We start from the raw sequence: 61,821 nt of genomic DNA, 5'->3' as shown, positions 1-61,821 counted from the left end.
TTATTCTAGTGTTTGGCCGTGTCATGCCTATCTGGAGCCTAGAGGAGTCATGCCTATCCTGAATGCCCTGAGAAAGCTGATAGGTATTTCTATTATGTCAGGATCCTGGGGAGTCAGGTATAACAGAAACAGCCAACAGCCAAGACCCAAGCCCTCTGTGATTCCTGTAAAAAGAAACAACAGGTTCTCCTTAGGAATGAGTTTAAAGCAGGTCAAAACAGTTGAAGTGGTAGACTATGGGAGGGAAAGACTTCAGGAGCATGAAAGGGGCTGCTTAGCTACACACTGTATGCACTTCTGACAAATGGGGAGAAAACTTACTTGCTACCTTGGAAGCCAATGTCAAGGGAGGGTATTTGCCAGCAGGGGGAAAACCTATCGTAAACTAGAGATAACTCACAGTGATGCTGGGGATAGAGGGAATGACTCCTTTCTCCCAAAGTGACCCCGGGTGACCTGCAGGAGGGCTGAGGGGAGAGAGGGATCAACAACCCATGGTGAGCATGATCATCCATCATAGCTAAAAATGAGCTGGGTCATTGTGACATGGGAAAGTACTCAAAGTCTGTTTTTTGTACCTAAATCTTCATGTAACCTAAAAACAACAGTCATTTCTTATCAATTAAAGCAGACTTCGCCATCTTGCTGTCATCCAGATGTTTCCAACCATAATTCTCATAATCCTTGTCCATAAACTGGGGCTTCTGAGACTTGTAGCTCAAAATATCTGGAAGGCAGCAGGGTGGCGAAGGCGGTGTTAGAGCCTTAGTGTCCCTGAATTGGCAGGTGTCTGCATTCATGCATATCGATGAAGGAGAAATGTAAACAGTAGTGGAAGAAACATTCAATATCTAGTCTGCAAATTCTGTATGAAGCTGAATTATATTAAGTATTATTCATTCGAAACCTATCTACCCTGCTCTTCAGTTTTAAGGCTTCTAAAGTGGCTTACATTAACAGTCCCTAGATCCAGGCTCAGAATCTAAAAAGACAAAAAGAAGGAAGACGGGTGGCTTAATTGTAATGGTTATTTAACTTGCCCAGATGAATTGAAATAGAGCAATCGATGCAATGCATCTGATGCCCCAGGCTGGCTTGCTCATTTTTTCCTTTCTTCTTTCAATACAATCATAGCATCCATGCATGTGCAGCAATTGGTGGAAAAGTATCATCCTTCAGCAGGCTTGGTAATTACTATCTCCAGTAAATAAACGAGGCAAGGTGTTTTGCTTTTTGATAGCCTATGACTCAAGTTATTAGCTATAATGGCCATCTGTAATGAAAGGCTTTCTTGGAAGAAACCCCCACCCCTCTAGCTGGGGAATGTTTGGAACTGGAGGAGTCTTCCTATCTACACAGAACACAGGGTGTATGATTCCACCCTTATAGTGTAAAAAAAAAACAAAACCCCGTAATGCTTGATCGAGACTAAGAGGGCTCAAAGTGAATGGGGGTAAATCCATAATGTAGTCAAATAATTTGGTAGCGCCTAAGTGAAAAAGCCCATAGGCTAGTAAGCAAACTAGAACTTCATTTATTCACTCTAGATGGTAACGCTTACTTCTTTTTCTTTTTTTCAGAACTCCCGCTCATAGACTAGTGGATCAGGAAACCATTACTTCCATTCAAGATTAAACGGAATCGGGCACTCGGTTCCATCCTTCGAGTTACCGCACGCGATTACTTGTGCCAAGGCGGCGGGCAAGCGGCGATAAACTCACTTTCCCCCCGCTAGGAGGGGCGGAGGCCTCGCTGAAAACACGTTGCTAGAGAACATCGGAAGACGCCACGGGCGCACAGGGGAAACCCGAGAGCTGCTACCGCCGTCCGCACGTTGTTGGGGTCCCAACGCTCCCGCCCCGCAGTCCTCGTACTTATTTGAGCGCCGCGGCGGTTACAGGCCGCCTCCTTTCGGGCACGCGCCGCCCTCGCGGCCGCGGCTCGCGAGCGCCCTTTGGCCCCGCCCAAGCCGCGCGCTCCCGTCAGTAAACAGATGCCATGCGCGGATGGAGGGAAGGCGGGCCGCACGCCTGTCACGGGTAGCTTCCTGTTGGGAGGCGCGGACGCCTAGCAGGGAGGAGGAGAGAGCTTAATAGCAGCCGAGACAGAGCGCAGCACAGGGAAAGGGGCAGGCTTCGCCCCGCCGCAGCTAACTTTCCGTCATGGCGCCCCGCCGATCTTTCTCGGGGTCCGTGCTGCTGCTGGTCCTCGTCGCGGCTGTCGGGCACGTCGCTCCGGGAGCGGCCGTGGAGCCAGGCGGTAAGGGAAGCCCTTCGGCTAGCTGGGAGGAGGCGTGGGGGATCGAGGCAGCCTCGGGCGGGGTCGTTTTTCTGGAAGTCTGCGGGAGATGCTCGCCTCTTGTGCGCTACGCCCCTGCAGCAGCCCCTCTCCTTTCCTTCCCTCCACCCCTTCCCTGGTCGCTGCCCTTCTCTGCGGGTTCGTAACAGCTCCCGGTTGAGATCTGAGGCGAGGAACAAGCCGCATAGGCTGAAGTGATTTGAGCGTCCCCGCTGCGGCACGGCCTTGGGATCTGCTGGGCTTACCTGCGTGTTACCTGTTGGAGAAACAGTGTGTGTGTTGAGGACTTTGTAACCAAGTTCTGCTCTGTTGAGTCGATTCCAATAAAATTCTAAATACATGCTTGCCATCTATAGTTAGATGGCAGGCACCATCGTAAGGTTTTCGCCTTTTCTAGGAAGGGATGCCTCTACCATGCACGCATCTTAAAACAAAGTGCTTCTTGTTTCAGAACTCCTAACAGAGTTTTGTGTACAGTACTTATAGATCCAGCGAACTGATTCATTAAATACACAATCCTATGTAAATTTTGACAGAAAGAAGGCCATGCTGGAAGTTGTAGGCGTTTTTCTGTTATATTTACATAGCATTATGTTCTAAAACTGCATTTCTGTACCTTTATTTAAAACTTGCATATGCTGTCCTTTATGTATGACATCTTAGGATGGCTTACTGCTTAGAATAATTAAAATCAGACTTTTAAATAACGTCTTTTAAACTAGATAGATATTCCTTCTCAATTGCCAAAGGGAGTACACTGCTAGACTTGTTTAATGTAGTTGTAAGAAACCCCAAACTGTAACAGAGCTTGAGAAAGTCACATGTTGATGTATTATGTATCTGTTCCTGTTGGACTAGATTCCTTGAGTTGAAACTGTGGTTGAGATTATTGGTTTCCTTAATCTCTGGACTTGATACTGAATGCATTTGTTATCTGAACTAATATTTGTGAGACTAAGACGTGTGCTCTAGCAAAACTTCTGATATAATGCCATGTGACAAAGATTAGCCCTTAGCACACTTTAATTGCTTGTACTGCTGGTGGATTTAAAGGACACTGGTAGCTTAAGTGGAAATTCTAATACACAGAGAAACTGAAGTCTGAACATGGTAGAAGAAGTTGGGAGTAAGTAATATGTCAGCAAAAGAGTAATTTTAAAATAATGCTGATGTCAGTTGATACTGAATTTAATGACTTGGCGACTAAACCCTAAAAGTCAGCCTAGAAAGATTCTTAATGCAGTCTAAAACATGAGGAAAAAAGCTCAGTTGAACATAAGCAAAAATTTGTTTCCATTTGCCTGCATAGGATTGCACTGCAAATATTCTGTCTATCTGAAATGGGACCATAGTTCATGGTAGAGTGCATGTTTTTCATGAAGGAGGTGTCAAATTTGATCATGGTATCTCTGATGAGAATATCAACTGAAACAGAATGGAGAATACTATGCTAAATCCAGATGTATGTCAGTTGGCACCTGTGACAGAGGTATCTGACATGGCAACATAGAAAGCAAGTTAATGAAATAAATGCCCTGACTCTGAACTGTTTCCTTGAAATTGAACTAAATAATAAGTTTGTCCTCAGAATTGTATACCAGACGTAAGATTTTGTTCACTAAAGTTGATAGTGAGCTTTTTATTTATTTATATTTAAATTATAGGCTGCTGAATAACCCAATAAATCTCTCTGAGCAGCAGAACAACAATAATACAGGCCAGCATTACAATTCCAATTTACTGTGGGGTAGGGCGAGAAGAAAGGGGGAAACAAACTTCTGGTAGCTGAGTGAACTCTCACAATCAGTTGGTAAAATCAGGCCTCAGAATACCCAAGAAGTATTTTTTTGACCTGGTGTCAAAATATAAGTAGAGATTGCTTCTCATGGACTTCTAGGAAGCCCATTCCAAAGGTGGGGGGCAGTCACCCAGAAGGCCCTTCTTTTAATCATCATCCCTTTTCCTTCCTTTAGGAATGGCTCTTTCAGAAGGACCTCATTCCCAGATCTCAATGGGTGGGTAGGAGTATTTGGGAAAAGGTGGTCCTTCAAGTAAACTTACCTCATTAATAAACAATAAACTTGTACACTAGTATTTGAAATCTTAATGACCTTGTATATTACCTACTTAGTGTATCTCCCTGGTAGATATTGTGACAAACATAAAGAGGTAAAGAACTTTGGTTACCCCAGGCTTAGGAGCTTCCTCTTTGTAACTGTTGCTTAATAGCCACTTTTCTAACTTTGTGGTATAAGTGATAGTTTGTGGGCTGTGGGCTTTCTTAATCTTCTCTCTCAAAATAACTAATCACACACAATCACAAGCAACAGGCACTCAATCACAAGTAGAGCATGCCCTTATTTTTTATTTCCCCCACTGAAAGAATGTAATGGAAGGGAGGTGGGGAACACAGAGAGACTAACATAAAGTACTGTTCGTTTATAATTAACATTCTTGCACTCTACTTTCACAACAGGTTGTCAACAATATACAAATAAAACTTGTGAGGAATGTCTGAAAAATGTCACAGTAAGTAGCATATGATTATCAAATAATTCCTTTTGTAAATTGAAATCCTGTGTGAACCTGCTGTATTGCAATGATCTTAAAGGTCAGCTGGACTCAGATCTGTTTAGAGTTCTTTTAATATGCACCATAAATCCCAGTGAGTATAGATGTATTCTGCATGTGCAGAGAGAATGCATGCATAGGATTTTCCCTGACATAGAAAGAGCTGTTGGATTACAGCTAGGTGGAAAACCACCGATCCCATTAGCATAATGAATGATGCTGTAGTGGATGAAAAATAATTCTCAAGAGAAATTACATATGTAATTCCAAAGGGCTATTGTAAAGTTTCCTGCAGAACTAAAAACATGTTGAGATTTGTCCTGCCACACAGCTGAATGTCTTTTTCCTTCTGAAACCTGTGAAGGACATGTATTCACAGCCTAATGTTACTTTGAAACTGTCAGAACTATATGATTATAGGTTGATATTCTACACAGTTGCCCTTGTGATGACATTGGTGGTCTTCCTAGTAAATAAGGTTAAGGTCTTGTTTAGATTAACTGGTAATGACTTTTGGAGTAGTTTCAAAACAGTTTTATTCATCTGTTACATTTCTGTACCACCCAAGGGTGAAAAACTTGGCAGTTCACAAAAAATTAAAACCCTGGAATGTAATATAATGCATAATATAAAACTTTAACATCCAAAAATTGAATGTGGCTTGAAAAAGTTAAAACTACTAACAGTAAGCTGCCAGGACCTGATGAAACAACTAACATTAAAAAGTCCTGTCTTATGCTGTCAGATGCCTGGGGGTAATGACAGTCTTATGATTGCTCAAGCTTTAATGTGCATTTTCAGATCACTTGAACTAATTATGAACTCACCATAGCCCCTTAGGAGGAGACTACATCTGCCAAGTTTCAGGGAGGAAAAGATACAGGGACCTTTGTGCTATATACCTTAAAACATTTATTTGTGAAACAGTAAATTGTCAGGGTTGCCAGGCATTCTGCAAAGCAAGGACTGTCAGCGCTGGGAGGAGTGGCTGCTCCTACTGGCTCCAGCTGAGCCCCTTTCTCTGTGTAGGGATAGACATTGAACTCTTCCTTTCCCAGCACTGAGGAGGGTTAAAATTGAGGGAGCTGGGAATAATCATTACTGGATGTGGCCATTACTACTGATATTATCCATCCTCCAAAAGATCTGGCCAACCCCAGAATATTTCTGCAGCCCAAAGGCAATGGATGCTGAAGCAATGTGGCAGTGCTGGAGCAAGAGAACAGGAGCTGGTGAGGCTGGGGAGCATTGGTGTGCCAAGATTACTGACAAGGCATCGGTGAGATGCCATATCATCACTAGAAGTGGTTCTAATGAACTTTCAGACACAGCCTGAGAAGATATGCTTTGTTGGTGAAGAAAGTAAAAGAGGCCCAGGGAAAGACACATCTGCCACCACCACAAGAAACCAAGCATGACCAGCATAGGTAGTGGATTTTTTAATATAAATGTAAGGAGAATGATATGAACAAAGAAATAAGAACTGTATTGTAAATAATTCTGTTAAGGAAAAGGGCATGTTGGATTAAACTGCTTCACTCCCTCAATTACAAGAGGAATTAGCAAGAGAGCATAAGCTGGCAAATGCAGAGGATGGATCAGCCACAGAACTCCAGAAATGGAGCTTACATATACTGTTCAAGAAATTACAACTTAAAATTCATTTAACTGGACTTAGGAAGCAAAGAATTTGACAAGAAAAGCTGGCAGGAATTAAATTATTGTGAATACACAATCTGTTTGTGAATGCAAAATGTACTGAATGTAAATAGGAACAAAAAGGGAGAAGAACCAAGCTAAATTGGTGCCTTCCAGAAGTTTTGGACTATAACTCCCATAATACCTGACCATTGCACAGGCTGCTAGCACCAATAGATGAAGGACAGTAAGTTGCCTTGGTATCAGTGTTGCACCATCATAAGATCTCTGATCTGCCTAACCACCCAGGTAATGGTCAGCACTAAAGAGATGAGCTCAACATGCTTTTTCCTGTAAGCTGATAACAGCATGTTCGATTTCTTTTTATAAGGAGCAGGTCAAAATAGGCCAAACTATTTTTGCTTGTAAAAATTAGTTACATATACAGAAGTGAGTCTCACATTGTTGCATAACCTTCTTACCAAACAAATATCAGTTGCAAATTTATATTGTAAGCCCATTTAACTTTGTGTGAAATAATACTGAGTAAACTTCTATAAAATCAGGCTGACATCTTCTGCCACCCCAGTCAAAAATTCTTATTCTACACTTTCTGCAGTCCTGTCACTAGCTCAAAGGAAATAAATTTTAACAAGAAGAAGCTATCATTGTTATTAAAAGTATTCTTGGGTGGTTTGATCTTGTATGTGTTTTGCAAGAAATCTCCTGATGGAAATGAAAACTGCTCAAAATGGTTCGATGTGGATCAACACAGCTTGTATTTTTGGACTGTCCTTAGAAATTACAAGTATACAATTTGAGTTTGCTTAACAAAACACATCCTTCCTGTTGCAGTTGACTGTGTCAGATGAAAAAGGGATTTGCTTGGAATACAGTGTTGCATGAGCCAGCCACACTAGTGTGTGTGTGTTGTGGTTGGGGGGGGGGGCTTGCTCTGTCAAACCTGTGCTGCTGTGCAAGAACCTTGTAGCCTCTTGTCACTTTTCTCAGGCTGTGTATCCCTACATGCCAGCAGTTGGTGGGGGGGGGGAGTAGAAAACAGAAGGAAAGTCATTGTGACAAACCTGTTTCACTGGATCTGAAATGAGCACATGACATAGGAGTGGAGAAGAAACTGTAGTTGCGGGATGGAGAATTGCTTGCAAAAGAAGAAGGGAAGCAGTTCATTGCAAAAAGAAAGGTGTGTTGAGTATGCTGTTAGTATAAGATGGAAAGATGGCACAAGAGATGGACCGTGTGTGGGAGCAGTATATAGTAAGGTTGCAGGGAGGGAGATGAACAGTCTTGGCAAGGTCAAACATCAGAGTAAATGGCCTGCTTGTATGAGGTTCATAGGATGGAGTAGTGAAAAATAACCTATTTGTGGGCAGGAGCTGGTAAGGAAAAAGGAAGGCAATTGATTGAAGGTCTCTTCAGGGAGCGACAGGGTAACAAGGCAAAAGATGGAAAGGCAGTAAACATGTGGATTGAGGATTACATGAGAGCAGCTGGCTGTAGTGCTGAGGGAAACAATTCTTTTTTTTTTTTTTTTTTTTAATGGAACCCAGAAAGTTGAGGTTGGTTTGGCTTTTTCTTCATTTTTGACATGAAACTGATTTTTTCTGACATAAAGAGAAACACCAAAAAACCCCAATAAGAAACCTAACTAGGTAAGAGTGATCTCAATAAACTTTGGCTGGGAAGAGGAAGCTTCATGTACAAAATAAAAATTTTGACTTTTCTGAAACTTGCACTGTTTCTTAGAAGTGCTTGTAGCATCCAGCCATGTATGCAGGATGGCAAACTGCATACTTGAACAGAGCCCTTGTTACTTCTAGCAACTATTAATATGCTGCCTTCTATAGTTGATGAGTCAATTGAAGAGCTTATTTTAAGCATTGTACCCATTAATGAAATTGCAAGAGCAACTAATTGAAAAATTAAAATGTGAGATTAGGCTTTAAGTCAGTGCCAAGGATTCTCTTTTTATAGTCTGTACCTAGTTTATGGAGTGTGATAATTGCATGAATTTGCTGTTCTGTAAACTGATGAAAAGATGAGAAGCAGACCTGCTACCAGATTCCTTTATGTTCAAAAATTGGAGTGGCCAGATTATGTAGCTGTGAGCACACATGGAGTACACACTATCAGTTCAGTATGAAGACTTTCAAGCTCCTTATGCTGTCAAGTCACACTTGGTACATTGAGGAATATGTAGCAACAGTTCAGTGCATTTGGAATGAGTGCATTGTAAATAGTTGACAGCTTAAGACTTCCTATGCATCCTTCCTCTAATAGCTGACAGCTATCTAAAACCTAGACCTGTGAAGTCTAGATACATTTGCTGAAAAACTGCCTGTTGAATATGTGATTGTACTAGGGCAAGGGTTGGAGAAAAGTCTATTGAGAAGTGAATTGTATGAACTTTTAACTTACCAGTAACCATACTAGTGCTCATTTGTTTGCTAACAGTGGGCAGGTTTGCATGACTCTTTAACCTCAGGGGGGCCCACCCTGGACTTAAACTTGCTGGGAAGGGGCTGTGCATCCCCTTCAGTCCTCCAGCCAGTCTCCAGGGGCACCATGCTGGAGTGCTGAGTGGAGTAGGATGACAGTCATTCCTTTCCTGCTGCTTGGCTGTGGTATATCCCCACTGAGCAGCAAGGAGAGGGCCTGGACTGCCTTGCCCTGGGTTTCCAAGTCCAGCACAAGTGATGTGCTGCACCTGAGCAGTGGGGAGCTGGGGCCTTCCTTATCCACTGCTCAACTATGGCATGTAGGAAGGGAGACACAGGTTCTGGCAGGCAGAATTGCCCCTGCAACCTACTAGCAAGCACTTTGTGAGTCAGGTTGTGAAGGGTGGAAGGGCCCACCTGGCTGCTTTCTGTCAAGAAAACAAAGCTAATGTGATGGCATGTTATCAAAGGTTTTACTGTGCTAGTAACCTGCTACTTGATGACTGAGGTTGTTCTTGACAGTGCCCTGTAATCAGTAGATTATCAGTATTCCTATATATATATGGAACTGTTCTCATGAAATGGCAATATTTGGTGGCAAATTATGGGTTTAATTAACCCAGATTTGTGGGGCAGAGCACTTCATAGGAACCCTTCTAGTTTCTGTAAAACAAAAACCAAACAAACTACAAACTTCCCATTCATGGGTTATTAACATGAAATTGAAACCCTGGCACATCAGCTTATTTAAAAGTTGAACAACCTGAAGTTACCATGGGTTAACTTTGAGTTGCTTAAGCCATGAACAACCCAAATGTCTGGGTTCAAATCTTACACTAACAACTATGAATGAGCCAATCATTCAATAGGTTGCTGTTTAAAAGCAAAAGTGGTAGGAAAAGTAGTATTTCTATTAGAGTATGACAATGCATGGGTTGTTATTACATATAAACTAGGTTTATGTTGGCACATAATTCTGTGCTTCTTGCACATTTAGCTGATTTTTGCATTCTTTGTTTGTTTGAAATAGTTGCATTTCCTTTTTTCCAGTGTTTATGGTGCAGCAGTACCAAAAAATGCATGCAATATCCTGTTCGGAATATTCTGCCTCCCAGTTCACTTTGCGAGTTGAGTTCAGCACGCTGGGGTGTTTGCTGGGGTGAGTGACTCCTAGAAATATTGCTTATATTTGTTGTTGATACTTTTGTCTTTGTTGCCTCCTTCCCTGAAAGTAATGTTTTTTTGTGACAAATAACTTTTTTTGGGGTGAAACAATTTGAATGTTGATAGGTTAAATATAAGAACATAAAAAGCCATGCTGGATGAGACCAAAGATCTATCTAGGCCAGCATTCTGTCCACCCAGTGGCAAACCAGCTGCCCAAGTACAAGGGATGGGTACATGAGCTCTGCCTGCCCAAGCAGCACAGCAACTGGTGCATGCAGGCATGCCATCTCTGGTTAAAAAAAAAAAGGTAACACATTGCCAGCTAGTAGCCGTGGATAACCTTCTCCTTCATCAATCTGTGCAATCACCTTTTAAAGCCTTCCAAATTGGCAGCCATCACCACTTCCTGTGGTAGTGGATTCCATAGTATAACTATACATTGCGTGAAGAAGTCCTTCCTTTCATCTGCCCTAAGCCTTCTACCAGTCAGCTTCATGCGCCAACCCCAGGTCCTATCATTTTGGGAGGGGGAAAATGTCTCCACACCATGCATTAATTTAGACACCTCTATCTGTCATGTCTCCCTTTACTCAACTATTTTTTAAGCTAAACAATCCCACTTGTTGTAGCTACTCCTCAAAGAAGTGCTGCTCCAGACCCTTGATCACTTTCATTGTCCTTCTCTGTATTTTTTTTCCAACTCAATGTCCTTTTTCAGGTAAGACAGAACTGAACACAATATTCTAAGTGTGATTGTACCAACACTTTGTATTAGGGGAGCAAGATCTTGGCAGTTCTGTTTCTGTTCCATTCTTAATTATGCCTAGCATGGAGTTTGCCCTTTTCACAGCAACTGTGCACTGGGCTGACATTTTCATTGAGCTGTCCACTACTACCCCAAGAACCCATTTTTGTTCAGTCACTGCTAGCTCAGATCCCATCTTGAAGTTGTTATTTTTGCCTCGACTTGCATCACTTTTCACTTTCTTACATGAACTGTATTTACATTTTGATGTCCATTTTTCCAGCTTCAAGGGATACCTTAGAGCTCCTCTAATTTTCTTTTGGCTTTAACCACCCTAGTTTGGTGTCATCATTGTTTACTCCCAATTCCAGTTTATTTATAAATAGGTTGAGAAGCATTGGTCCTAATGCAGAACCTGGTAGAACTCTACTGGTTACATCTCTCCATTGGGAGAACTTGTCATTTATTCTCACTCTCTTTTCTTTTTTAACCAGTTACTGATCCATAAGAGCACCCCCTTTATTCTATGGCCATTTAGCTTGCTCAGGAGCCTTTGGTGCGGGACTTTGTCAAAAGGCTTTTGGAAGTCCAAGTAAACAATATCTACTGGATTGCCTCTGTCTATGTGCTTATTGACAGTCTCAGAGAATTCCAATAGGTTAGTGGGACAGGACTTTCCCTTGCAGAAGCCATGTTGATTTTTTTTTTTCTCCAGCAGCAGGGCTTGTCCTTCTATGTGCTTACTGATTCTGTCTTTAACAATGCATTCTAGCAGTTTACCCAGAACAGATGTTAAGCTAACTGGCCTGTAATTCCCCAGATCCCTTCTGGATCTTTTAAAAAAATAGCTCCACTTCTTGGTTGTCTATATGTGAATAAACTTACAATATTTAAGTGAAAGTATTTGTATTTTCAAATAAATGCCTGGACCTCCTCTTAAACTTTGCAAAGGAAGCAGTTGTTGCCATTGGGTTTTTTGAAATCCCTTGCTCACTATCTTTGTTTTTTTTTCTTTAAACATTTCAGTGAATTTTGAAGCTCTGATTATTGCCATGTCCGTGGTGGGAGGACTAATCCTCATAACGCTTTTCATTTGTTGCTGTTGCTGCTGCAGGAAGAAGAAGAACAGAAAGCAAGTATCTGAACATGTTTTCTATATATAAATACTAGTATTATACTTGATCTTTATAAGCCCATCAAGTTAAGACATGCATGCTCATATTTGTCCTAAATACTCTGATTTTGAAAAGGCCTGATAAAGAAGATGAAAAAGCTGCCAGGGAGAGAGAGCAAAGAAGAATAAGACAGGAGGAGAGGTAAGTTGTTTTCAACTTGAGGATGCCTGGCAGACCTACTGTCTTCTAGCCTTTGGGTGGTTAGTTAAGTCCAGATGTTTGCAGAAAATACCTAGAATAACAGCCAGTTGCAGTCTATCTTTACTTGTTATCTTCTGTTGTGATACAATATTTAGCTTTTGATACCTATTTTGTGGTGATTGTGGAGGACTTGGGCACCTCTAAGTATCTGGAAATACACTGTAGGCTGCCTTTAAGGTTCTATTGGAAGCCAAAAGACATAGTGTAAGATGAATCTGAATGTAGTTAGTTGAAAGCAAGCATCTTAAATGCCATTAATTTCCTTCCTACTTGGTAAAGAAAAATGTTTTTAATAACTTACTTTATACATTTTAAACATCATGATAATACTTCATATTTCTTGTAGGAGAGCAGAGATGAAATCTAGGCATGATGAAATCCGGAAAAAATATGGTAAGAATTGGCTGCTACTAGCTGAATGTATAATATACTTCATCTCCATGTGCCACATAACAGTTTATTACACTGAACATTTGACATTAGCTGTGGTCCTCAATTTTTGCCTAGCCTTCTTAGCCAGGTCAGGAACTGGTTACCAATATCTTGTTCATCCCCTTGCGATCTTGTGGAGGTCCAGCATATAGTCAGAGTCAGGAAAACTCCTTGGCACCCTTCCTGGTTTGTATGTGTCTGTGTTTCTGCCTGCTGCAGTAAGGATGATGAATCCATCCTAGAAACTGCAGATCTGGAAAGGGATTATCCCCGCAGTTCAATTCAGCTAAGGAATTAGAGATGGAGAAATTTGCCTCTGAAGCAGCATAACATTATTTAGCCTTTTTCTAATTAGACTTGCACAGAATTCCTCATACACAACCTGTCAAAAGAATGAATGTTTCTTATCAAGAACTCTGCATTATATAACTTAAACATATCTGCAAAAAAATAAAATGCACTTGTGAAAAGCAGTTTTAACAATAACTGGTAATGTCAAAAGTTTAACTGTTAAGTATGAAGTTGGTTCATTGGAGCTTTATGTAATGCTGAATGCTAGTCCTCTATTGCATGAGTTAATTGTATAACTGAAAATCTGGGAATTCTGTGTGATTACTTGAAAATATTAACATTTTTTTGAAAATATGAAATTTGTAATCTGAATTTTAAGTTACCTTTTCAAGTATCAAAGGCACTTTGATAATTTGGGGTAAAGTGGGCAATAGCTCACGTTCTTGGAATTTGTCATTTGACAAGAATTTGCTTGAACAGGAATTTGGTAAGTTGATACTAAGTTCATGGCTTCAGTCAGCTTGTTTATTATCAGATTAATACTTTGGGCATAGGGCAACAACCAGTTTCTGGCTAAGCCAAAATGCTATGCTATGGATATAATTTGCAGCATTTAAATATAGTTCTCTAAAAATACATTGCAAAAAAGGAGATACTGCTTTATGACCAAATGTCACATTCTGTAAAATACTTCCTTGGATACTCAGTCCATTCAACTGTGGATTATTCCATGGTGCTCCAATTTTTTTGAGTGGAAAATTTGTTTTGTTCTTGTAGGTTAATTATATGTATTTTTCATGAGCCACCCAAAAATATATATCGATGGGTGACCTATGCAAATTTAAGTAAATATCCTTTTAATCACTATTAATTTCTTTTACTGCTAGGCAACTACTCCCCCCCCCCCCCCGCCAATTTTCTCATTGGCATTTTTGTCCTTACTCTAGTCTTCTCCAAGATGATGACCTCCCTTTGTGTTTGACTACAGCTCCCTGGATGGGTGGAATATTTTGGGAGTTATATACTACCATATCTGGAGGGCTCTGTTACCCTTATACCTTCAGTTGCTTTTCTGACCAAATGTTATTTCCTTTCCAGGTTTGTTTAAAGAAGAGAATCCATATACCAAATTTGAAAACAACTAAGATTTTTTTGAGATCCAAAATAACCTCTTGCAATGCTGTCTATTGAATGTGCAGTACAGCTGCTAAAAGATCCTGTAATTTTAGATGCCTTAATTGCAAATGGAAACACAGTCTTTAATGTAAGACAAAGCCAACTGTAACTGCTATAGTCCGTAAATAAACAGATGAACAGATGCCAATATACCTCTGAATATCTGGATGCCTCCTCAGGCTGCAAAATACTATACTTTTGTTCTCTGTTTGATGGGTGCCTATGTCAATATGGCATCTCACTTGTTTTGCATAACTTTTGTTTGCTAGTCAAGTCTTGAACAAACTCTTTCATCAAGTGGGGAAAGGACAGTACACATTCTGTCTTTAGTCTTTTCTGTGAGCAAAAATTTGTAGCTTTTTTAAAGTAAGGGTGAGAGTAAGATAAGGTTTCTTGTGTCCTTCTTGGTTACTTGGAAAAATAATAGCTGAGTACGTTGTATAAGAGGAACTTAAGCCTTAAGTAAATTGTGCCACTAGCAACAAGTGCCTAAATAGTTCTAGAAAACATTTTATTTGCAACACAGGTGTTTTTATCATGATTTGCAACACAGGTGTTTTTACCATGAAATGTGAAGGTTTGCACTTTTATATGCTGACATTTTTCCTGTGCTGATTGTATGGGGTTGTTCTTGTATCATTCTTACGTAGTATCATATGAAGTTTATACTGGTGTTTGTTAGATGGCTGTTTGTTTCAGTACTTCTGAAACTCCAATTGAACTACTCTATAAGGCTTGTAATAGGAAATTACCAATTCCTCATCGGATCAGAAGCAATGTATAATCTTGGAAAGAATGTCTCTTGTAACCAAATAAGCAGAAGAATGAAAAGGCTTCTTTCTGAATTAAAGAACAGCAATAAACCATGAGGTTGATTTCTGCTGCCTGGAATTAGTCCTGGTGATAAAATCTTTTGGCTAGATGGGAGAGCCTGTTTTTCAGGCTGTTCCACATCTGACTCATTGATTTTTTTTTCTAACAAGGCAGATCAAATCATTTGGAAAATCACTTTTCTAATATGTAAACTAGAAGAATGGATTGAAAAGACTAATATGAAAAAAATGGAAGGGTGTTTGCTTTAAAAAGATATTTTCATTAAACCAAAACAGTTGTTAAAGAAATATCTTGAATACTGCAGCTTTCTGAGAAATGAATGAAACAGTACTAGGCCATCTGTGCAGAATTTAATGAAGAATGTGAAATGGCACTGACACCATTGTAACTTTTTCTTCAATGAAAAGTGAAGGATGGGAGAAGGTTTAAATGTAATATTTCATGCCCTTGTCCTCTTTTTAAAAGAAGGATATTACTCTGAGATATTGTTAATACTCTGTTATAATCTTAAACTTCGTTTTGGTGTTGTCAGTGACACAAACACATACAGTATTTTTAATCTAATATATTTACTCTTCCATTGATTGCTTTATATAAAGTTCATAGTAAACCCTGGAGAACTTTGCGGAGACCTGCCTAAAATGTATATTACATTCCAGAAATATAGGATATTGTATCATGAACACTTTCATATAACTCTTGTTATGTTAATAGTTAAAATTCAACTAATTATTAGCTATAATGAAATCTGTAAATTATTTGGCTAACAAAAATAAACAAATTTAATATCATATAGTCTTTTCCTGTTGGCATTCTACAATTCTATTGCCCGCTTAAGCATTAATGTGGAAAATGAGATGTGAGCTCAAATGATCATTTGGTTCCTTTATAGAGAATTGAGGGTCAGGCCTGGGTGAAATCTGGGTGGGTCACCTAATGTTGGTTCATTCTTAAGTTACAACTGGAAATTGAAAGCAGGAGTTATCAGGTAAGGCACAATCCTATGCAAGTTTATGCATTGGAAGGGCCAACAACTCCAGTACCCCGCATGTAGGCCTTTTTTAGGTCTCAACTGCTATTGAATTGCAGCCTTAGTCACATAATTCCTAGAATTATGATGCAGAAATAAATCCTTAAAGAACCATCATACACACAGATAATTATTTCATATATTACTGTTTCCATTTCAAATAGGTTATAGCAAATTGTTGCAGCTGGATGACCCTCAATACAAAGAGGAATGAAAAACACATATTCTGCTTAAGAGTATTTTAATAACCAGGCAAGTATGCGTAGGATTGCAAATGACAAACACTAGAAACTGACCTCTGATATACTGTGACTTGTTGTGACATTTTGTAATACATTGCATGTTTTATGTTTTTAAATTGCTGATTTGTAAGCTGTTCTGAGAGCCATTCTGGCTAATTGATCGGGTTATAAAAATCATAAATAAAGCTCTGTTCTGTGGAAAGAACCTAAAGAGGTTTCTGGAAATATGACCGGGGCTTTCCTAGACAATCTAGCAAATAGGGCTGCAGCTTTTACAACAAAAGGGGCAGCAACCTGTTATAATGACAAGTACCGATGCCCCAAACTAGCATCTGCCTCAGTAGCAGAAGACAAGGCTGAAAATGGTGGTGTTTATGATTTCTGACAACATTCTCAAGAAACCCTTGAAATATATTAACATTCAAGTACTTACAGTATGGGTGGCACAGTGGTTTAAACTGCTGTGCTGCTGGGCTGGTAGATTGAAAGGTTGCCGGTTCGAATCTGCACAATGGGGTGAGTTCCCGTTGCTCCATCCCAGCTCCTGCCAACCTTGCAGTTCGAAAGCATGCAAATGCAAGTAGATAGAAAGGCACCACTTTGGTGGGCAGGTAACAGCGTTCTGTGCACTTCGGTGTTTAGTCACGCCGGCCACATGACCAGGGAGACTGACTGCGGCCAAACGCTGGCTCCCTGGGCTAGGAAACGGAGATGAGCACCGCCCCCTAGAGTCAGGCATGACTGGACTTAACGTCAAGAGGAAACCTTTATCTTACTTACAGTATAAAGGATTACATTACTCAGTGTTGTCCCATCTGTGGGAGATCAACAGGAAGCCTCTATCTGCCGTGGTGGGAGGAGAGTGTGCATGCATGCATGCAACAGTGTTCTGGCCAACCATGCCTTCTAGCAAAGTTTTTGAATACCCATTCTAAGTTTAAGCACTGAACTAAATGTGTATCATTCGGAAGCACTACCCACTATGTTGTGCCAATGGCTGAAGTGTAAAACCTTCACAGCAAAAGGCTTAGACACATGCAACATAAACACTGGAGCCTTGTTTGCTGTTCCAAGGAACTTTCAAGAGAATTTCAATTAGATGTTCAGTCTTACTGACACATGCCACATCTTGCTGTCAAATTGATCAAAGGAATAATTGAGGGTTTTGGCTGAGAGTTTTTACATATGTTAACTAGATTAACTTCTCCAATTTTTCTTTCAAAACTCTTGGGTGTGGCAAAAAAACACTGGTGTTTCTTCTGTGCGTTTTCCCTATAATCAGGCCACTACAGAGTGATAAGAATCTCAGCCCTTACCATACTTCTAACTCCCTCTTTTTAATGGTAGGTATTTCCACTATTAGCTAAGTAATGCCTACTCACTAACATTTGGGTTTGAGGCAGTCAACCAAAAAAACCCTTCTCATAAGGCAAACATCATCAAAAATGGGTTTGTCACAAGTTTTATCTGAGATGTTACCTTTTCCAGGAAATGGATTCACTGGAGTGAGAGGGGGCTCGTCCTAGAGATAAGAATTATTCTTACCAGGCCAAATATCCTTGATTATTTTCTAAAAAGGATCCTGAAATAGACTAGTGCCAAGTCACCTTCTCTGAAGCTACAATTCTTACCTGGCCATAATTCCCATTGAACTCAATGGACTTTATTCCTAACATGCACTTACCAGCATGACAGTCCAGTAATATCATTGTTTGCATACTAGGTGTTTTTTTCCTTCCATTAAAAGCATCCACAAGGTCTTCCTGTAGTTTTCAATTTAACACAAAAGCAGGGGGTTGGACCTGATGGCCTTCATGGGCCCTTCCAACTCTACCATTCTGTTTCTGTGAAATGTGCGAATAATTGGAAATGCCTGTTTTTATTTGTATGATTTCTCTTAGTGACATGGTGAGTCACCAGGAGAAATCAGTAACCCAGAATCTATTCTGATTCTTTGTTGCTTTTGAGGTACAATTTTGACCTATAAAGCAAAGACCACAGTGACCTTACTTCATCAATTTATCTCTGGGCTCCTTTGCAAAGGGCACAATGTACTTGCCCTTAAAACTGTGCATAGAATTGTCACTACCTGTAACAGTGTTCCGTGCACTTCTGTGTTTAGTCATGCCGGCCACATGGCCACGGAGACTGTCTGAGGACAAACGCTGGCTCCCTTGGCTAGGAAATTGAGATGAGCACCACCCCCTAGAGTCAGGCATGACTGGACTTAACGTCAAGGGGAAACCTTTACCTTTACCTTTTTATCTGAATCAGGAAGTAATTTTTAAATTCAGCTCTAGTTATGCATTTGTAAGACATACTAATAAACTTTAGTACACAGCACTTTGTATTTCATATTACCAATATTTATTAAAGTAGAAACCAGGAGTGATGAAATATAGAAGCCTACCTTAACACAGCTTTTAATTTACAGATTGAATAACTAAGAGCAAATTCAAATTTAAGAAAATAACCAATGTCCATTTACAGAAAATGAGATGGAGGTGCAGGGACTTGTGCTTATACACCCACATTATTCTCACTTCTTAAAATGAAATACTTAAGCACTTCTTGTCTAAGTTCACTAATTCCCTCACTGACCAAGGTAAGACACCAAAAATACAAAAGGTCTCTTAGATATTTAAGGGACTTATGGAGGATGTACTTAGAGCTTTCATTTATTTTTTAAACTGGTTCTACACAGCCGTTCATAACGACATATCCTTGATATTTAAATAGCAAAATGCCTGCATGCAAATATGTATTTACATATGTAGAAGCAGCTCAGTCTCCTACACATGGTGGCAATAGCCATGCTGCATATAGTTCTCCTTTGGTCTTAGGACCTGCCCATCTTCTGTTGGTATCTTATTAAGATCCCTGAACCGGGCTGACTTCCTCCAGGTTGGGACATCGCTATAGCCCGACCTTACACTTCGGCTTTTAAGCATCTGTGGAAAATAAGGAGTTGGCTCCGCCCTTCCTCCCACGCTTGATCTGGCCACGCCCCCACATCGTACCTTCCCTACAGCCCCAGCGCTCCCACTTTTAACTGGCGATGACGCACCTTCGGCGCCATCGCCTCCTCCGCCCTAGTGACGCGCGCTCCCGACGAAGAGAGCATCGCTCGGGAGCGCGCATCGAGAACGTGCCCGCCTCACGTGATCCACCCAGGGCCAACCAAGACCCAGCGATTCTGGGGCGCGAAGCGCGTTCTCGCGGGCAGTTGCTGCGGGCGGGAGAGAAGAGCAGAGGAAGAAACGGGCTCTTAACGTGTGCGGACTCGCTCCCGGAGAGGTCTCTGCCTAACACGTCGCCATGTCCGAGGAGAAGCCTAAGGTACATGGGAGAGCTCCCGTTTTTCATCCTAGCCGCCTGTTCCCGTTCGTTCCTCGGGCGCCCGACTGGAGCCTAAGCCCACTAGGAGTTCGCGGTCGGGCGGGGGTGCGTCGCGTAGCGTCTGAGCCCTGCCGAGCTTGCAGTTGCATCCCATTTTCTAGCCCTTGTTGCTGCCGACAAGAGCTGGGTTTGGGCCCCCTGCAAGGGCAAGCCCGATCCCAGGCCTGCGAATCGGCGTTCCCCCGCCCCGGTTGTGAGCGAGAGCCGGATCCGCCTCACCCGGAAGGAGGGCGACTCGAGAGGGGGCGGCCCGTCCGCACTCTTCCTTCCCGGAGCTTCTGCAGGAATTGAGTCGGGCTCCTTGTCGGCGGTTAGGCCGCGTCGGCGCAACTTCCCAGCCAAGGCCGATCCTTTCTAGTCTGGGCCCCTCAGTAATGCGTCTCTTAACTGTGTGTTTCGCTTTTTATTATTTTGCGTGGTATTTTTAATGAAGTGCCTGTTTTGTGAATCTCCCAGAGAACATCTGTTATGGGGCGGCTCTAGGACTACAGTTATTTATTCATTTATTAATGAATTTTCCGCACCTCCCCACGCGCCGAGGCCCTTATTGTTAAGTGAAGTAGGCGACGCGCGACCACCACGCGGTTGCAGCCTGTTCAGGGAAGCAAAGCGCTGACCTCGACTTCCCTTTTCTTCCTTCCCGCTGCACCATGCGCAGTTGGAAATAGTTGCATCGGGTCAGGGCCCTGGTTTCAAAGAGATTCCCCCTCACGTTTGTGAGGATCACTCCCACGTGCTTCCTCAGTGAGGTAGCTAAGTAACCCTAGAACTGCACAGCTTTTGGAAAGTACATACACCTAATTTCGATGGAAGCTTTGAGCTCACATGCATAGGATCTGGCAGCAAACCTGAATAAAAGTATGCAGCCTAATTATGTTTGAGCAGAATTTCAACGCAGAGCTAGATGCCACTGAGTTCAGGAGTATACTATGATAGGGATTACATTGCAGTTTATTTTTTGTAGAACCATCACCTAAAATCGTCGAATATGCTGCCTTGTTAGATAGAGATACTGCAAAACACATTCCTATTAGTTTAAATCTACAAACTTTATCTAGAGTCAGTGGATATAAATATTGGGCATACAAAGAACTTAAATGAGGATTTTATAGATACATATGCTGTAAATAACCTTAAATGGTTTTTTTAAAAAAATCCCTATGAAAGTTTTTAAAGTAAGTGTACACTGTTCTAATGTCAAAATTAACTTTCTGTTAAATGGTTGACCACTGTTATCTAGTTTTGATTATAGTGGACTATAATGGATGACCAGGCTTGCCCAACACACATACGATGTATGTCAGTTGTTTGAGGGCTGTAAATGGGTACCCATGGGCAGTGGCAAGTGGGTGTGCAGGGTTGGTGGTCAGTGGCAAGTGGGCACTGAGCTGTGAACCACAAAATAAAAAGAGCCTCATGTGGCTCTGAAGCCTCGGTTTGGACACCTCTGGACTATAGTGTTAAATAGGTATTGTTCATTGGTACATCTAGGAAGATTGCAAATCACAGAGGGTGTTAATAGCTGTTTTCCCTCCTCCTGCAAGAATTGCATTCGGTAAAATTAAAATCCCAGAGAGGCATATTTTTGACAGAATGTATTAATTGGAAATCATGTTCCAGAATTGTTTCTGGAGAAGAGCTTTCTATTTGAGTTATGATCAGGCTCAGATTCATCTGTACATTTGAGGTTACTTCCTAGTAATAGCAGCTGTGGAAGTATAGCTCAAATACTAATAATATATTAAACTATCATTATTATATTACATTTATATCCTGCCTTTTTTCTCTTGTAAGAAACCCAAAACTACTATGAATGCATTAAAATTGTGATTTCTTTAAGGGGTTATTCTTTGTTTAAACTTACTGTGAGGGTTTTGTTTTTGTTTTGTTTTTGTTTTTGTTTTTTTTGTTTTTTGGTGTGGCCCCAACAAGTAGATTCAAAGTGGTATGAAATTAAAGATTTTTAAAATCAAAAGAAAGCAGAGTTAGCTGTAGTTATTGTACTTCCTTAACTGTAAAAATATAATATTGTAATAAAACATATTAAGTGTTTAATCAGCCTATTGGAATTTCATCAATTTTTTTCAACCTTTTTGGGAAAAAAATTCATGACCATCCCATCTCTTCTCTGAGATTTTTTGCTGCTGTTTTTCTGAGATCTGTGGAATAAAAAACTCATGTTTTTGTTAGTTTTTCTAAACCCAGGATCCTCTGTAGCAGAGGAAGGGCATTTTTGAATAGAAGATGATGGAGGAGCTGCCATATCATGGAAAGAGTCTGTCTCACAAATTTATATGCCAGCTTTTTCCCCTCAGGGAATGCAAGGCAAGTTACTTGGTTCTCCCCACAACAAACATGAGAGGTAGTTTAGGCCTGAGAGTCAGTGGCTGGACCATAGTGGACTTGATGGGTGAGTGGGGATTACAGCAAGGATTTCTTAAGTTCCAGTTCAATATTCTTTCCATTTCAGTGGGTCTCTTCGTGAAATTTAGAATAGATGGAGTACTGTTTCAAATGGAACATAGTTAAACCAAAAAATTTGCTTTCATGGGATCTAGTGATGACTGCCAACTTTAACAGCTTTAAAAGACATTTAAGACAAATGCACGAGGAATAAGGTGTTAGTGGGTACTAGTCATGATAGTTACATGTTCCTTCCAGGGTATGAGACAGCATACCTCTGAATACCAGTTGCTGAGGAACAGGAGCAGGGTTAATGTTCCTCAGCAACTGGTATTGCAGTCAAGGTTTTGTGGAATGCGTGTAGTCATCTGATTGGCTAAGGTGGGAACAAAATGTTAAAATAGATTGGTCTTTAGTCTGATTCAATACTGCTCTTCAAAAAGGTAAGGAGGCTGGAAACCAAGTCCAGTGAAGAATGGTGGAAGAATTAGATAGGTTTAGCTTGGTCAAGAGAAGATTAGGAGGAGACATAATAGCAATCTTGAAGTATTTGAAAGGCTGTCATGCAGAAAATACAGTGGTATTGTTTTCTGTTGCAGGACTAGAACGGGTGATCAGAAGTTTCAGGGAGGGAGAGTTATTAAATGTTATGAAGATTCCTCAACTTGTATACAGTGGTATAGACTACCTGAGGATTCAGTAGTTTCACTTTCACTTGAGGCTTTGAGCAGAAGCTGAATAGTTGTCACTATTCATGACAAATGACTGCACTGTTCATTTTATCCTGCACTGAATAGGAGGTTTGGTTATATGATTCTGAGGACATGTCCACCTTTATGATTCTGTGTTCTTATGTGAGAATAGTAGTACATTAGAGTTGTACAATAGTTACAGTGGAAGCTCCCAAATGCTAAACTTTGAAGGGGCAGGGTAGAGGTAATAGGAATATGTTTTAGGGCAACATTAGGTTGAAGTCAGATCTTATTGCTATCAGCGTGATTTAAGTCATGACTAATTTTATGTTAATAGAGTCTTAGGTGCAACCAATCTTTACTTCTCAGAAATAAAAGACATAAAGAGGTAGTAATAGCAAAATCCTGAAGACATATGGAGGGTGCCTTAAAGACTAACATTTATTACTGTCTAAATGAGCATCCATGTGGTGAAACACAAGAGAAAGGCTGTAATGGAAGAATTATTCATCTCTTTTGCTAATAGTCATTTTATACTGGGATACATTTGTAGTTTTTATCATTTCTTGTGAATAATTGATATCTTTTTCTTCAAGCCCAGAAAAGTTTTTAATTTCATGTAGATATACATTCCTTCCCCTTTCCTTCCCCCATCCCCCATGACTTCACAGTATGACAGAATAGTTGGGTCAGAAGGGGCCAGGAAGGCCATCGAGTCTGTCCTGCTAGTGCAGGATGCCAGTTACACCATCTAGATCAGATAATTGTCAAATTGCTTCTTGAAAGATTCTAGTGTGGAAGAGCACACAATCTCTCTTGGCAACTTGTTACACTGTTGTACTGCTCTCACAGTCAGGAAATTCTTCCTTGTATCTAGTGTCTTGTAACTTACTGCAGTTTATGCGGAAATACCTATGTAGATCCTTTAAAACAGGTGTTGAAGGTGGACAACCCACAACCAAGCCCTCTAAACATTCACATATGAGGGCGGGGATATAAATACATTTTAAAAATAAATCAGGTGACCTCTCCACACACACACACACACACACACACACAGCCCAGTGCAATTTGTGAATGAATTTCTTAATTACTTGTTTTTAAGATCAAGGAGTACCAGGACATTTTAGAATGGAGGGAAGTACAGGGCATAAAACAATTCCAGGGAAGTCAGGAAGAATAGAGATGAGGAATTTTCATACACACAGCTCTCTAGTTCTAACATATACTTCACCATTCATTTGTGGAGGCAGGAACTAGCACACACAAATATGGCTATTCCAGTCAGCGTGACTGTATTGTTCATACATTCTGACAGGGTATAATGCTGCTGTTTGATGAGGCTAGTATGTATTTTGTGCTATGTGAGTATTCCATTTTCTTTTTACTTTCTGGAAAGGCCCTTCTCAAGTTAGTTATTCTTCTGGTCTTGATGTGAAGTTACAAGAGTGCTGAAAGATTGTGTCTTTAGGTTCCTGTTGTGTTTGTTTTTCATAAGCCTAGGCTCTTGTTAGATGACCGCAAAAAAATAGCATCAACAAAAACTGCAGCTGAAGTAAATAGCTATGCTTGTTTGCCATTTTTAACAAAACTAGATAATGTACCTTTCATCAAACATGTCAGCTTTCCAACTGTCTTTCGGTTTGCAAAGTAACATCATAAATATAAAGTGTTAATGTTACATTAAGTTCTTTAGAAATTTGCCACCATATAGGAACACTGCACGTATGTAATCAAGCTGCGTCCTTTAACACTTCCTTTAACAGCTGGTTGCATGAATTTCAACACTAAATTGAAGGGGGGTAACTATTTGAAGGGGCTCTGTAGCATTTGCAGGTTATCTTATCATTTGGTCTGGGCTGTAATGTCTAGTGCTGATAATCCTTTGGTTTACCATTTCAACTAGGGCTCAGCAGTGGTATAATTTGCATGGTGTAAGGTGTGTTGTATGATTGTGCTTAACATATAAAAAAAACTTCCAAGCCCTTCAAAGTTTTCTGAGGTCTTTGAGTCTTGCCCAACAAATACTGATATGCATTTTATATTTTATTTGGCAGGAAGGAGTAAAAACAGAGAATGATCATATTAATTTAAAAGTAGCTGGTCAAGATGGATCTGTGGTTCAGTTTAAAATAAAACGGCACACGCCACTAAATAAACTAATGAAGGCTTATTGTGAGAGACAGGTAAATATTAACTGCATATTTTTCTGTGTTATTGTCCTCTGTTTATTGCTGAATAGATTAAAAATCCCCCAACTGCCAATGGTTTATTTTTTTCTGGGGAATTCTGGTATAGGAATGTTTACCCAGTCTTATGACATACCAGTGCATTGGTGATGAAAAAATTCATTGCACTATTATATATTCTCTATAAGCTTAGATGGGCTTTCTTTATTACTATTCTTTAAAAAAGTAACTGTAAATAATTTCAAATAAACGTGATTAATTCCTTAATATCTAATATAGATTATATAGCATTGACACAAGGAGCCAAGGAAATGTTGGCAATGACTGCCGTGTCACAATTTTTTTAACTTCTGTAGCAGCAGGAATCATAAAATAGTAAAGTTGGAAGAGGCCAAGAAGGCCATCAGGTCTAACCCTCTGCTCAGTACAAATGTGGGAAAGCACTCTTTAACAAGGTTCATGTGATATGGATAATCCTGACTGTGTGTTAAGTTGGAAGCCCCAAGGAAAAAGGAAGAGAATAAAGAAAGTTGTCAGTTCTACTAGCATATTGATAACTATGTGTATATAATTAATATTTATGGCTTTCTGTATGGAGATACTTCTATGCTGTGCAAAGAAAATCTATTTTTCAAATTATTTTGTAAACCTAGTGACCCTTCTTAGATTGATAGATTAGATAAGTATAGAGTGTTTCTCAGCTGAACTTGGCTTATAAAATACATGCATTTCATCAGCCAGGGATTAATTTAAACCTTTAGAATATTGACATCTATATTCAATATATTTGACATACACTAAGATATCAATATCTTTGATACAAACTAGGATGTTCTGTTATGTGGATTCAGTTTTATATAACTTCAGTTTTATTTATAACTTCAGTTTTATTTATAACTTCATATATTTCCATCTTTCAGGGTTTGTCAATGAGACAGATTAGATTCAGATTTGATGGACAACCAATTAATGAAACAGATACACCTGCACAGGTAAGAAATAAGTTGTGATGTTATGTTTGTGAAGTTCAACTGGTAACTCAGGGATTGGCAACTTGTTTGCTCCCTGAGGAGTGCAATTAGAGATGACTAGTGGATAGGGGGCCATACTTAGGAGCATGCATGCACAGATCTGCATGCACAAATGCACATGCAAACACCTCCATGCATGCATATGCTTTGACATGTCCTCTACTTTCCTAGTGCGCACATTCATACATGCATATCTAGTCTCACTCCTGGAGGAAGGCAACCACCTGCTGCAGGTCTTATCTGGCTCCTGGAGGGTTAAATACCCTCAGCATATCAGAATGGGGAGGTTTACATGTCCCTTCTTTGCATACTGAGATCCTCCCCTCTTGATTCTGCAGGGAAAGAAATCACTGTTGTTTGCCCTCTTTACCTGTAGAATCCAGGAAAATAAGACACATGAGGAGGCATCCCCACACATCCTCTTTCCTGCAACACTGGGCTCCCATGCATCCATTGAGTCTTCCTAGAGGTAGAGGTACAGGTATGGGGGTATTGATGGGTAAGACATCCATGGTGGGTTATGGATTTCCCATCCCAGTTGTAGGTACTGCCCATATCTTGGGGATTATGCTAATATTTAGAACTGATTTTTTTAATTCCTAAAGCATAGCTTTCCTATGGTGGTACTGAATAATTAATAATGGGTGTCTTTTCACCTAAGGGGCCAGGTTATAAAGGTGGGAAAAGAGAAGAGTGAGGAGGAATGAATTACAGAGAATAGCCTCATCGACTTTATACTCAGGCAAATGCCAGCAGTGACAAAGTAGTGACTATGCCAGTTTTTCCTTCTGTAGTATTGTGGGAACTCTGGAATCAAAGAAAGGATGGTAGTAACAGTGTCTGTTAGATTTATCACTCTTGGCTATTAATGATGACTAATGAAAGTTTTTACAAGAATTAAATAATAAGATGTAGTGAACAGATAACACCTTTACAGAAGTCAGTCCTAGATGTAGCATGTTACCATACTAATTAATTGGTGGAATTTGTACAAAGTATACTTACAAATTAAATTTTTGTCTTCTGCAAACTTTATGCCCTACATCAAATGAATGAATGGTTCTGCATGACTATACTCCTAGCATCAATGAAAGCATGCTAGAAAAGCTCACCACTAAGCAAGAGTGTCCATAAGAACTTTTAGGAACAGTATGGAGTTACTTCCATAAGCATAGTTACTATGTTTATTTGGGAGTAAGTTCCACTGAATCATATGAGAGTAAATATACATAAGTATGGTTATAAGTATTTGATTAGAGGGAATGCAATTAAATAGATCTTTGAGAAAGGATCCAAGACATTTCCTGAAAAGAAAGATGGAGGTAGGGCTGTGAGGTCTGTCAGATTATGCATATATCTGAGCATGAACTACTGAAAGAATCCAGTTTTTCCATAGATTGTGCTGCAGAATGGCTAAAATAACAGGAAATCTAAACATTTCTTATTGCTATGTTTTAAATGCTTTTTAAAACTTGGGGTATGAAAATGGTTGAGTGTGCTTCTGGATGACATTCCAGCAGCAATTCTTTGAAGGACTTGGATGACAAAAATGAAGGATGGTTTCTCCGTCCTGCAATAACCCAGAGTTGTATACAAAATACTAGCAGTCCCTTGCTGTTGTCTCATACAAAAGACAGATGGAAAAGGAGAGACACCACCCAGCTTCTATCCCTAAGTTCTTCTTGTAAATGTTTTTAAAGTCTACATTTACAGCTTACCTAATGTGTTCACCAAGATACACTTTAAGATGCTAATGTGGGAAAATAAGCACAAATAATGGTATTTTTGAAGCAAGCTTGAAAGGTTGGGAGAATAAATAAGAGACCAGATAGCCTTTATGCTTGCCCCACTGAGAATGGCTGGATTTGTTAGGTTTAGCTGAGCAGGCCTTGCTGGTATGTGAGGCAAGGTTATAATGCAGCAGCTGGAGCCTCAGATTATTAATTTATTGATTTGCACAAGAATATTGCTTTAATGGTTTTTTTAAATAAGTCTTGTCACTTTTGTCTTCACAGTTGGAAATGGAAGATGAAGATACTATTGATGTGTTTCAACAGCAGACGGGTGGAATGTGCTAAATATCCTGTCCTTTTGGGAAGAGGAATGTAAAATGTCACCTCACTTTATCATCTGTCCTTGGATTTGCTATTAAATAGTAAACAAATGAACATGCCAATCATACAGGAATCTTCTCATGTTCTGAGGACATTTATCCAAATTCTTTTCCTGTCCCTGATATACTGCGTGTGCAAGTCGAAGCTTATCTGTGGAAAATAAATGCATCATAAGAATGGGCCCACCCAAAATTAAATTCTCAAATAAGTAAAATACTGGCCGTTGTCTGCTGTCATCTTGTTCCCATAAATTTGTGGCCTAAATACCAACCTACTGTAAAACAAGGATACTTTGTCCTGGCTTTTGTTGTTTTTGTTTTACTGCTTAATTATAGTAATGTAAATATTGAAATATTTTTTCCTTGCAATAGTAAGTTTTTCTCTGAATAGCTGGCTTGGGAAAGAAAAAAAAGATTTTTACCATTAAACACAGTTACTACTTTAAAACTGTTAACGGGATATCAGAAAGGGCAGTACTTACAGATACAAAGCTGAGTATAGTGGCAATTTAAGGTAATGCAAATGTACATGTGCTTTTTCATAATAAAATAGCATAGACTCAAACAATTTTTTAAAGTAATGGAATGTCTTTTGAATTTGTCAGCAGCTGTAGCATTTGCATATGTTAACTTTCACAGCTTCTATTTAACTATCACATGTCCAGGGTTGAGCACAGTTGAAAAAATTTAAAGAATGGACCAGAAGCCTCCAGGAAACTGCTGTGCGTCTCTTGCTAATTTTATTGTGCAGGAGAAGTTTTTAGCAGATTGTTCCCAATGAAATAGTTCCCAAGGAGTCATTGCTTCATTTCCATTGATTTATTAGGCAGTAAGACTTGTGTACCTTCTGTCAATTTGAAAGCGTAACTTGTTAGTTGTATTTCTTTATCTTATACTTTCAAATGTAAGGCTGGGATTTAAAGGGCTGTGTACTTTTTCTGTATGTGCATGTGGTTTCTGCTTCCTGTTTCTGCTGCAGGTCCTCATGCCTCCCTTGGGAGACCCTGAGCAGTGTGGAGTGCAGTGCTGAAGAAAGTGAATTCAATACCATATTCTCTGTGTGCTGAGTTCTGCACATGCATGGAGCTCTTTAGATCCCAGTCATCTATTCATAGTTATTTTAATATATTCAGTCAAGTAAATTGGGTCTTATATTTAACATCATAAATGTCAGTATATTTATGGTCGTGTTAAATGTGCAGGTATACCACTGAAACATCAAGAATACAAAAGCTCTGAATGACAACCTGACATTCATAAAGAGACTTGCTGTGCTACTTCCCCAAATGTTGAGTTTTAAATGATTTTTGTAGTGACATCAGCTTGTGATGTTTCTTAGATATGTCCAGATAAAAATGTAAGGTCATTCTGTTGACTTTTGAGTAGGGTATTCATTGCTGCTTGAGAAGGTCACTTTCTGCCTTTTATATCTACTGTCTATATTAGATCATCTTGCAAGAAATCCTGCTGAAAAAGGCTTTTCTTTTTCATTTGATTGTATATGGGCTAAGGAGGGATACTCTTTTAAATCTGTCATTGTTTATTCACCAATTTATACAATATTTGTTTCCTTTACTACTGTATACAGTAAATATAGTTTGGTACTCTGTCTCTTGACTTCTGCTTAATTGCTGCTGCATTTCATATGACTGTATTCTAAACTATATCACTGAAATGCTGACAACTTAATCATATGTACATCTTTATTAAAATACTTTTATTGGGAGTGAACCTACTGCTCAGGGTATAACAATCTCTTAGGGATATGAGCATCAGTGTTTTTCATAAACAGCACTGAAGGTTTGTTCAGCTTTTAATTGAATAGCATCTTAATTTGCTAGATAGTTATTCATTTGTCCAAAATACCTTGGATCAAAAGTACTTAATATTTTATTTAAAAATGTGAGAATGTGACAGAGTAGTAAGGCCTTCTGTGGCATAAGTACTTTTGGAACACTTAAATTCAGTGGTTAAAAGAAATCAAGGACCCAACGCTGCAGAGTCGTGGGAAATGGCAACCCCCAAACTCATAACACCATACAGAATAATACTTTGTCTTCCAGTGTTTCCACTGTACATAGTGCATTCACAGATTATATTATCAAGTTTTGTGCAAACAATCTCCAGATGAGACTGTAGGACTCAGGCTATCATGTAGAAAACTACTTCACATTCTGGATCTTGTGATATCCCAAAACATGCCTCTGCTTTGGTGTGGTTTTTCAGACTGAGATTTTGCTTTTGTAGTGTTAAAGGTTTAGGTGCAGTTGTGCTTTCTTGCACTGTTAGGATGTTCTATTTTGATACTAAGTTGGCTATAGTGTTTCCTAGAAATTCAATTGGCTGTTAACAATCTCAAGTCCTGCAGTACCGAAAGCTCACAAACCTGTTTGATAACGGGTATTATTCAGTCAATCATAAGCTTGTTGAGACTTAGAAATGCAGCAACTCTCTAATAAAGATGTAGTCTGAGATCAGAGAAAACAGCATGACTAAATCTTGAAACAAAGCCCATTTTAAATTTTTGCTTCCGTATCATGTTACACATAAACATCTTTTGACCTTTTTCTGATCCCAGTTTGGTAGTTTCCAGTGTAGACCTAGGAAAGTATAAAACTCCAGTGAAATAAAAATGAGTTTGCTCCCTTGTCAGATGTCCTTTAGATGCACACTTGAAGACTTGCAGAAGATGTAATGGATTATTGTAATGGGTTTAACTGGATTTTACTAACAAGAACAGGGACAAGTAATTTTTAAGAACGCTATTCCAGGCTCAACGTTTAGCAATACAGTGTGTTACAATTACATTGTTAAAATCCCTACCAAAGGAATGAATGGGCTAGGTATGTCCTGTGTATCATTGCTTTGTGATCTCATTTTTACCATTGTTATCACCATGGAATTCTAAGTGCTCTAAACTGGTTTCATATTTTGTATGTTCATTACATATCTCCATGGGATCAGAATACAGGGAAGAATAGCTTGTTAGAGGGGTGACAGGCTTGCTTTAACAGGATAGCTAAGATGTTGGGTAAAAAAAAAAATTCTGAAATCAGAACGAGAAGTAAAATGGAAAAGGAATGGTAAAGGGGACTCCAATTCTGAAACTGGGAGAAACTGGCTGAATGGAATTTGCAGTTCCTTAGCATTTGTTTTCAATCTGACTTGCATCCACACTAGCAACACAGTAAGTGCTATTGAAACGGGTTCGGAAGAAGAGGCAATACAGTTAATGTTCTACGATGATTAAATAAGCAGGCTCAACTATGGTTAAAATTGATTTGGATGTGTTGAATTAATGGTGTAAATAATAAAGGGTCACAACATTTTCTAAAGATGTAAAACGTTTTCGACATTCTGCTTGAAAAGGAAATACTTAAAACGCTTAAATACATATTGGAATATACAAATAGAATGGCATAGGAAAGGATGAATTATGATCTGGACGGGGTTAAGTGTATCATGTTTGTAAAGAAGCTTCGAAAGAGCCATGAAGAGGCAAACTGGGCCTAGTAATTCCACGTACACTTAGCTAGTTCTAAATCCCATTGAATTTCGTAGAGTTTACTTCTGAATAAAACTTGATAGCATTACGGTGCATGTCACGGAGTGGGCAGTAAATGTTTTCTACCGCGTCGGATGTCCCTTTTTGGGGGGGGGGGGGCAGTGTGTTCTTCAAAAGGCTCATTTCAAAGCCGCGAACAAATGAAACCGGTTACATTCTGACTATAAGGATTATGGCTGAGCATAAAGAGGCGTGGATTGACAATAGGAACGACGGTAATCTGCAAACACGGCTATGAGGCTCATTTCCCGCAGAGATGCAGGAGAGGATTAAAACTTCACGCGGGTCAACCCCGCCCCCCTTTCCCCGTCTACGCATGCGTATTAAAGTATACTCCTTTGATCGGGGCAAAACAGCGTTACAGAGTTACTGCTTTCAGATGGCCTGTCTCTCTGGACGCATAGAGGTTTTCTGAGTTCACACTGGAGAAAGCATTTTTTAAAATCCCCCCCAGGGCGGAAGCGAAAGGTGATCATAGAAATGGCGAAATCCTGTTTAAAGTACGTGTTATCGGACACGAGCATATCCATCTAAGACATAAAAGGAAGTTGTAAAAGCAGGAGTTTAACTTAAATCTTACTTCGTGTGCGGAAAACACTCAAAATAAGATGTGAGTTTAAAGAACTTTCAAGATGGTTTTTTAATAGTCATGTAAATGTTGACTATTATCCCTCTATTGTTTGTTGAGGACAGATTTGGGGCACGCGCTCACCCTGTGGCAGAGGAAGTGGTCTGCAAAAACTGTAACGCGGTTTTAGTGATGTTACCCCAAATTGTATGTGGGAGGGATACGGCTCACATCAGCACTGCTGTTAACAGTGCAGGTCAGAGGGTGATTTGGATTTCCAATCCAAAGTTCTCCCAGGTTGCTTCAAAGGTGGACTTTAAAGTACCCCTTCAGAATCTTCTACACCAAATCTAGTATTCATTTTCGCAAAGAAACGTCCAGCTCTATTATTCATTGACTTGTCGCGATTTTAGCGTCCTTCCTCCAACCAGCCTCCACATTAAAATATTCCCAGGAAACAAAAAACCAAGTTAGAAAAGAAGACTCGCCAGTGCTTCACAACTGTTCTTTGTTTGAATGGGGGGGGGGCATATCTGCCCCATCCAACCACCACTAGCTCAAACCAAACCAATGGCCTCTTCTCCCTCGCAGGCCGAGTTAGGACAAAAAGTGCGGACTAGAACTACTGTCCCTGTGTCACTCTACCTTTTCCTATCTCTGGGTTGATTGCCCGTGGAGAGTGGAAGGGCATTGGTCGGTATCGGCCACACCCCGGTCAAAGAGCACCCGGAAGTGGCTCCTCGGCCAGCTGAGGCGGCAGCGACAACGGCGGCGAAGCCTCAGTCCTGAAGCTCGGTTCGGCCTTCCCATTCGTTTCTTCCGGGCTACCTGAGCCATGGCGGGCACCGCGCTCAAGCGGCTCATGGCGGAATACAAACGTGAGTAGCCGCGGGAGCGAAGGCGGTCGCGCTTTGTGTGGCTAGGCAGGGAGGCATGAGGGGGGAGCCCAGCTGTTGGGTCGCTAACCCCTCCAAGCGGTGCCAGCCGTTCTAAGCTTCGTGTCCGTTTTGGGCCTGCAGGGCCCTTTGTTGCCTTGCCCGTTCACTGGTTGAAAGGTGCTGGGGCGCCTTTCGGTAGGTGGGGCGGACAGGGAATCCCCAATCTTGACTGGCTTCGGGATGGTGCATCCCAGACTCCCTGAGCACGGAGCTCTTCCGTTTCCCCGGCGCAGACCACCTCACGGGTGGGCAAACTCAGGAGTGTGTTGTTTTTCTCGGGAATCCCGAGGCTCACCGGCTGGAGTCAGGGGCAAAATGATGGTTTCCGAACATGGATGTAGAATGAAGTAGTATCGTGCTACCGAGCACACCGTCAGCCCTGGAATTGGTTCAGCGTCCGAAATAAAGCGGGCACGTACATTCTTTCGCGTATGAATCTGTCCCATCTCACGAAGTGTTTGCCGTTTAATTTAAGAGGAAGGGAGATAGTTTTATTTTTGTTACCCTGGCCAATCTATTTTAGTTACCCTGCTTTAGATATTAAACCATTCTAGGGGGTAACACTTTTTTTTCCCTGAATACCACTGCTTGAGGCTGCAAGGTTGTCTTTTAAAAAGCAAAGATACCTGCGTTTTAGCTTAAGGAAAATCTCGAAATTAGTGTTGTATTAGGACATTAGAGTAATGACCCAGTAAAGATATTGCATTAATATTATGGTTGTCCTTTGTTTTATGTTGTATGATCCAAATGTTCCTTCAAATCAAAAACAGTTGCAACTAGAAACTGAATGTGTTGGAGTAGGATAGAGATGGGAAAACTTCCCAGCTTCCGTCAACCTGGGCAAGCATGGGCAACGGTCTGGGATCATGGGAGTTATAAACCAACAGCATCTGGAGGCCAAGAGGTTCCTCATTCCTGAAATGCTGTTTAGTGACAGCATTTCTCCTTCATATGTAATTTCCTTTTCATGTGCACAGGTGTTTATTTTGTTTCATTTCAGGGTGGATTTGATTTAAATCAAATTGATTTAAATCACTAGTCAGTATTACTAGAACTGAATCACGGTTTCCTACAGAATTTGCATGCATGCTTGCCTGCCTTACCTATAGCTTCATTAAAATATTCCCAAACTAGATCTCTTTTGCTGCATTATAGGTTTATAGGTTTTGTCCTCCAGGGAAAGAATGAAATATACCACAAAGATTCAAATACTTGTGGCTCCAAAGGTTTCAGTTTCATTTTTTACTGCTTGCCCCTCCCTCCTCACAGTTAGCATCTTTTCCATTCCCAACAATCCTCTTCTATGCATTTTTTTAAACTTAGCACTTAAAAGGTAAGGGTTTGATTCCGTGTACATAGATTTGCAAAGGAACAATGGGAGGTCTTTCCTCAATTCTGTATGTTTATTTTATAACATTTTTACTGTGAAGAAAAGGCAGAGAAAAGGCAGAGAAATGGCACAGTGCAACAAAAGGTTTGGCACTTGCTTCTATTGATAAACTGTGTAAGCTGTTTGGACTCAAACACAAATTCTCCGGTGCTCTTCTGCTTAGGATTCCGTCCAGAAATCTATACTTGTTAATGTTGTTATATATAGAATGTTTTGTTGTACTTTTTGACATTAAATGATCAGTGTGTAGGAGAGATTGAAATAAGGTAGTTGTGACAAAATAAGGTAACATTTAATGCAGATCCACAGTAAATGAGCCTCATGCCATATTAACTAATTTCCTGAAACCCCCAATAGGGCTGTCAGCTATGGTGGTTGAAATCAGATATGTATTCTACTTCTTGTCTGTAACTCAATGGTGAAGTACATGTTTTGTATGCAGAAGGTCCCAGGTTTAATCCCTGGCATCTCCAAGCAGGTTTAATCCCAGATCCCAGGTTAATCCCTGGCAAACTCCAAGCTACATGGCTCAATGGCTAGATGACTCAATGGCTTTATGCTGTATAAAATTGCTTCCTAAGTTTCTGTAAAAGCACTGCTTTAGTTTTTCTGTTAATATAAGGTTGAAGCCAGTGGTGACATTCAGATGATGGAAGCATTTCTGTCAGCAGAAGCAGGAGGGGAGTGATCCTTCCTTCCATCCTGTTTTGCACCTCCAAAATCTGTTTTGAAGGGCTGAGAGATGCTCTGGAGTAGATTTTCAGATGGTATAGAAGTCTGTAGGAGAGAGGAGAAAGGGAGAAACTTCCATCATGATACTGGATTTCTGCTTGCATAACAGTGGATTTGAGCCATAGTACTCATGTCTGTATGTGTCAATAAGCAACATATATGGTGATGCCTTACATAGACTTAAGGTTATTGGTTCATGTAGCTCAGTTTTGCCTATGGCAGTGGCCTGTTCAAATCCTGCTGGAGGCACCAGGACCTCATGAATGCCAAACTTATGCTGTTCCATTGAACTATTGGTTGTCTTGTTAGAAGTAAAATGATAACAAATCAGACATGGTCCATGAAGCAGTCTTTTGCTGATGTTTATATCTTCTCCACTAGAGAGAGCAATAGCTTCTTTTTTTGCTCCTGTCCTCCACTTTTGTTGTCATCTTCTCCTGCTCTTTTGGAAACTACTAGCAATCTAGAAATGGGCCCAGGGCAGACCCATTCATAGTGGGTAGGAAAAAAAACAAGCATATTAGTTTCCATCTGCTAAAACAGAACAGCTTTTCATACAAATTTTGGTTTATAATCCCATGCTCCCTTTTGCCTGTGTTCTAATTTCTATACTTCGGGTACCACAATAAAAAATTATAGATTAGGTTTGTTACATATGAAGCAAGTTACCTCTGCAGTAGTGAGATCTAGTTTTAACATAGGAAGAGGGAACTGGGTTTCCAGAATTTGGCTTAATGGTATCATGCTGTGTGGGTATGTTTTGGAGATCTGTACAACTATGTTCAGTGGCATTTACTGCCTTGTAAGTATGCTTACGATTTCAAACTAAATTTATGACATCATCCATTCTGGATGCCCATAACTCTCTGGACTCAGAGCACGAAGGAATATGGAGGAAAAAGTCCATATGCTCCTCTTGCCCTGGAAAACATTTAGATGGTCAGTTTCAGCCATCTAAGTGCCATGCCTTCCAGCATGAGGAAAGGAAAAGGAAGTACCACAAGTGTACTTTATATCATGGTGGTGCCTGCCTTTTCCTTCCCATTCTGGAACAACACCTAAACTGCACCTCTGAGGTTGTTCTTGCAAGCTCAGGCACAGTCAGTTTGGGTAGAGGATGGGATCACTTCATACTCAGAGTCTCAGCTACAAGGTCAGAGTGCTTTTCTGAACTCAGCCAGGTCTCAGAGAAATCCTGTGCCTCAGGAGACTCTTTCTAGCAGCTTCTCTTAGTGGAGCATATTTCATTTCATTTCATTTCATTTCATTTCATTTGTATCCCCCCAAATAGCCCATAGGGCTCTCTGGGTGGCTTACAATAGAACAACCGAAAAACAAACAAACACCCATTTTCCAAACAAATGCAATAATACATTGGAGCAATACAATCAAGCAATACAAAATTTAAACTGTAAGCAATACAAAATCAAAATAAACCTTAGTACACTTACATAATGCAATACACAGTATCAATACATAGTGCAATATAACACATAATAGAATGTATCATATCAATAATAAGATATAGCTATAATTCCACCCCCTCAAGAAGTCCAATGACTCTCTCCTCAAGAAGTCCAATGACCGGTCGCCAGCCCTACCTTGCCTGCCCTCCAGGCCCCGTGCCCAAGGCCAGTAGCATATTGTTCTCTCCTATGCTAAAGTCTTTTTTCCTATTGGATTGGCCATTATTGCTAGTCAGAGAAATTACCATAGCATTCTAGACTCTCCTGGCAGATGTGTTTTTGATCTTAAAAAGTCAGAGTGTTAAAAATACACCCAGGGTATTCAATATGTTACTTGGGCTTTAGGTCTGGTTTTGGCATGGAAACAGCCTTGGTTGTCCTGTATGCTGACTTATGCTGGGAGAGAGCCAGTGCAACCCTGTTGATACTTAACCTCCCAGTGGCTTTCAGGAACATCAACCATGGTATTCCTCTGAGGTGGCTCTAGTGCTAGCACTACTAGCATGACCCTATTCCAGGCCTGGCCCCACCACTAGACAAAGTGATGCAACAGCTTCAGGTGGAAGTTGGGAGGCAGTAGTGGGGGTCCCTTGGTCATTCCTCCTGAGCTCCATAGCCATTTTCTTCTCTTGGAAGGCAGAGCTGAGTGTACAACATGACCTGGTCTTTACCCTCTGAGCAAGCCCGCTGGCATCAGGTATGCTGAAGGATGCTATTTAATTGCCAGTTTTAAAGCAGGATTCAATTTCCAACCTAGTTAGGGAATATTGTTCACCCTCGTAAATTCTCTAGCATGGAATTCCTTGGAGGGCCTGCTCTGTTCCCCATGCTATTGAACATCTCCATGAAACTGCTGAGTGGGACCCTCTGGAATTTTGGAGTGTGCTGCCAGCAGTATGCTGATGACAAGTGGCTCTGTTCCTCCTTTTCATTGGTAGTAGGTGAGGGTGTAGATGTGCTAATCAATTTCTGGCTGAAACGGTGGATTGCATGAGGGCTAATAAACTGAAGCTGAATCTAGACAAGACTGAGAGGATGTTCAGTTCCTCTGACAAAGCAGAGGGCTTTCAACCTGTTCTGGATGGGGTTGCACTCACCTGGAAGGAGCAGGTTCATAGCTTGAGGGTTTTTCTTGATCTGTCTTTGTCTCTTGAAGCTCAGGTGGCCTCAATGGCTCAGAGTGCCTTCTACTAGCTTCAGCTGGTGGTCCAGCTACACCCCTGTCTAGACAGGGATAGCCTGGTTTCAGTACTCTTTGTCTCTTAATTAGATTACTGCAATGCCCTGTATGTGGGGCTGTTCTTGAAGTTTGTTCAGAAGCTGCAGCACATGCAGAATGCAGCAGCTAGATTAATAATTGGGGCCTGTTGGTTGCTTGTATGCTTCAGGCCCAATTCAAGGTGCTGTCGGGTGTGTGTGGGGTGTTAGCTATAAAGGCTTACACAGCTTGGGACTACAACACCTCTCCCATCTGCAATCTGCTTGGACACTATGCTCAGCCTATGGGGCTTTCCTCTGAATGCCAACTCTGAGGAAGTCTCAGAAGGTGACAAGTGGGAGGGCTTTCTCTGTTGTGGCACCCCACCTATGGAACAACCTCCCCACTGTGGTCAGCCTGACACCAGCCTTCTCATCTTTTGGGTACCACGTTAAGACAGACCTTTCTGCTGAAGCCTTTAAAGATCTGCTTGCATGAGGGGATTACCAATTCCAGGTTTTTCTTTTTATAAAGGTGATTCTGAATTGTACTTTTTAGCAGTTTTAAGTTCCTTTTTATGTTGTTTTGGATTTATGATCTTGGACTTGCATTTAATTGTTTTGTTTTTGTGGTTTCTTGTAAAACCCAGAGAGCTTCAGCTATGGGGTGATATAGAAATAAAATAAATAATAAGAATATTTCTTGTTAATTTTAGAGTTGACTCTGAATCCACCAGAAGGCATAGTAGCTGGTAAGGAATCCTATTTATTACTTTATATCTGTATAACTTGAATCAGGAAGCCTGTAATAAAATACTGTTTTTCATTTTTAACAGGGCCTATGAATGAAGAGAATTTCTTTGAGTGGGAAGCATTGATAATGTAAGTTAATCAGGTACTGTGCATTTAAATTACCTAAATATGTGCTGGTGGGCAGTAAGAGAAACAGTGATCAATTCTTCAGGAGTTTTCTAATACTGTCAAGTTTCGGGAATCCTCTGAAAATGTTCAGTTTGTGTGTTTCTGCCCATCCACACAAGCACACTCACCATATGCTTGATTTCCAAATGGTGCAAGGTTATAGAGCTCAATAATAACTAGTTTCCTGGTTTTACATGGAACAAAATTTGCCAGCTGCATAGGCTTCTCTTCTTTGTTGTTTACTTCATATGTTGATCTTCACTGTGTTACTAGGAAGAACTTGCAAGATAAGTAATACTGGTCATGGAGGCATACAGGATATATTGTAGGTGTGAAGATGCCAGCACACCATTTTGGGTAGGCTCAGATAATGTGGAAAAAGGATGGCATCAGTGGCCTAAGTATGGCCAAGCTATTTCTGTGTTCTGTTTTCCCTTAGCAGTTTTTAAAAGCAGATTGAACAGGTAGTGAGCACTTCTCTAGCTTATCCCAACAAGACAGGCTCTGCTTCACATTTTCATTTAAAGGAAGGGAACCTTGGCATTGGAAATGTTTTCTTTACCATAGTCCCATCCTCAAATTCAGTCAAACCATGCAGATGAACTTGCCAGTTTCAAGAAATGCCTAAAACATTTTGCATTTTGATGTCATTTCAGAAGGGAAGTCAATAGTTTGTCTCAAATCTCTTTCTAGGAAAGAATGGTTCACTTCCATTTTCTATTCCTTAGCAGAGCATTAGCTAGTGCTGTGTCTTCTGCCTGAAATATATCAAAATGCCTTGTTCTGTAATGGCTGTGTGATTTCCAATGAGGAGGGTGTTTGTATTAAGAAATAAAGCCAAGAATGACTCTGTGGCCAATAAAGTGTGGCCAAGAAGTAAAACCTTTACTGATCATGTCTTGTAATCACAGGTATCTCCAGTCAGGAGCACAGTTATTTATGAACGCTAGTACAATTTACAATTGCCCAGGATTACTTTCATTCAATTTTCGTTTTCTTTTGAAAGATAATTTTTGCTGTCATTTGGCAGTCTGCTTTTTAGTTTATTAATTATTATTTGATGCCTAGCCTGCCCCATTAGCTACATGGCTCCCTGGGCAGGTTACAAGCAATAATACCATATAAAACATTACAAACACTTAATCAGATAAAAACAAAAGCACATCCTATCACATCTTAATAGAACTGACATACAAGGCATACCATATTAAAATACACATAATTAAAGACAGATTAGCAATTAAGACCTTTTTATTTCATAGGTATTTTATCTGGTGCCAAAAAGAATATAAAGATTTGGGGTGTCACTCCTGAAATTTAGGGTGCCTCTCCCTTCTTGTCAACATCCTCTTTATATCCTGAGGAGGGGGCTCTCTCGGAAGGGAGGATGCAGATCTAAGGGCTGGGTAGGATCATATAGGAAGAAGTACTCCTTTAGATGCCCCAGACCCCAAGTCGTTTAGGGCTTTAAACACTAATGTTAACATCTTAAATTGGACCCAAACCTCAACTGGTATGCAGTGAAGGTGGTAGAGGACTGGCTTTAGATGGTCATATTTGCCATCTTTAAAGTTTCAGAGAAAATTGTGGCTATGGAAAAAGCAGTATATGTTGGGAGAAATTAAATTAGATGCCAGATCATTGATCTGGAAGTTCTTTTTATCAGATTCGAAAAGACCATGTTAAAGAGGTTTCTGGAGTCCCTTTTCAGAGGAGGGTAAGTTGGCTTCCTCTATTTGTCCAGCAGGCAAACATGTTTATTTAGGCAGATCTTTGCTATGTAAGCTGGTCTGCTGCTGAAGGGAATTTTAATTAGTTGGGTGTTTCATGTTCCTTTTATTGCTATTGCTATTAACTCGGCTTTAATGGGTCTGTTTTTCTACTTTAACTGCAATATTACTGGTCACTTTGTATGCCTTTCTGTGGGGTAAAGGTGGGATTTAAACTAAACAAAGTAACTGCTAAATTTCAGTACAAATTTTGATCAAGTGACCTTAAGTCATAGACTAATACATTTTAATAATAAGAACTATATGACAGTAAATTAAATGGCAAGCAAACAAATTTTGTTTTATAATTAATGTTCCAAAGGAAGACATGGCAGATATTGCCATGGCAGAGACCAGTGTGGTGTAGTGGTTAAGAGCATGGGACTGGGACTCAGACGATCTGGGTTCTAGTCCCCGCTCAGCCATGGAGCCAACTGGGTGACTTTGGGCCAGTCACAGACTCTCAGCCCAGCCTACCTCACAGGGTTGTTGTTGTGGGGATCAGATGGAGGAGGAGATGTAAGCTGCCTTGAGCCCTTTGTAGGAAAAAGGCAGGATATAAATCAATCAATATTCATAAGAAAAATTGACCAACAATTTTTGGAACTGTTAAATTGTGAATATTATCTTCTGCTGTGTAACGCTCAGGCTTACTTGAAGCTTTTCTTTCTCGGAGCAGATTTAGCTGTATATCAACAACTTGCCTTGTCACTGTAGAACTTTTTAGGTGTAACTGAGGACTGCTTCAGCTGGTTTTACAAATGGGAATGCTCAATTTACAAGTGTGCTCAATTTACAAGTGACTCTAATATTAAACTATCAGTAACGAGGCAAGTGTTTCTGTTTATTTACTTTGGAACCCGGTATCATAAAATTGTATTAAAGTATTAGTTTGGAAGAATTAAACAAAGCTGTAATATTTTTATGACTTCTCAAAATATTCACTGATGTGATTGTCAGTATGTGTAATTTATATATTGCAAAGATAGTTAAAGGATATGAGGTGTCAGGAATGAAGAATAAAAGTGTGGCAAATGTTCAGATGTACAAGAAGAAACAATCCACTAGCCTCATAATGTTAATTCTTTTAATGCTGTAAAGACAAAGGAGCTGATCCTGACTACATATTTTTTTTGGAAAGAGTCCCATTGATTTCAATTTTTTTTAGTGTAAATGTACAGTTTTCCTCTATTGTTCAGTAGATATTGCGCTTCCCCAAAACCATACATGTTTTCTTGTGCACAAGAACAAGTATTGTAATCTTACGTACAGCTTCTAAAAGATAAATGCGCACCTTTGGACTTTTTACATTAAAGTGCAAATAAATTAGTGTGCTTGCAAGCTTGAGATCTACTGAAAGACTGCATATCATCATGCAATATAGTTATAAATAGTTCTATAATGTAAAATGACTTCCAGCGGCATGCTGTGTGGGTACTATAGTGTGCAAATCAATTAACCTGATGTGTGTGCATTACTACATTCTCTCAGAATTGATGACATTTGAAAATAGTGTTCACTGCTATAACAATTACAAAATAATACAAAAACTTTCATTGTTAGAACCTGGTTAGCCTAAAGGCTGCTCTTAAAAATAGCAAGTACAAATTTAAGCCAACATTTCAAAAACCTGTCTAGAAAAGTAATTATATTTTAGGTATAGGACTTTAATGTTTATGTTTATTTCAGTTTGGAATTCCCCATTGTACACTGTGAGATTGGGGATGGATTGCAGCTGCTTTCATGAAAACAGTTCATAAATATACTTAAAAACAATTATTACAGCATTAAATGACCTCCCACAAGTGTTTGTTCTTTTAGCAGATGTTCATATGGAGGTGCATTACCCTTTTATTTCTGTAATTGTATGTTACTGATATAAAGCAAAATTGTTAGCCTATGTTTTTGTTTATGTTCTAAGGTGCGTGTAAAGTCATGGCTGTTTAATTTGTCAAAATATTTTTTCTGTCTTGTGCTAGTGAAACAACTATAACATCTCTTACTTCCGAAATTTTTCATGCTATTCCTAGATCTTGAGCTGTTTTAATGTGATTTTAGACAATGTTCTTTATCTAACTATGTTGCACCTAACTGTCAGGAATTGTTAAGTACAGAGAAGCCTTTGAACGTTTGAAGAATGCTATTCTGTAAGCAAATACTCACCTGATTTCCCACCCTTTCCTGCAACTCTAGGTGGTCAGGAAGATTGAAAAGTGCTGCCTGTCTCCTTTTACTGTTGCACAGAGGTTTGCAACTAGCTGCCAAAACTCCAGTTTCTTTGCAAAGGGTATTTTGTTGTTTGACAGGGACATTTACATTCATGCCTGCGTATGGATTGACATGACATCCATCCCCTCCATTTTAGAGACTGAGGGCAGAAGCTAACAGAGTGTCTGTGATCCTGCTGATTGTTGTTCCAGATGAGACCCACCCTTTATTCAACAGGGAATTAGTGCTTTGTGTTCTGAATTGGAACAGGTCAGTAGTGCTCCCTTTTGTTCTGCTGGCCTGTCCCATTCAGTTTGGATTGTTTTAACAACTGTTAGCTTCCTGCCCTCAATTTAGGCTCCTTTTTACTAGCAGTGCATTGTAACTGGGCACCTATAGCATCAAGTACAGTAAAGGTCATAGGAATGTGTACATATTGAATTAGTTGAATTTAGATATGGGTGTAATAATTTGGACAAGTTAGACCTGACTTAAGTATTATGGAATTCATTGGGCTACTAGGTGGCCATAGATAAGTCTTAGCCCAATTTACATAACAGAATTTTGAGGGCAAAATGAGGTTACTGTACCAAGGGCTTACAAGTCATATTAGGAGAATAGGTTTGGACAGAAGAGAGTGGGTCTTGTGAAAGGGATAGCAATAAAGATGCAGCCAAAGTGAGGCTATGGCAGTTAAAGAGGTTTTGCTGAAATGAACTCTGAATAAAATGGGAAGATTTTTGTTATTGTCCTTCAAAGGAGGAGTAAGTATTTTAACCCTAAGCAGTAATGTGCGAGATTGAACAAAAGGAAGAATTACATGAAAGACAGAGATTGATTTTGTGGAGTATTCAGCAGATAAGAAACTTCTATGAGGTTGACTTATTCTTATGGTGACTGCATTTCTGAAATTAACTCCTGTATTTTAATACTTTTGGTTTATTTCAACTGGGCACAAAACAATTTGCTACTATCTAAAATACACTGTGTGCACATTTTTTGGGAGATTTTCCCTTTAGTGATTAAACTTGCCTGAAATCATGGTTAGTGTTTCTGTGTATACTTACACACCCATTTATAAGCTAGGTGTGTGTCTCAGATATGCTTTCTTTTAAAAGCTTTCAGCCTGCACATTCTATTATACATTTAGAGGGTGCTTTTATTACTTGAGTTTACGTTAAATTTTCACAAGCACACCTTTCTATATAACTTTTAGAGGAGTTATCTCATAAAACTTAGCTATATGGCACCTTTTAAATGGCAATTTTTGACACCCTTGTCCATGCAGTATAACAGTATCTTCAAAGCAGCAAGATCAGCACCTGCCAGCAATATCTGACGTGCAGCCACTAAAATCTGGAACATGCCTTGGAGACAGATTGAGTATAATTGAATGAACACACCCTGGTAATTAAGCAGTGTTGTGACCTTCATAGCAATTTAATGTGCAAGCTTTCATTTCTCTCTCCTTCAACTTTTGTTTTAGGTTAGGAGGAATGGATGAGAACACCTTAACCCTTTATACTTACTTCTAAAAAATGATAGCTTGGTCTTTCCAATCTGTCTAAAACCAGCATTGCCCTATGCTAAGGCAGCAACTGAAAATTTGGAAACTAGTATAAAGTGTATTGGCTCTGTTATTGTAGAACTAGATGTAAGATGATGGGCTGAGATATATAGTTACTGTCCTTTTTATGGTGTCTGTGATTATGGTTTCAGGGTTGTTTAAGTAGTTTATCAGGCCTGCTCAAATAATGTTAGCAAACTGTCACCTTGAACAAAGTTATCATAGCAGTTACATTATGGGTGAGCTGACAACTTGAAGCCCTCCATATGCTTTGGCCTGTAACTCTTACCAGCTTTAGCCTGCATAGCCAGTGGTTAAGAATGATAAGAGCATAAGAAAAGCCATGCTGGATTCAGACAAAGGTCCATCCAGTCCAGCATTCTGTACACACATTGGCAGATCACCTGCTCACTCAGTATCCTTCAATCAGGAAATTGATGGGACTTGTAGGAAAAACATCTAGAGGTCCACAAGCTGTCTAGCCCTGAATTACATGTTTTGGGACCTTTGTAGGGAGAAGGATCTAGTGAACCTGAAATAAAGAGTTCTGTAGGCAGAAAGTAAAAAGAAAATACCATGGGTTCGTTCCAATATATGAGCTGGATTATGTTCATCATGTGCTCCATTTCTTATATAGGAGTATAAGGAGTTATCTCAGTGTGAACTGGTCAGTTAAAGAATATAACCTGCAATAACCATTTCTGTAAACACACTAGGGCTTTTTCTTATGGAAAAGGTGAACTGCTAATTTTCTCTTTGAATGCAGGTTACAGGATAGGTATAAAAATAATGGCAAAGCAAAGCCATGAGTGTAAGAAGAGTGGATGTATCTCACAATTTGGTCCTACTCAATAAAAAAGAAAGAAATGGGGACTATCTACAGTAAAAGGACTGCAATTATACACAGGTGTCTCTTGTCTTTAATGATACCAGCTGCTAATTAGGATTGAGAAATTTAAATTGATAATAGTTAAATATGAATTCTTGATTGGAGCAGACAGTTGATTAAGTTTCCTTTTCAGTAAATTATGTAGGGCCTGAACAATAGGACAAACTAATGGTTTGTATAACTATTAGAACAGAGTTGCTTGCAATTAAATTGTAATTCATACAATTTAGAAGCATACTCCCAAAGCTTTAGTTATGCAGCTCACGTTTCTTTTCTAATAAACAGTTATATCTCCATAGAAACAAAGAGGGGAAGATGTAATTGTTAAATGCATTTCTGTTCAGTTTTCTGTATATATTCAAGAACGCTAAATAAAGCCACTTACTTGAATATAAGGGCCACCATCCAGTCAGTACACATTTATCGGCACTTTTAAAAAAATCAAGGCTCACCAAAAGAAGTTGTGTGTGTGTGTGTGTGTGTGTGTGTGTGTGTGTGTGAGAGTGAGTGTGAGAGAGAGAGAGAGACAGAGAGACAGAGAGAGAGAGAGGTCTCATCAAGTGATATGCTTGTATGAGGGGGGGGGGGTCTCATCAAGTGATATGGTTGACCTTAGAAATCAAATAATTCTCCACCTTTACCTCTTAAATGTATAAAATTTAACTTGTTAATATGGGTTAAATTGATCTCTCAAGTTAATTTTAAACACATGGCTTAATATAACTGGTATTTTAAAAATCAAATCTTGTTTTCTAAAAATAAATTATTTAATCACCCATGATAATTTCAGTAGTCTCGTAGGCCCTTAATACCTTTATTCATGAGACTTCCTTTCGTTCTCAACATCACCTGGATGTAAATAAAAAAGATTTCATGGTTAATACCTTAACTGCTAAATCAACATAAATTAGTTAAAACAGTGGTACTTTGCATGCTCAGTGTTTCATTTCTTCCTTGTAATTTCTTTAACAGCTATTTAAAGCCCTTTTCATTGAACCGTTCATATCTGTTTCTTATGTGCATGTATACCTACCATATGAGAAAAAAGCACAGATTAAGGCAAGGAGGTTGAATTAGAGCAATTGACCCCTTTATTGATCTGTGGCATTTGAAGCAGCAAAGCCTAAGGGAGAATGTTTTCTATTTTTTTTCTGGTATCATTAGAGGAGTATTTATATGCTAAATGTGTAGGAGAATTTAATAGCTCTAACAATATCTACAGGAAGAACCATCTGGTCACTGTAGAGAAAATAAGTGGAAAATGTGACACTAGCTTAATCACTGGATTCTCCTGCTTCAGTCTTGGTTCCTGTTGTTGTTGGTGACTATAGAACTTAATACAGAAGTAAATATGAATAAATGCAATACCATGTATATAGCTGCAGCAAATCCCTGCGCCTATTATATGAGCTGCCTCCTGTCTCTTGGGAATATTGCCTACCCAGATTGTGTAATGCACTGAAAACAAATTGTTGGGATGCATCTGTTGTAAGTAAATAGGCATAACAGTGGATCTCGGGATTAACAAATGAGTCTGTTTTTGCAGCCCATGTCAGTTTTGTCTGTGCTCATTCATCATGATGGAAAATGGGTTCTGTCTGATTTCATTAGTGAGAAATCTTAAAAGTATGGAAATTTTCATTTAATTTTGCCCACTATTTCTTCAGAAATGCATGTTTTTGCAAGTAATCTTGATGGTAAATTGCATTATAAAATTGGAAGCAGAAAAACTGAAGGATAACTAGCTTTTAACCCACACATTATTGTAGGAACTGTGAATTATATCAGTTTGCTTAAAAATGCAGACCAAACAAATTTATTCTCATTCCTAGTTGGATCCTGCTTTAATTGTTTAAGAACAATTAGACCAGTTGAAATCAGAAAAACTTCAATTAGTCAGGACTAACGTTTCATATTTATTTCACTGAATCTGCCATAATCAAGGTTAGATCCCATCTATAGAATGGGAAAGGAAGAGGCTAAGAGTAAGTGACTGGACAGGCTGGACATGCACATGGTAGGCATGTCATGAGCAGAGCTGCCTTGTGCATAGGCTCCATAATGGGCTCTCAGTTGTGTTTTCAGCACGGGGTTTCCTCCACCTACGCTCTAGTCATCTCCCAGCCCGCTCCACTGCCCACAACTTGGGTGTATACTAAGGTGCCATGTGGGCTCTGCTTGGCAGGATAGGACATTTAGGAGCTATCATGTCAATCACCCAGACCAGTTCTCCATTCCACAGATCAACCAGGGAGTCAACAGGAGCGCCAGTCTTATCAACCAGAAATTCCCCCAGAGACCTCAGAAATCCATCTGGATCTATAAGACTCTGGGGGCGGAGCATTTTAATAGGGTCCACACCCTTTCAAAGGGTAAAACCAACCCCAAGTTTAAACATCACAAGGAGATGATCTGACCATGAGAAAGGGATTAATGTCAAATCCCTCACTTTCATCTTCTTGCCCCATCAAAGAAGATCACCATCTTCTTCCCTTGTCAAAAAGACCAGGTCCAGAGTGCGACCTTGTTCATGTTTTGGGCTGGTGACATGTTGAGACAGCCCATGGCTGCCATGGCAGCCATGAAGTCCTGAACTGCCCTGGTCAGAACAGTCTTGGCATGGAGATTGAAGTCCCCCAGGACCAACATCCTGTGGGTCCTCAACACCAGGTCCGAGATGATTTCTGTCAGCTCAGGCAGGGAGTCTGTTGAGCAGAAGGGTGCATGGTACACCAACAGAATCCCCAGTCTGTCTTGATCACCCAACACCAAGTACAAACACTTAAGACCTGATCTTAAGTGGACTGGAAGCCCTGGGAGATCGTATCTCTATGAATTAGGGTGACGCCCTTCCCCCTTCCCATTATCTCTAGGCAAGATTGGTGATGAATCAGATATCTGGGTGGGCACAGCTGGGTGAGTATCACACCCCATGCTTCTCCCGCCCAGGTCTTCGTGATACATGCCAGGTTGACCCCCTCATTCCCGACTAAATCCTGGATGAGGGGTGATTTGTTTTGGACTGACCTGGCACTCAACAACAGTACCATTAAGCCTGAAGGCCAGTTGATATCACTGCTTGGAACCTTCCAGCTGGGGATAAAACCAGAAGAGGGACAGGTATTAACCATCTGTCCCCCCTTCTTCTGTGACGACCTGTTAAACTCCCAGTGCCATACCTTCCTCTGCCCATAACCACCCCTATGGGGGCACCCCATCACTTCCCAGGAACTCCCATACCTGGCACTAACACTTTATTCATTCCATTACCAGGCCAAAACCTTTTTATTTACCTAGTTTTTAAATTGTTAAATGGCATTTTAATTATTTCAGCATTAAGTACTGGCACTAAGGAAGTTTTGATTGCTTAAGTGGACTCCGGGGAATGGTGGAGGACAGGAAGGCCTGGAGGAATGTTGTCCATGGGGTCATGATGGGTTGGACACGACTTTGCAACTAACAACAATTGTTGAATTACTATTTTTAATTGTAAACCGCCATGAGATTTTTAATGAATGATGATATAGAAAAAAATTAAATAGATGCCAGAAGTGCATTGAACTGATTTTATTGTATTATATTTAAGACATCCTATTGAAGTTTCTGATCAGTTTACAGCAGAGAGAAACTATAACTAATTCATTTCAATCTGTGTTACTAATTAAAAACTACGTCCAGGTTCTACTGCTTCTGTTCACAACTACATTTTAGTGGATAATTCCTTGAAGCACCAAAGCATTTGATGGCAACCTATTACAGTCCAGTTCAACTTCAATATTTTCATTCTTAGTAGTTAATATTTTGTGGTTGGTTTTAAAATAATGCTGAATGGTCTCATGCTACAGTAATATTTCATCTTGTTTATAGGGGCCCAGAAGATACTTGTTTTGAGTATGGTGTTTTTCCGGCGATTTTGAGTTTTCCTCTTGATTATCCCTTAAGTCCTCCAAAAATGAGGTTCACGTGTGAGATGTTTCATCCCAATAGTAAGTTTTTCTAATCTGTAAGTTTTACCAGTGGGTGACATTCTGTTTTCCACATAGGTAAAGAGTTCCATCTAATTCCATTATCCCCATTAACCTTTCATTCAGTTCCTAGCTCAAGCCTAAAAATGTTGAAGGGCCCTTAAAACAGTTTGGTATGGCAGAGGCCTTTCAGAAAAGGCAACAACTACATGATTTAAAATCTTTGCTTTGTGCTATGATCTTGAAATTCTCTCCCCAGATAGGCCTCTCCTTTTTCTCAGGACAAAGTTAGTTCCTTTGTTTGACCCCCTGCTATTTAAAACGCTTGACTCATTGTCCCTTACATCCTCTTTTTGCCCCCTTTCTTACCTTTTCTTACAGGGGGGAAAATCTTTCCATCCTGAGTTTTTCTGGTCATCTGATGAACTCAGAAAGGCTGGGTCTACATCCCTGGTCCAGTAACAGAACCAGCTAAAGAGACATAGAGCTAAATTAAGAATGACAGTGCAGCTGTCCAAATTTCTACTCCACAAAGAAAGCAATGGGTGGTGGAGGAGGGAATCTTCTGTGTTCACATATATGGAGCATAGGGCTGCCCAGAGCAGTGGAATGAGATGTGCAGGTACTTTGCTGCTTTATATGCTTTCCATTAGCCTGCTTTCACCACTAGAAATGATCTGGACTGGGGGAAATTGCTCAATTCCTGAACTGACACACAGGCATTCTGTGTGGGTTAACTTTTTGCTGCTGAAAGCGACCCCCATTGCAAACGTTTTCCTTACTACTATTTGCCTAGACTTATTCTTGAAGTTCTTTATGTCTTAAGTACTCTGGCCTCACATGCATTATACAAGAAAAAAGCCCTGAAGGGTTGAAATCCTTGCAGATACTGCAGAGCTTATTAAAGTATGAAATGGGTGCTGCTTCTGAAACCCTCCTTTTGTTTCTTGTAATGTGCCACACAGATTCAGCACGTTTGGCTTGCCAGTTGCTCAGTTTCTGAGGACATTTTGCCCACATTCTGCAGACTTGGTTGCAGCATGTAGTTGGGTTCTGTATATTTTCCATTTAAAAGAAATATTCACAGCAATGATTCCCACAGCCTTAATCCACCCATGTATGAATGGTTGATATTCCTTTGAGAGCATTAGAGGCAACTGGTAGAAATATTTGAAATAGCAACTCAGAGAAGAAAAACCAGAATTTGAAAATAGTATGTAAGGGTGCGTGTGTGTGTGTGTGTGTAAGAGAGAGCATGCACTTGTATATTGGGATATTGCATTCATGTCATCTTTGCCTGCTCCCTTGTCCTGCTCATAAATAATAGTGATTCATCAAAGTGTCTTCCTTTCCCATAGCTATGGATAGACCAGCAACCAATCCCTACCCTAGGGCTTTGGAGAGGGAGTAAACAGAATAATGTGTATATATAGAACTTAACATGTTGCAAACTTGTACAGATGTTAGCTGAAGGGAAAATATGAAAATGTGCCTCTTTCAATTACCCATTTAAATATGCTGTATTTTGGGTGGAGAGTGGCTGGACAGATGGTAGAATAATACTGGGGGAGGATTAAAACAAAATAAAACCAGAGCCAAACCCCCCCCCCCCCCGTTGCTGGGTTAGAACAGCATAAATAATTCATGATAAGGTCTACCTTCACCTCATATAAAGCCATCAAAAAGAGGAATGGCATAAAACACTAATGCAAGGTAAATGATTAAGGATGCGCCAAAGGTTTATTCAAGCACACACAGGCACAAAAACTAAGTCAAGATTATACGGTGTTTGGGCCAATACAGCCATTTATAAGAGGTACCTGGGGGGGGGGGTGTGGGGGGGTGATGTTTTTAATCAGGGTTTTGATCAGAAGAGAATGGGAGCATGCACATTTCAAAAACATGATAAGTAATTCTTCATACAATTATTCTTCAAAATTATATTTCCTGCCCAAAAGATCTATCTAAAACATTCACAATCAAAAATATTTTAAAATGACTAATTTAGAAACAATGTTTGGACATAACATAAGGGAAATATGCTGCACTGATTCTGGAATTTCCCAGATTAATAATATGAATTTCCCCTTTTATTTCTACAATGAAAAATGTCTTAAGAGTTTATATTCCATTTTCACTAAAAATATTCTGGAAGCTTTTGCATTCTCAGAGTTTCAAATGCTATACGAACTTTTCCCAACCTGGTGTCACTGCTGGGGATGATGAAAATTGTTGCCTGGCACATTTAGAAGTGAATGTTTATGTTCACCGTGCTTTACTTCACTGTGGTCAAATTAGTTTACCTGTTACTTTTGGTATTTGTATTGAAGGGGGAGTCATTACAAAAACCTTCTAAAATAGTAATTCTAAATTTATCAAATGTAGGCTTGAGAAATATTCACTTTGATTAAGTGCCTTATTTAAATTATATATGGCATCATGGAGAAGTTGCTTTTAGTTGATGCACATGCTCCTGGAAAATCCCCCTACTGTGTCATGGCGTGCTCTTAGTGAAATTTGATTTTATTTATTGCATTTCTGTACCGTCCAGAAGTGGAAGCTGTTAGGGATAGAAGAATGTCTGACTTGACCCTTTTGGTGTCTTAGTGTAATCTGATCCATTAAGCTTTAATTCAGTTAGTTTCCCATTCCCCAATCCTCCAAGAACCCCCTTCATTTTCTGTTCCTTGGTGTGCCAATAACCCAGAAAGCAGGTCTTTGCTGGCATGAAAATGCTTTGCCCAATGCCTGGGCAATGATGCCTTGATGTTTATATTTGTTACCTTAGTTAGAAGCTCTCTCAATTTTCTGATGGTCTTGTCCACCATCAGCTCTAGCTAGCATAACCATGTAAGGGATGCTGGGAGCTTTAGGCTAAAACATCTGGAAAGCCATAAGTTACTCCTGATGTGGATGAATAAGATTGGGGCTGAAAGAGTATGTAATTATTACAACCATCTGCTCCCAACTGCCATAATCTGCTCCCATCTAATTTCTTAGGTTCATTTTAATTATATCATTGGCCTGAGAGTTTCCATCATGTAAGTTATTAGAATTTGCCTTTTTAATTGTGTTTTCAATATGTTCTTCCAGTGGCATTTTTCTTGACCACTGTTATGTGGAGGAAGCCAAAGCCACCTGCTTCATTTGTGAAATGCTTCTTTTCTTCTCCATAGTTTATCCAGATGGGAGAGTTTGCATTTCTATTCTTCATGCTCCTGGGGATGACCCAATGGGCTATGAAAGCAGTGCAGAACGATGGAGCCCAGTACAAAGTGTGGAGAAGATCCTCTTGTCTGTGGTCAGCATGCTGGCAGGTATGAATTAACCATTCATCTGCAGCCACTAAGTTATGAAGACTGTTCAAACAGTAACAATTTTTTTTATCTGGTTTATCTGATTACCATGTTCATAGTAGCCCATCCTAGATTAGTGGTTGAAATATTTGGCTACATTGTTGCTTTTTGTAATTGTTGGATGAAGGCTTATGTGCTTTCTAGAGCTAGATAAATGCCTTGAGAGTTGAAAGTTGTGTAGCTAAGATTCACTTAGATGTAGTTTTCTATTCCTTGAAACTTGCCACTGTCCCAAATTCTCTAAGATTAATTATGTCCATGCAGTGACTTAAACAGATTATAAAAATACAATTCCTGACAAGTCCAGGGAACCTATGCAATTTCAGGCTTCCTTAAATTGGAGAAGGTAGGTTTTCTTCCTTGATGAACTAGGTCATAGTGCAGGACAAGGTTGATGAGTTGCACAATACTCTGATGATGGGGGGAACATTGGTACTCATTCTGTCTTTGAAGTTAGTTATTATATTTATATCCTGCTTTTCCCCCTAATCAACTCAAAACAGCTTACACCATTCTCCTCCTCCTGCTCTTAATCTTATCCCCACAAAAAACAACCATGTGAGGTAGGCTGGGCTGAGAGTGTGACTGGCCCAGTCAGCCAGTTGGTTCCATGGCTGAGCAGGGACTAGAACCCAGATCGTCTGAGTTCCAGTCCTGCACTCAAAACCACTACACCACACTAACTCTCAAATGAAGTTGTAATTTGAAGTCTTCTTACCATAACCCCCTGTTGAAGTGTGAAAAAGTGTCACAGTGTGGTTCGTAAGATATATTTATTTAACTTTATTTAAACCAATTATACTCTACTTTCCACTAATCTGTCTTCAGTATTTTACAAATCAATAAATGAATGAATATAATATAATCCAAATAGCAATGTAAAAATCAAACTTAAAGATCCATTTTAAACAAGGATGAAATAGCTCAGATTGTCTAAATGTGGGTCAGTGAATTGAATGGTACAGTAGGCCAGCTCTGCCTCTTGACCTGCCTCTCTGGAGTTGCTTTCAGTCCCAGCACAGGCAGTTCTCCATGGTTGCTAATATTTCAAACTCTTGCCATTCCACACTGGGCACATGGGGCATAATGTAAATACAGAAAATCTAGACCACAGGAGCATTGGAAGTCTGTGATCCATCCATTGGATTTCACAATATGTGGCAGAATAAGGAAGTCTGACAACACCTGGAAGTTGCAAGGAAGGAAATTGGAGCAGGGAGCAGTGAATAGGCAGAATGCCTATCAGAATCTTATACTACATTGTGGTGTAATATCAAATCATGGATTGGCATTACAAGCAGGAGGAGCCTAGAACACATCCTCTGAACATAAGAGGTGATTGAAGCTTCTAATCATCATTTGCAGCAATGCATAGTTTGTCAGGTTTGGAAAAAAGTATAGTACAGTTTGCTCTGGATGCATTCCTAAGTCTTTCGCTTTCTTTCCTGTGAAGGAGATGGAAAGAGAGGTGATATGTGTGAGTCCAGATTTCAAGGTACTCCTGCCCATAACTTACATGCACCTGAATACATCTTTAATGTGCTTGATCTTGTTTGCAGGGTAGGGACAAAACCATTTTGGAACATGTCTCTCTATTGTCTGCAGGCTTCCTCTCATGCTTGGCTTGGTCCTGTAAAGTGAGCCAAGTGAAGAGGAAGTACATGTTGCAGAAGAGATCCCTGCCCAGGGGCGGGGGGTGTGGGGAGGTGGTGGAGAACTGAACCAGGTGGTCCTGATCAAAGGGGAATTTATAGTGTTCAGAAATTCCAGTGACTTAGGGAGTAGTTTGCACCCCACTATCAGAGTTTAAGAGAGTAATTCACATCTCAACCATATCAAGGCCCAAGAATGTCTGAGATGTCAGGACCAAATGGTTTACTGCAGGCAGCTAGGCATGGCATGGAAGGATTGAGAGACTGGCCATCACTCCTCGGTCAGCTGATGGGGGGGTGGAATAAAAGGGCTGAAGATTAGAGAAAGAGAGGGCCTTTTGCTCTTCTCCTGGCAATGTTGCCTGCTTGTCGTGAAGAAAAGATGAGTTGCTTCCCTACCAGCAGTTGCTATAGACCTGAAGGTGGTATACGCGAATACAGTAGTGTAGTGCTAGGTTTCTTATTTTCTTGTTCTTCTGGTGCAACAAGACTTGAGGATCAGCTTTAAGTATTGTATCTCTGGTTGCTACTATCCATCATCCCTCACCCTTCCTTCCCCTTTTATCCTATTTTATTCCTACACCTTTTGCTTCTCCTTCTACCCTTATACTTTACTACCGCAATACATTGATTTTTATCCCCTAAACTGCACTTGAGTGAGCCCTGTACTAATTTCAGTGTCTTGGCTGACTCCATGGCTAGTGAGTGTTTTAGTCCTTTCTCATCAGGAGGAAGTAGGGACTTTCCCTTGGCAGATACAGTCTGCAAACACTTGTGGACCCTCACTTGAACAACCAGCAACCTCCCGTCATGTGCAGCTGCCAGAAGAGTGGCTGCAGGATGCAGAAGAGGGGCACAGCAAGCGGTTGCATCAGATGCCATTCCTGGAGACAGACCTTCTTCTAAGCCTGGCCCCACTGCCAGCAACAGCACTGGGTGCCAAAGAGGGGACTGCTTGCTCAACCCATGGGGCTTAATTCCTGGTAAGCACCCACCAGGAAGTTGGGCTTAGGACTGCTGCAAAATGAACTAGAGTTTGGTGGGACAAGCTCAGGAACTTCAAAGGATTCCCACCTGAAACAGATTCCTCACACATTCCTACCTGGTTTCCTCTTGCAAAAATGGTTCCTGAATCTTAGGCAGTTGTAATTGCTTGAACTCTTCTTTTTTCTGGAACATTGTACATAATGAACTAGAAGAGATGAATTTTTGTCTCCTATACATTCTGCTTCCAGTGGTTATTATCCTTGTGGCCCACAGAAACATTGTACTTGGGCAAATTCTATCATTTCTGTCTTCTTTTCTTTTAAAATATTTCTCATTTCAGAACCAAATGATGAAAGTGGAGCCAACGTGGATGCCTCTAAAATGTGGAGGGAGGACAGGGAGCAATTTAATAAAATCGCCAAGCAAATTGTCCAGAAATCACTCGGGCTTTAAAAAAGGAAGAGGACCGAAACTTTTGACAATCGTTGAATTGAACTTATTGCAGTTAAACAGATGATACTACTCTGTGTTGGTACCAAAAGGCAAATGTTGCAAAATTATTGACTGGGTTTCTTACTTTTCCGCCCTTCATTCTTCCAGATACATATACACAAATCTCTTTCCATTTTTTTCCTCTGGAAAAAAATCTGTCTTCATCTAAGATATTTCAGTAGGTGGAATTGAAATGGATCTAGTTAGAGAAGAAAGATTGTGTACTACTACAGTCACTTTGCAGTAGTGACAGCTTGGAAACACATTTCTTTGTGAGTGTATCTCTTCGGTTATATTTTTATTATTTTCTTATTCTTTTTCAATGCAACATTGTGCACTTGGGAATCAATTTTCTGGAAAATGAGAACCACTGTTTTAAGGACATCTTTCATATTTTTGTGTAACTTAAGTTAAAAACACCTTGTGTCCTCAAATACTGCAAAACTACATCCTTAAAGTTAAACGACCACCAGCTTATTTATGTTCTCAAGGTAATTTAAACAGTGAGTAACTGTTTCTAATGGTGATGAAATTGTCAGTATAATCAGTCTCTGACTTCCAGGTAGAGCAGTCTGTCTGCCTAAGTGAACAAGCCTTTTTGTGACTGTTTCTGAATGCTTTCAGCCATGATCAAGTTCCTCTTGAGACATCAGCTGAACTTGTTACAGCCCCATTACACTTGATCTTACTTGAGCAATAATTCCTAAAATGTATTGGTTTTGATGAACTGGTATATCTACTCATAATGGATGATGGAAATAACAGATAGATAGTTGGCTGATTGTATGGCAGAAAAGCAATCTCTCCTAAGTTATTTTTCTCCTAAGTTATGCTGATATGACAGTGCTGATACCTAATACAGAGTCAGTTTTGAATCTAGTGTTGTCCATACTAAACTGCTAAAGGAAATAGGATTAACAAAATCCAGTATAAATATTGTCTAGATTAGCAGGAGTGTGTGGTTATTAACCTTGATTACTCTTGTATTCTCTTGAAGGTGCTATTGGAGAGAACCTCAATCTTGGTGGAAGTTTCTGAAAAGAATGGGTTAGATCCAGACTTTGTTATATTTAGATTAGACTCACCAAAATCAGTAGAATTTCAGTGATGACTAAGTATGACTCAATTTGGATCAACCATATCTGTATTTGCATCAAAGAAATGAAAGATACTGCTCTATTCTTTACTGCCTAGTTCCTTCTCAGCCAAAAAGAAAGATCAGATTTTCACTATATATTTCATGGCCAGGTATGGAGCAATTGATATCCATTTCTTGTTATGTAACACAGTTCTACATCTGACACTGTTTTAAAATGCCAAGTTTGAAGATATTTTGCAAGAAGTAGATAGAGGCTTGGATTAGTCTTATATTAGTATTTACACTTGAAACCAATTTTTAATTTTAAAGTGATTTCTATGAATGATTGGGTCAAAAATTATTTTGTGACAGTATCTTGTGGACCTGAATTCACATTATGTATTTCTCATCTGGAACATCCTTTGGTATTTTATTCCCATTGGAATTCCATCATTGAACTGCTGGCTTAAGTGGGAGTATGAGCTCCAGTGAAAATTAATTCCCATATTTTGCCTGATCTGTTAGTGAAGTTGAATCCAAGCATTACTTTAGTTGTGCTAAGCTCTGCTTTCACGAGAGAGATTTGCCATGACAGAAATGCCAATGGAGTGATGTCTGAATCAAAGATCTTTCTCCATTCTAAAGTTTTGAGGGAGGTGTAAGTTTGGGTGTGGATGGTGGGGAGAAACCTTGGGAGAAATATTATTTTTTCCAAAATGGCACCCACAGATGTTTCCTCTCCACATGGAAGATGTTTGTTCATTTAAAAAGACGTTATGTAGCTTGAAGGACTCAGTGTGACCTCAGCATTCTGAAATGATGGTGTTATAAGTTCCATTGTGTAAGGGTGGTTACAAGTTCTGTGGGAAATCTATCCTATTTTTTATGCAGTATTCACATGTATTTGAAACTCATTGTTTTATAATGGACACGGATCTCTAAAGAAAATAAAGACATATTTTCTTGAAAAGTACAACATCGTTTGTATTGGATCTTTGGAGAACATCCTATTTTACATTGAACTAAAATATGAATGTGCATGTAGGTGGCTAATATTAATATCCACATGAAAGAATATGAGCTTTTTCAGAGGGTAGAGAATGAATGAACCAGTTTGGTAGGAGAGGGCAATGTTGCTATAGAGACAACATCAGTGACACTTCTAGTTTGGCTGGCATCTGACGGAAGGGAGTTGAAATACCCCACATGCATTTAAACTGACTGTACTTTGAGATTCCAAAATATATAAAAAATTTTAACTGTTGTGGTGTGTCCCATCTGTTTCCTGATTTCCAGTCTCTGCAAAACAAGTGCTTGTAAGTCTTTTGGGAGTGGGTGGAGTGCTGAATACCCTTTCCTGTTTGTCTGGCCTCATCCATGATGGTGGTGCTCCACACTTAATAGTTGTTCTCATGTCACAGCCAAAGTATAGAATTGGTTCACATACTGAGCAAAAATGGGCCCTTCAGATATATGTTAGGGGAGCATGAATGCTTTCATACCCTTACTAAACATGCAGTGCAATGTGATCCATGTGCACATACATACAGGAATTTCCCTTTGTAGAAGTGGTATCTTACCATTTATACGTAATGTTGTAGGCGAGAGGGAGCATACCAAATGATGCTCCCCACTCTTATGGATGACTCCTTCCAATAAAAGTGTAAAGTTACCCATGATATGTAATATTGTTCCTAATGTGTAAAGTATAAAATGGTTACATATCTTCTTGTCCCCCACATAAAAGTATATACTGCAGTAATGCACATGAGATGATTATCTGCACCTTGCACTGCTTTTGAGGCTTTCCAGGGGTGTCTGGCTGGACACTGTTAGAGACAAGCTGGGCTTCAGACAACACAATAACCCCCCACACACAAGTTGTGTAAGGGTTGAATGCAGGTTGTCATTGAACTGTGCATGGTTGTTGACACTTTAGTTATTGTGTTATCTGAATGTAGCTTTGCAAACAAACCACCATTTGTTAACCACAAACAACCTACAAAACCATAAATGCATGGTTTGTTATTTTGTAAACTGAGAATTCATAGTGGATTACCATGATATGACAAGGAGAACTGTCCTTTATTCCTTTTGACAAGGATGCGTGTGATTATAGGTTCTTTATCCTTAGCATCTAGTAATAATTTAATGTTACCTGTTACCTTCTTTACCTGTAAAAAACAATTAAGATAAAACTCATTTCTTGGCAATGTCAGGATTTGTATAGGTATTAGTATGATATGCATGCAAGAAAGTTTTTAATCTAGCATTTTCAGTCTTTCTGTTTAGATAGTTTGCTTTAGGCAGTGTAGTAATAAGTTGAAAAGGATGCAAACAAATGCCTCTCCCCTGGCAGAAAGGGTTGGTTGAGAGAGTGTGTGTATACACACAAGGAAATGAAAGACATACATTAATCGTATCTTCCCCCGCAACCCATGCCTTTTTGAAAGAACTAACTGGTACATTAAAGTTGTTGGAACCACATAAAACAGTTTCAGCTTAAGGGCAGGGCTGATCCCTGAATTCTTCCAGCCGCCTTGTATTTGGCCCAATTCTCACTTTGCGATTATCAGCATGATGAGAGAAATATGTGTGTCCTACAATCAAGTTGGCATGCTCACTTTGAAGTTACTACATGCACTGCAATTGACACCTACCTGTAAAGTTTTTACTTCTCATTTTGTTTGCATAGTCCCGCACAGTAGAGTATGAGAGAGAAACTGCAAACTCAACGGTTGCATGTTTCCATACATAAAAGCAACAGGAATTGTGTTGGGAGTGTGCACTGGAATTAATCATAGAATAGTAGAGTTGGCAGGGGCCAGAGGGTCATTGGGTCCCACTCACTGCTCAGTGCAGGACTCTAGCTTAAACCATCCCTTTCAGATGAACTGTCCAGCAATTGCATATACTGAACTAATTCTGATGGAGGGTTAATTCAAGAAGCTGCTTTACTGACTGCAAACTTTCTGGCTAGGTCAGTACCTGCAGGAGCAGGTACAACAAACCCTCACAGCTGCATCAAGGCAGCTGTTTAACATAGAGGGGAATCATATATATGGCAGTTCATTAAATATTGCCTGACACCTTGTGATAGGAACAAGAAAACCCATATTGATGTTCCTGAGACACTCCCAGCTGAAGACTTGAAAACTGAATTTCCTAGAATTACTTGATCTGATTTATATGGCATGACAACCCATTGTGTAACCAGCCATGGTAAGGTTGTGCTGGCTTAGCTTTTGGCAACAAGCCAACCTGACAAATCAGGACATATTCTAAGTGGTTGTTTGACCCACTATGACTTGGTTGGTCAGCCAAACCCAAGAAAGCAATTTTATTATTGTTTCTGAGGACTGATGAGCAAACTGTTGCAAGAAGGGCAAAAAACTGCCACTTTGCAATCTTGCCTATGTTGTCACCAGAGAGAGTCCCTACGCTAATATTTAAGCAGCACTTTCGAGTGATGTTACTGCTTTGCCATCCTTTTAGTTCTATTTTTCAGGCACAGAAAACAGTGTTATTGTGTTCATTAAGTTATTGTGTTCATTCATTGTCACTTTTTTACAAATGTGCAGGAGTGCAGTTAATCATGGGGCCAAAATAACTGCAGCAGTAAATGCTCTGAAAAGGAGCCATGAAAAGTGTGGGGAGTTGAAATCTTCCCTTTCTGGACTAGCTACAGATTTGGGAAAGTGCAAAAACTGTAGAGGACACAGAACTGTTGGTTCAGTGCTTTAAAACCAAAGGGTTACACTCCTAAGTGGGAGATTTTGTTCTCAACTTCTTTCAGGTACACCTTTTTTTGCAGCCCTTTGCAGCCTTTTCCCCCTTTTCAGTTGGCAGTTCCTGGTAACTGTCCATAAATCTTGAATGCAGTCTCCTCAATCTGTTATCTGCCATTCTTCACCAGTCTCTTTGACAGCTGAAACAGATGAAGAAATGGACCAGGCACAACTTCTCATACTGAACAGCCATACTCTTACACACTTGCGAAAGACCTACAAATATCAATAATAATAAACTGTGAGCACAAATAAATTACTTAGGCTTTTTAAAAAAGTTAACAAAAGGAGGTACTAATCAAAACGGAAGGAGAGACAAGACAAAATGGGTTCTGTCATGAACTAGATGATCAAGGGAAAAGGAGGGGCGGAGCAAGCCAAAATGAGCCGAATCATTTGTTAGGTATACTGTGGCACTGGCAGACTGCATAGCTTATTCAGCAGGTGGCTCCTGCCCAGGTTGTGGGGGAAAAAACCCAATTGTATCTAAGGAATCTAATAAAAGAATATTTTACAAAGTGAAATGAAGGATCTTTTCTCAATTTACAGATTTAGGGACTTGCAGCATTCAAGGATATATGGGGTAGTGATGTTTTTTCCAAAGCTGGTGTTTTCCTATAGTGATGTACCTGTGCAAGCTGCATGCTGTAATCATGAGCACAGCTAAAATTACTTGGCTAAATCTAGGAGGAATAAATTCTCCTAATCCATGGCATAAGAAAACAAATGCATAATATGATTATATGAAATAACAGCTATGGGAAGGAACAAAACCTAAAACTGGTGTTCAGGGTGTATGGACATCATTGTTCTAATATATAATCCCATTTATGCATTTATGTGTTAATTCTTTTTTATATTAACTTGTAAAATCATCCACTGCTGGGGATTTCAAAAAATGTCAGAGCAGCTGTTCTAGATTCCTGCACAAATATCCATGATAAAAGCCCAGTTTTAAAATCATCATCTTGCCCCGAATTACCATTTAAAATCCCATGTTTCATGCAGCACAGAATCTGCCTTAAGTTCTTTGGAATTTGCCTATAGCGATATTTCATAGTCACTACAGTTCAGAGCACTGTACTACTGCACTTGTGCACCCTGCTTGTGAGAGTGATGCTCTTAACTCAAACTTCAGTTTCCCAAAATGGAAGCTGCTGCAGCAGGCTTGTGGCAGGTCTTTCATGCGAAGTTTACTTAGGCCAAGATC

The 61,821-nt window shown here is 39.8% G+C and overlaps 3 protein-coding genes across 8 annotated transcripts; all 3 read left to right on the top strand.

Annotated features, from left to right (window-relative positions):
- The first annotated feature begins 2,031 nt into the window (after window positions 1–2,031).
- On the top strand, window positions 2,032–15,775 carry LOC123025628 (PTTG1 interacting protein). The gene is made up of 7 exons (XM_044434556.1): window positions 2,032–2,259; window positions 4,775–4,827; window positions 10,014–10,122; window positions 11,902–12,007; window positions 12,126–12,191; window positions 12,598–12,644; window positions 14,073–15,775. Exons 1-7 carry the CDS (start codon window positions 2,163–2,165, stop codon window positions 14,117–14,119), a joined length of 525 nt encoding a protein of 174 aa, XP_044290491.1. The 5' UTR covers window positions 2,032–2,162; the 3' UTR covers window positions 14,120–15,775.
- Window positions 15,776–19,335: 3,560 nt separating this feature from the next.
- On the top strand, window positions 19,336–29,692 carry LOC123025623 (small ubiquitin-related modifier 3). 3 transcript variants are annotated; one of them, XR_006415143.1, is made up of 5 exons: window positions 19,336–19,595; window positions 24,808–24,936; window positions 25,860–25,931; window positions 26,347–26,451; window positions 27,986–28,108. XR_006415143.1 is itself a non-coding variant. In XM_044434532.1 (4 exons), the coding sequence occupies exons 1-4, from the start codon at window positions 19,575–19,577 to the stop codon at window positions 28,046–28,048; spliced, it is 285 nt and encodes a 94-aa protein (XP_044290467.1). In that variant the 5' UTR covers window positions 19,339–19,574; the 3' UTR covers window positions 28,049–29,692. The 3 variants fall into 3 exon arrangements, 1 of the variants encoding a protein (XP_044290467.1); XR_006415144.1 differs by having other exon boundaries at window positions 26,347–26,445; window positions 27,986–28,100; XM_044434532.1 differs by lacking the exon at window positions 26,347–26,451 and having other exon boundaries at window positions 19,339–19,595; window positions 27,986–29,692.
- A 3,262-nt stretch (window positions 29,693–32,954) lies between these two features.
- UBE2G2 (ubiquitin conjugating enzyme E2 G2) lies at window positions 32,955–57,796 on the top strand. 4 transcript variants are annotated; one of them, XM_044434489.1, is made up of 6 exons: window positions 32,955–33,094; window positions 38,656–38,691; window positions 38,776–38,821; window positions 49,161–49,279; window positions 52,435–52,575; window positions 55,594–57,796. In XM_044434489.1, the coding sequence occupies exons 1-6, from the start codon at window positions 33,052–33,054 to the stop codon at window positions 55,704–55,706; spliced, it is 498 nt and encodes a 165-aa protein (XP_044290424.1). In that variant the 5' UTR covers window positions 32,955–33,051; the 3' UTR covers window positions 55,707–57,796. The 4 variants fall into 4 exon arrangements, with proteins under 4 accessions (XP_044290424.1, XP_044290435.1, XP_044290453.1 ...); XM_044434500.1 differs by lacking the exon at window positions 38,656–38,691 and having other exon boundaries at window positions 32,961–33,094; XM_044434518.1 differs by lacking the exon at window positions 32,955–33,094 and having other exon boundaries at window positions 38,776–38,834.
- The last annotated feature ends 4,025 nt before the right edge of the window (window positions 57,797–61,821 follow it).

This window comes from Varanus komodoensis, unplaced genomic scaffold (assembly GCF_004798865.1).
Source record: "Varanus komodoensis strain SLA01 unplaced genomic scaffold, ASM479886v1 scaffold1, whole genome shotgun sequence".
In the NCBI taxonomy this organism is placed as follows: Eukaryota; Metazoa; Chordata; class Lepidosauria; order Squamata; family Varanidae; genus Varanus; species Varanus komodoensis.
Note: the sequence above shows the minus strand (reverse complement) of the source record. Positions and strands in the feature narration are given on the sequence as shown.

Coding starts and splice junctions, on each gene's coding strand:
- UBE2G2 (XM_044434489.1), top strand. CDS start 33,052: ATGGCGGGCACCGCGCTCAAGCGGCTCATGGCGGAATACAAAC. Junction 33,095..38,655: donor GCTCATGGCGGAATACAAAC/GTGAGTAGCCGC, acceptor TGTTAATTTTAG/AGTTGACTCTGAATCCACCA. Junction 38,822..49,160: donor GAGTGGGAAGCATTGATAAT/GTAAGTTAATCA, acceptor TCTTGTTTATAG/GGGCCCAGAAGATACTTGTT.
- LOC123025623 (XM_044434532.1), top strand. CDS start 19,575: ATGTCCGAGGAGAAGCCTAAG. Junction 19,596..24,807: donor TGTCCGAGGAGAAGCCTAAG/GTACATGGGAGA, acceptor TTTATTTGGCAG/GAAGGAGTAAAAACAGAGAA. Junction 25,932..27,985: donor AAACAGATACACCTGCACAG/GTAAGAAATAAG, acceptor TTGTCTTCACAG/TTGGAAATGGAAGATGAAGA.
- LOC123025628 (XM_044434556.1), top strand. CDS start 2,163: ATGGCGCCCCGCCGATCTTTCTCGGGGTCCGTGCTGCTGCTGGTCCTC. Junction 4,828..10,013: donor AATGTCTGAAAAATGTCACA/GTAAGTAGCATA, acceptor CCTTTTTTCCAG/TGTTTATGGTGCAGCAGTAC. Junction 12,645..14,072: donor TGAAATCCGGAAAAAATATG/GTAAGAATTGGC, acceptor TTTCCTTTCCAG/GTTTGTTTAAAGAAGAGAAT.